Below are 72,089 nucleotides of genomic sequence, written 5' to 3'. Positions count from 1 at the left end.
GAATAACTCCACTAGTTGTAGGAAATTGTAGGCTATGATCTCATGCATGTGCAATAGAATATTTTACAAACAGAAAGTTTAAAGAGCATGTTAAAAAAAATCAGATTCTCTGTTGGAATTTTTCTAAATAACAACTGCCTTTCCTTATACATCTTCATATGTCCTACAAACTTGTAAAGAAATCCTCTGTTCATCTTCCATAAAATTTTCTATGCATGCAATTCAGAATTCTCTCTTGTTGACTGCCATGTTTATCCAAGACAGGAAAACAACACCTGGGTTGAAGTGTTACCAAAATATGCTGAGATGAGCTACAAAGAAAAAAAGAAAATATTCTGCAACAACACAATGTATGGGCAAGATTTCAGGCCAGAAGAAAATTATAAGAACAGGCAACTATATAAAATAAGACATAGTACAGATAAGTAACAGCTGCTACACTGATCGTGCCCCACTTGCAATTTTGATGGCAGAGCTCTACGTATTCCACAAGTATTTGGAAATAATTCACAAGGTAATATAAAAAATTATCATTTGAGTGCTTGGTCATTACATTAAAATCTGGTAGGAAAATTAAATGCTTTTAAGAATAAAGTCCTTTATCACTTGGCTCACAAAAACCTCCTTGTTTTTTGAATTCAGTGAATAGCTGTACATAATAGCACTTGTTAGTGAAAAAATACCAAGCCCATGAAAATATTTTGACAGTCTGTAAACAATACCACAATGCAGTAAAAGCTCTGCCCTCACTTGTCAAATAAAAAACATGAGCCACAATTTATATTTAAGTTATAGACCCTTCGCTATAAGAGGTTGAACTAAAGAAGTATCTTCAGATAGCAGACCCAAGATAAGAATTGACACAAGCTCTGAAAATCTCAGTTGGTTGTTGCATTTGGATATTCTTTCTTTGATTAAGTTTGGATTTTTTGTTTTTAGAAAAAATCAAGGAATTTATCTTCTTTGATTTACCTAAATCACGCTGATTTCTATTGATTCTGAGTCCATCTGAAATAAAACAGTTATAGAAAGTTATCCCTTTGTATGTATACTTCAAGAAACCTACAAAACATACATTTCAATGGCAGAAGAACAATGACATTGAGTTTTTTTTCTAGAAATCACCTATATTTTCTTTCACAGACCTATTCTTTCTTTTTATTTTTTCTTTCTTTTTTTTCTAACAGATTTTTAAGGCCTTTCTGAAAAAAAATAAGAACTTCTGTGAGCCAGATAAAATTTTAGAGATTTTAAGTCTTACATATACTTATAGATGACTCAATAAAGACAGAGAGAAAGGAGAAACAGAGTACATTTTGTGTAAGTTTTAAGTAGTTTCACCACCAGTCCATAAATCTCCAGTTAGAGGGAAACATGACAAAACTGTATATTCCCAATGAAATAATCCTAACTTCCACTGAGAACTAGCCCTGGCTATTTTTTTTTTTTTTTTTTTTTTTTTTTGCTTTTTTGCAGCTTAACATTTGATAAAGAAGAGGGTAGAATTTGTACTATGTGTGAAAGCTTATGTCTAATATAGATTTTTTTTCCCAGTTATCACAGTTTAGCTGATGTCACTCAGTATTATTAAGCAATCATTTGAATAAAATACAGAAGTTTACTAATGAATTAAATGTGAGTCTTAGGCACTAGATTTAGGAAGTGAGAACATAAAGAATATTGTTTTCATTCCCATTATACAATTTAGTAAACAGTATTTTTACAGCAGTTCAAATGGCATCAGTTATGCCATTAATTCATTATCAGCCTTCCTGGATCTTTCCCCCTGAACTGGGAATTGCAGGAAAGATCTTTCTTCTCTACAGGATAGCCTTCTTTGTGACCAGTATGACATATTGTGTTTGAGAGATGGGGCAAAATTAATCTCTGAATGTGAGCCTGTGCCATAAAGTCATTGTCATTTCATGAACTGCCTGTCATTTTTCTACATTTTTGTAAGAGACTGACAGCTTGAATAAAATAAAACAGCTTTGGAAAACCAAAGACTTCTGAAACAAGGAGGTCATGGATAGTTACCAAAGCACTGTGAAAATTACCAGCAACAGGTCTGGCAGCAATGAGGAATGACAGCTTGTTCAAGGGCTACTCTGGCCACTGTCAATGGGATGGCAAGATTAAGCAAGGCAAAGGCCAGTGACTCCCTCCATCTGCCAGCAGCCTGGCTGAATTAACTCAGCACACGAGTCCGTGCAACACATGTCAGATGCACATCTCTCTGAGGCTCTCTTGATGTTGTTTCATTTGGATTTGCACACTGAACAAATTGCACTCCAAATCCAAAACACTCAGGTTAGACTGGTTTACCGGCAGCATAGGAGAGTGTCTTCAACAGGATTTAGTTTTTTTTGGAAAAAAGAGGAAAGTGAAACTAAATACTAGCACCACAATCTCAGTCTTGAGAGCTGAATACTTTTTACTTCCTTATCTTACCATCATCCAGTAGTGTCCGAGATACAATAAGGCCCTCAAGACAAGGATCTACAACATGGCCTGTATTAGTATAATAGTATTATAGTATTGCCACCTACAACTCTTATGCTACAAGACTGGTCCTCTAGCACTCCTGCATTCACCACCTCCAGGGTCTCCCCCTACCTCTTTCCCTTTTCCTCCTAAATCCATTTTATCTTAAAAGAATTTAGCCTTAGTGCCTGGCATCTCATCCACCCCAAACAGGACTTGGTTGCAGTTTCTCAGGTAAATTTCCCTGAGATTTAACTCCCAAGTTCTCTAAAAACCTCACTCTTGTCCCCTCCAAGGTTGGTTTCCCCTTTGGCAAACCCAGCCAGGACCACCAAAATACTCCTCCTGCAGCAAACCCAGCAGCAAACCCAGCCTGGCACCAGGGCAGGTGATACAGGCAGCAAGGTACACAGCCACAGCAGAGCCCTCTAAAAGGGAGGATCTCACAGAATAGCAGAAAGCAAAACAGGTGACTCACAGGACTCTCCCCACCTCCTCACAGCCCACTCCTTCCCACTCCCTCCCATCACGGGACAGGAGATGGCTCCCACAGCCACACTGTGGCACAAGACTGCCCTCCATCACCCTGCTCCCTGCCCAGCTGCTCTCCTGTGTGGGGCAGGAGCACCTCCTTCCCACACTAGCTGTAATTTTCCAGAAGGTTCTATAGCAGGCCCAGCCTCCAGTTCCAGCCCTGACCCTGGCCCTCAGCCATGCCAGGGTGTTACTTGCCCCACAAAGGATTTATCCAAATAAATCTTAAAGGGGACTGAAATGAAGCAACCTTTCACACGCCTGCAAGGGACATTCAGCTACAGTCAGTGGAAGCATGTGAGATAAGTCCATGTTTTGCTCTCTGCTTCAGTGGAATGCTGGCCATCAGTTTATACATTGAATCCAATGCATTTAAAGGAAGTCGTTTTCCCTAACTTGAAGCCACCCTAACAGCAGCTTCTTGTATCATTAAAGCAATTATGGTATTGATGAACACATCGATCAGAGTCTCGTAGGTTAAAAAGAGATGCTTCTTGTTATTAGGCTGTATTCAAGCACAATCAGTTTCAGCTACAGCCTCTCACTTCTCTGTAAGAAGAAAATGTTAGAGAGGCTGGTGGATTTTCTATTTGTTTGGTGAATATTTATCAACAGAGGAACAGATTTCCTCAGCTAGAAGAAAGCAGTAATGACTAGTCCATGCCCTAGTTCACCCAGAAGTGTGATCATTATAAATTACCTTATTGACTGATGGCTCTGCACAGCCCCCCTGTGCTTCAGTGGTCTGAGTAATCAACATGCTAAATGCAGGTAAGGGGGTCATTCACAGCAAAATACTGCTGCTGGACAGGCAAACTCTTTTATCCTGATGCACATTTTATTTTCATTTCATTTTTCTGGGTGGATAAATTTTAATTTTTGGAGTCATGGAGCATTGGGACTTTTCAATTTTCAAACAGAAACTTCTGAAATGTGGTTGTGGGGACAATTATATCTACAACTATATATGTATATATATATGCACTTGTGTGATTACTTGTAAATAAATTGTAGCTGTAATTACCATGGAGGTTATATCATTGCATGTTAAATGCAATTCCTGGGCTAGATAATGCATAGGAAAATAGGCAAAATTTAAATTAAGGCCCCCTAGAAAACAGTTGAATTTGATTATTTTTATTTTTGAAATACATTAAGGGGACTATTATCTAGATAATTCTAAGGTTATCCTTGAATAATTCATTCCATAATTGGCAAAATCACCTATATTCAAAGGAAATTTAAAATAAGTCTTCAGGTTTTACTCTTAGTAATTTTAATGTAAGTCACAGTATTGAGAAACCAATGCTGCATTGATAAAAGTGGAGCATAGTTATCCCTACAGTTTTCCGTAGTTCAAATTTACACCTTGAGTGTTTTGTTGGTGGATTTAATCCATACTTGGTAGTGTGAAATATATCTTGTATCTCTTATGGCATAGATGGATTAAATATTATTTCACATCCTGAAACTTTTATGCAGTTGTATAACATTTTCAACAGTATTATGAGGCTTCCTTAATTTTATGAATTATATCTAGAAGAATTATATTTACCTCTATTCTCTTAAAGCATAATACCTCTAGGACAATTTTCTTCCAGAGAAAAGAATGGGAGAAAAAAGGGCAGAAATGTCCATTAATACAAAAGAACAACATGTAGATTTGTCAGGAAATATAATATGGGTTCAAAGGTGGTGTTGTATTTCTTTGGTCCTTGTCAAGATTAGCAATCCTATGTGTATGGTTTGTGTTAAAGAATCGATTAATTTTTTTGAGAAAGAATTGTAAGATCCAGAAACAATAAAAATTAGGGCCTTTTTTACATCTTGCTTTCCATTTCCTAAATGAGGAAATTCATAGAGAGATTTTTTCATTATTTGTTAAAACTGTGTACAAAATTATTAAGAATATATATCCTTTTGTATCTAATACTGTGAATAATGCACAGTGTTAGGTACAAGGGAGAGCATCTGTGTTCATGATGATAAAAAGAGTGCAAACACCTCAGTGTGGTATAAAATCACAAAATTAAGGTACTGCTGGCTTCAACACTTTAAAATATAATGAACTAAGATTAAATAAAAGTAATGTAAATTATTATGACAAAATAACATCTGACATATAGTACATTAGCCTAAATTATATGCTGCTTTATGCCAGAAAAGTTTTGCAAGCTCAGAGGAATTAAACATCCTGATTCTTGGAACACTGAAAGCAAATGTTGTTTAGGATCTGATTTCAAGAGGAGTAGACTGCTTGTGACAATTAGAGACTTAAGTAGTTTAATCTTTGACTTTGATTACTCATGCTATTTTTTGGAGGATAGGGATGAAATTTCCAGTGTACTTTGCATTTTATCTGAAATTAAATTAAGAGTGATGGATTTAATGATTCTTTGAGATCTCAAAAGGAAATTCTGTAGATACTCAGTTGTGCATACGTATACATCTAAAATGAAAGAAAGATTTTTTTAAAAAAAGTCATATAAAACAGCTCTATATCTTATTTAGGTTCAAGATAATGATACCAAGACAACCTTATTTGTGAAATGTGTTGTAGTTTTGCTTATTACTGGGGTTTTTTAAGAAGGTAATTAAATTTTATTTTTTAAGTAGAACACTATAGTCTTCGAGTTCATCCACTAGCTATAGTTTTTAACATAGTTGCAGTGTTTTACTCCCTAAAGATTATACTTTAATGTCCATAAGACTTCACATACTGTATTTCCAGACAAATGTTAACATTACTGAGAGTAGAGCACGTTTGTTATGTTGAATTTTCCTAGTTGACACATACTGAGAAAGTGCAAAAGTGCACCTAAATCCAGAATGGTTCACACATCATTTATAATAAAAGCATGTTACAGGGTGACCAAATTATATTTAATTTCATACTCAAGTCAATGCTTTATTGAAGGTTATGGAAATTAAAGAAGTTCATTAATAAAGTAAAACTTTTTCAAAAGGCAGAACAGCATATTCTGCCCACATGAAATATTTATCTAATCAAAGAGTAGAGCACCTATCACTGTAGTGACTAGAGACTCATCAGATAAAAAAATATTAAATGCTCACCCCCAAACAAATACAACCAAACCCCTCACATTCTTCAACATTCTTATCCCCCCAAAATCAGAAATTCCAAGTAGCTATAGACTGCAGTGGCTGACCTCATGTACTTTTCCTAATAAAAGATACTATCTGTTTCCTGCCCTGCCCTCTCTGGCCCAACATCTCCCTCCCAAAAGAGAAAGGAAAAAAAATCCTCTCAAAAGAAGGGAAAATTGGAGAAAAGTGGTACAGACTTTAATGCAGCCTTTGAGAAACAAAAAGGAAGGGAAGGGAAGGGAAGGGAAGGGAAGGGAAGGGAAGGGAAGGGAAGGGAAGGGAAGGGAAGGGAAGGGAAGGGAAGGGAAGGGAAGGGAAGGGAAGGGAAGGGAAGGGAAGGGAAGGGAAGGGAAGGGAAGGGAAGGGAAGGGAAGGGAAGGGAAGGGAAGGGAAGGGAAGGGAAGGGAAGGGAAGGGAAGGGAAGGGAAGGGAAGGGAAGGGAAGGGAAGGGAAGGGAAGGGAAGGGAAGGGAAGGGAAGGGAAGGGAAGGGAAAGGAAGGTTCTTTTCAGCACAAGTTCTAGATGTGCAAAATTGTGTAATGGCAAAAGTATCAAGACCCATAACTTCTCCAAATACCATGCAGACTCAAATAGTTGATGCTGTCAGTGTCAGGTAGGGCTTTTTTTTTTTTTTTTTTTTTTTTTTTTTTTACTTTCAGATACATACATATTGACTGCATGGAATACTTTCACATACTATACAGCACTTCTCTCTGGATTCTAGCATAAATCCAAAACATCTGCAGCTATCTTATGGAAGGGAAGAAGATGAATAGTTATAGAAGTAGGAAAGACTGTAATGATATTTCCAAGATATGCATAGATAGCAAGATTGGTCCCCAAATCACCATCTGAAAAATGTTCATGGCTAAAGTATTTTTTGATTCCTCTTGATAATGTTAATCTATGACAGAGTCAAAGAAAATACGTGATGGTAAAATTCACAGTACATAATTTATTTCTTGGTAAATGTCTATAGGCATACTCATATGCCAAGGATTATACAAAGTAATGAAAGATACCTCTCCTCAATGAAAGGAATTTAAACTGTTTTGCATGATAAAAGGTTGCAGATGAGTCAATCTTGACGTCCTGTAAATCTTGACATTCATTCCTCCAACACTCTAGAGTGGATCAACCACACAAAGTGACAGCAGTTCTTGCAGTAGGGTTTCTCCAAAACTTTTAGGCAGAAACACTTAGTTATAAAAACAGGTGAAGAAGTTAATGAGTTTCAGATACATATGTATAAATATATATGGGGGGGAAAAAAGGTAGAAATATATTTGCCTAAGAGAATTATAGAATCATCAGAGAAAGGATTTTGGTTTAGATTGATATGTAATGTAGTTGGACAGGTTTAATGCATACTTTTCTCTCTGTGTAGTAAAATTTCATTTAATTTTTTAAAGTAATTAAGAAGTTTGATATGTCCCAGGCACGTTACATTTGCTGCACTTGGGCAAGACATTGAAAAGATGAGTGAGAGTGCGGAGGAGATTGCACCTCACGAACAAAAAAACACTGAAGCTCTGCCATTTTAGAGTAAGGTACAACTCCAGTTTGAACAATTTTCCTAAACAGCGCCAAAAATTGTGACAACTATTAATTGTATACCTGCATTATTTCACTGATGCTGTCCTCCTGATCCCGTGTATCTGAGAGTTAGTCAGGTCAAAGACTCCTGAGCTTTTTTCCAAGGTCTTGGAGATGTTGTGACAGTCAAACAATATATGGATACAGAGTGCAAAAAAAGAAACATCTTTCCCCAGAGTGTTTGCCTTGATCTTCAGAATAATGTTTGTATGACACATCTGCTTGATCATGCTCCTGGTCATGCAATTCAGGGATGATTTTCCATTTTGGATGGACACTGTAGAGCTTTCGCACTTTGCTCCAGCTTTGCTGGTGATGAACCACCTCATAACAGCTGTAGTCCCAGGCACTGGTATTTGTTTTATTGGCATAAGGTAATAAAGAGCACATACTGATGACATTGCTGTAATTTTGCTAGTTAGATTCTGTTTATATATATAGTATGTATGACAATGCCTAGAGTTAATGAACAAACATCCAAGACTGAGTCCCTTGAATATCATCCAAGCTCACCTGAAACTGCTTCAAATTTCCTGTGTGTCAAAATAGGGCAGGGAACCTGAAAGTATATTTCCCTATCAGAAGTTTCTCATGATTTCATTTAAGAAGATAGGTTCAAATTCTGGTTCCTCACACAGTATTAGGAAGGCATAGTCTGAAATAAGTTAAAGTAAAAAAATAAAAATGAAGGATATGTTTATATCATTTAATCCAGTTCAATCAAATGCACCAGTAGCAGGAATTTTCAGATGAGTTTGTTCTTATTTATGCTTTAAAGTTGCAATATTAATTTCATAACTGCCCTTACACATGTCAGTATGGCTGTGATGCACAGAATTCGGAACTATGAATACATCTTAAGAAGCTGGGAAAAGCAAAACACTACAATGCATTTTCAGTAGTTTTTAAATGTTGGTAAAGTCTGTGTACCTCTATGAAAAACAGACCTCTAGAACTGAAATTTATAGAATTTAAAGAAATATAATATATTTTTTCTTTTTGATATACATAATTTCCATTTGCTAAAAAATATTTATATTGTTATTGTTAAGTATTCTGGGCCACAAACAGCTTCTACCTTCTGATCATTACATAGTATTAAGAAGAAAAAATATTGTTTGACTATGTTAAATGAAAAAATTATCATAATCTACTAATTTTGACGTTTCATTAGGTTTACCTTAACAGCTCATCCAAAAGTGAATCTGATGGGGGTTTGGTGTAGGATATTTTTTGGTGAGTTTTTGTTTGTTTGTTTTAGCTGGTTGGTTGGTTTGTTTGTTTTGTTTTTCTGTTTAATCTCTGATAATTGGAGGGAAGGAACAAAGTCTTTAGTTGTATATCCTAAATTAGTCAAAAAAAGTTCTGAGGGAAAAAAGTGTTACCATAGCTTTGTCACTGCTGTAAGCACATTAATTCTCAGTGTTACAGATCCACCAGATGACAATGATTGATTTCTCACTATCATCTGCTCTGCAGAACTTTGTTCACTCACTTTATACTTCACAGACCAGTGTTAATAGTCACTGATCAGACCAGGATTTATCCATGTCTTTTTCCAGAGCCAAACATAATCAGTGTTTTGCAAAGCAACAAAAGTTTTTGGTCACTTCTAAATATTTTGAAATTCAAGCAAAACCAAAAATTTAAAGGTCTTTTCTCAAAACTGTATGGTGTGTTTTAATGGTATTTTTTTGCATACTGCTCAGTAAAGCTTTTCTGTAATTACATTACAATGTTAAAGCACATTATGTGAACCAAGTGTTTTCAATATCAGGGAGAAAAGTATTTTGTTAGGATCCTGGCATCTGATGATCTGCATTTCTTGTTGACACCTGTCTTATAACTTGTACCCTCAAGTGCCTTCACAATGAACAAACCCTTTTCTTTTATGGTACTCAGGGAATATGTTTGGGCTCTACATGGCTGTATTCCTAAAAATTGCAAATTTTCTTTAACTTAAATACAGACAGTAAAGGATAAGCTTAAATACAAGCACATGCACACACATAGACACATGTATAATAGACTCATATCATAGAATGGCTTGGGTTGGAAGTGACCCTAAAGATCATCTAGTTCCAACACCCCTGCCATGGGCAGAGATGCCACTATCTATGTATATCTATATATTAAATATATATAATACATATACATATATATATATAGGATTATCTAAAAAATGAGGAAGCTGCAGGTGTTGTTTCAATGCAATTTCATTTGCTTTGTATTTTTTCTCCAGTAAAAAATTATTTTAAAAGTTTAAAAAACAAACAAAAAATTCTGTTTTTAATTGTATTATGCTGTGCATTTTAGATTACATTGTTATTGCTTCTTTTTAAAATACTTAAGCAGTACATATAATAATTGCTTTTGCAAACTTTTCTACTTCTAAAGTCTACTAATCTGAATTATTACCTTCATATATTATAGAAAATATGAAATAGGAAAAAAACCCCTTTTTTGAGTACATGTCTGAAGAACTGTTTTTCTGTCTTTAAGCATTCATCAGATTATTTGTTCATGCTTAATAAAGCACCCCAGACTCTTGCAGTTTTCATTAGCTGAAGTGACTTTTGTCAACTTTGAGTGACTTCTGTTTGCCATAATAATACTTCACATTTACACAAGTTTTCATTCAAAAGTATTTCAAAGTGTTTTGCACAGTGTGTTTATATAAGGGATAAATTAACCAACCAGTAAATTACAGTTACCTCTGGAGTGAAGCTCTGAAGAAACTTTGTTCCAGAATCTTAAATGGGTTTAATTTGTATCGTTTACATAAAATTTCATTGATTTCAAGGAAGCAAGGCATACAATTAAATTAAATTGTGTTTTATAGAGGAGAAAAGATTCTTAGTCCAAGGTGCTTGACTCCAATCAAATCTCTCCTCGTTGCTTCTGCTACACTTCCTGTCATTCTTTCAGCAATTTGCTTGTTCTGATTTGAGCCTTAAATAAAGTCATATGATCATAGAATATCCTCATTTGGAAGGGAACCAAAAGGATCCTCAAAGTCCAACTCCTGGCCCTACACAAGACAACCTAAGAATCACACCATGTTCCTGAGAGCACTATCCAAATGCTTCTTGAACTCTGTCAGGCTTGATGCTGTGACTACTTTCCTGGGCAGCCTGTTCCAGTGCTCAAGCCTCCTCTGGGTGAAGAACTTCTTAATATCCAACCTAATCCTCCCCTGACAAAACTTCAGGCCATTCCCTTGGGTCCTCTCACTGGTCACCACAGAGAAGAGATCAGTGTCTGCCCCTCCTCTTCCCCTCATGAGGAAGTTGTAATCACAACAAGGTCTCCCCTCAGTCTCATCTTCTCCAGGCTGAATAGACCAAGTAACCTCGGCCACTCCTTGTGCCCTCCCCACTCATTCACCTTTCACCAGCTTTGTAGATCTCCTTTGGATGCTCTCTAATGGCTTAATACCTGTTTTATGTTTTGGTACCCAAGACTGAACAAAAGACTCCAGGTAAGACCACTCCAGTGCAGAGCAGAGTGCAACAATCACCTTCTTTGACTGCCTGGCAATACTGTGCCTGACAAATTACTCACAATATTGCCATCTCAGCTTTGATGACTGTTCATGTGTAATTAATTACTTGAAATGCAAGCAAATCAAAGTTAACTTGAACCACCTTTTAGTAATGGATAAGCCTTTTTCTATTAACAGAAAGATAATTTGGATGATGCTGATTTTGCAATGTGCTAATAATATATTTAATGAAGATCATCTTTGAGTTTGAAACAAAAATTATCTATCTTAGAAATAAAACTTGATTTATTCTATATTTTTAACAATTTCATTATATTGTATGAACCCCTGTCTATGCAGAGCTTTAAAAAAGTGCCTTGAAGTTCTAGTTGAAATTTCTAGATTCTGTATAGTAGAACAAAGTTCTTCATTGATACGTCATAAGATAGTTGCTTAAGAGGATGCAAAAATAGAGAGATTATTCAGAAGTGTAGTAAAACCAAGAAATAATATTTTTTTTAATCTTGGTATTTTTTTTCTTAACTGCAGCTTGGCTAGATTATATTCCTTCATTGTGAATGTCAAGCATCACAAAATGTGTCAGTAGTTTTTATTTTCTTTTTTTTTTTTTCTTGAATGGATTTGGTACTATTAAAATCTCTCCAAGATAAACAATATAAAGTAGGAAGTTGGTTTGGAGTGGGTAAAATCATTTACGAACTTGGGATTTTTTTCTTTCAAAGATGGCAAGAATAAGGAAATTCTTCAAAACTGGAACAGCTAGACAATTATTTTGTTTGTCTTTTGACACTCATGTTTCTCCTGGCCTCACCTCAGCATGATATTGCAGTGTTTACAATTACCTTGCTGTGCTTTACAAAAAATTAATTATTTTTTTTTCCTTAGCTTGCATTACACTATTCTATAGTTCTTTCCATGGAATCCCAGAAATAATTGTACAAATTTTACAACCCCACAAGAAATAGTAGAAATTTCACAACAGGTTTCAGGTTCAGTGGTGCAATGAATTTACAGAAACTAAAACATATTAGGCAGAACAAAGATGTTGGAATTTGGCCCATGGTAACTTCAGTGTATCTGCTTATATGAGTAAATATTTTCAGAATTGAAACTTTCTCATTTTGGAGTGATCAAAAAATCCTGGTCACATACTTAACCCTTCTGAAAGTGAGCTGTGTAAGGGAAGAGTATGTCACTTCTAGATACTCTAGGTTCTTTTCAGTCCAATATAACAGTACTCCACGATTTATTTATTTTTGAGATTTTTTTTTATGCTAGTTGCACCATTATTCACAGTTATTAGAATAAATAAATAAGAACAAATTTCTTGGACTTAAGTGATGCTTCATAATCAGGTTTCTAATTAGATTTAGTCATCCCAGGGATTACTTCACAATTTTTGCTGAATGTGTTCTCTGCTTCTCCTTTGTGGGACATAAAGTAACTTCTAGACATAACCATTAATTAACAGTAAAAGTTTTCAATTATGTGCAATAAAAATACCCAAAATAAACAGAAACCTCTCCAACAAACAAATAAAAAATAAAGAAATTGCTAGCTTCTCTGTATTATTAAAATGGTCTGCAACCAAAATAAATCAATTCAAGAAGAATTTTGTTGGTAACAAGTTTAGGAACTAGCTGTATCTTTGTATTGCAGGTGGCTGTGTGATATCATAGGAGGAAAGAGCCCCCTAATGGCTTTAAGTTAACTAGGAAAATAAAAATAAATTTCACATTCTCTGACTTCAAGCTGGAAAGGAATGCAACATTAATTTCAAAATGGTAAAATTAATCTTTTGAGAAAAAGGTGATATAATTGAATCAGTTTAAAGTGTTGCAAAAAGTCTAAATTAATATTAGCAACATCAAAAGACCTGAAAGAAAATGCACAGTTTGTAATATGTAAACTCTGAACTCTTTCCGATTTGTGTTTTTTTTCATGTATTTTATTTTCTGGATCTGACAAAAGAAGATACTTACAATATTTTAATGTGGAAATGAGTAACATATCTTATGAGCAGAAAAATATGAGTGTAAGCTTAACTAATTGTTTGGGTTTCTGATTCTCTTTTGCACTTTAAAAAATACAAATTTAAGGTTCAAATAAAATATTCCCATTGAAAAATAAAAACATTTTGGTGTTATTTGGAGTTTGATTGCTTAGATGTAACCTTACTAGTAGCAGACATTAATCTGGAAGGAAAAAATATTGCTGTCTTAGAAGTCATAGAATTACCATGATTTTTTTTCTAACCAGTAAATTATAAGGTATATTTAAAGAGCACAGGTATAACGAACAAGACTTTTCAGAGAGAAAAGAGAGATATTAATAAGAGCTGTAGGAAAGCTTTTGAGCATAAATAAAGGACTTTTTTTGCTAGTCAAACTGCAATGAAATATACTGAGACAGGCCTTAAGCTTTGTAAGAATACAAAGTATATTAGACATATCTTACCTCCTTATAAAATACTGTCTACGCTTGGTAAATCTAGCTCTCAGCACCCATTTCTTTGTCTTTGTGTCAAAATTTTCAGTCAGGTAATTAAAATGTAAAGAGTTTCTTTCCATTATTTATGGTCAGATTGTGCACTCTGACTCCATAGTCAATGTATGCAGTGCTCACCTTTGGCAGTCTTTTATGGAGTAAAGTACCACTCAATAAAGCTATGGTGGCAAAATGTGCCCCCAAGAGAATTTCTGGCTACCTGGAAAGAGTTTCAGAAGAAAACATCAAAATTGCTGACATTTGTGTATATAAGAAATAGCATCAACACTATTCATATAGAAGATACAAGGTATTAAAATAGCACATGCTATAGTTGAACTAAGCCTTTAGTTTGGGGTCTTCAATTTAGTTGCTGTTTGCCAGTGCTTATTCATATGATACATTATAGAAGGCAAAGCTTTCTCTTAAGCATTGCATGTCTTATCCATGTGATCACTAAAATACCCCCTTCAAATTACTGTTAGTTTGTAAAAACCTCTATATGACTAAGATCCTCATTTATTATATGTTTTTTAAAATTACAAATAACCATTTTGACAACTTCACTTCCTATTTGGGCTTTTGAGAAGTCATTAATTATTTAAGTATGACAGTTTATGAAAATTTATTAAAAATTTATTGGCAAAGGAAGAAAAGTGCTTTTCTGTAGTTGTGATTCTTTAGGTGTTGGATAAACAGGATTACATGTAGGTCCACCTCCTAGCAGCAAGACCTTGCTATAGACAGTTTCCTAACCAACCAAAGCATTGTAATACTGTACTTGGCTGGGTCAAAGTCCACTTAAATGCTTGCATTAACAGATCAATGCCTCTACTTTACCCAGAGGGAATAATCCCAATATCTGGCATATTAAAAACTCTGCAGTTTGGAACGAGGAGAATGGTTCACAAACTGATGAGGAAGGTGGTGCATGTTGTCATAGCTGGAAGGAATGTGCTGCTAATGAAGGAGCTGCCTTAGCGCTATGCTCCCGTGGCCTGTAAACCCCCAGTCAATCAACTCCCTGACTCGTTTCAAATCCAAAAGCTGGGTTGTTTCCGATATAGTCTATCACCTTCAAAATCACAGCAATCTATCAGAACCTATCACCTATGACTGCAAAACCACTTAAAAACACAGCTGCAGGAAATTCATAGAAACTTTATGTAGATCTCTGCTGTTAGGATGACAGTAGAGTCAATGTCATATCAAAAAGAGGCAATCAGTCCATGGGATGGCTGCTTCAAACATATAGCAGCACAGTGTAACAGAACATCCTAGGTTTCACATTTCAAGTCATAAGCCTTGATCTTTGCTTTGCAGGCAGAATGCTCACAATAACTACTATATCTATAAGAAATGGCAGTTTAATGATAAATTATTTAAGGCTGACCATATTTACTCAGCAGTGACAAGCCTGCAGTCAAAAGACAGATACTGTTGCAAACTACTGACAAGCACTGAGAAATCCTTCAGGTAAATATTCTCTCTACCTGGCTTCACAATATGTGCACTATTGGATTAATAATATGGGAGAGCTTGTGTGCCATTATTACTCCAGACTGTTTAGCATGCGTGGGATAAGTTACGTTAAAGCATCATCCAAGAAGTTAGAAATAATCTTTTCTGTTTGCTTTATTTCATTCACCTAAAGGGTTAAGCATGATAAATGCAATTCACAAACCATGTCCTGTTAATTGTCTTTAGGTGTACATTATAATTGATACATATAATCTGTGAGTGAAAGAAATACAAGTGCAAAAAATGCATTCTGAGAAAAAATGCCAAAGCTTGTATTTAACATGCAAGATGCAAAAAAAAATTTTCCTTTTTTAGCTGCTCAGAAAAGCAAATTATAATTTCCTTACCTGGAAGATCAAACTCTGTATGTCATCAATAATATGTGAGATAAGGGGAGAGAATGAATTTTTGCCTTCCGTAATAAGCCTTTCTTCAGAGAAGCAGAACATGAGACGCAATTGTAAGTGAAACGAACTATTCCAAGATCCAGTCTGTCATCAGTTGCACTGGCTTAGAGCTGGCATCCTCTTGCAAATGAAAAAAGGGTAGCTCAGCAAGTTCTCCACTGAAGGAGCTCGGTATCAGTGTTATCAGGCACCAGCTGTCACACACTGATGCTATAGTGGGTACAGTCTCCCTCTATTGCGCGCTTTCTCTCGCTTTGCTCTCCCTCTCTCTCACCCTGACGTTCACTCAGCTCTGAATCTGAGCTCCTTCTGCTGCTGTATAATCAATCTAGCCTGTCTCAATCTAATAGGCCCCTCTTTAACCAGCCAATCAATAGCACAGATTCCACTGCTGCTCCCCAGGGTCTTTACCAGGAGTGGTACAAACAATAAGAGTTTGGCCAGCAGTTTAACTAAGTATTTTTCATTATTTAATCTCTGTTAAAGGAAAATTGTTTAGGAGAGCCGAGATTCAAAGCTATCTTTCTCTGTGTTTTCTGTGATAGTTATATAAACAGTCACATTGCACTGCAGTAGCATTCTGAACACTTTAAAATTTTTACCCTTTTTACATGTTTTAGAATACATATTTAAAAAGAAAGAAAATAAACACACACATACACACTCCCCCCATGGCCCAGTCTAGAAATGAACCTGCATGCCAAGCCTCAGGCTCTGTGCTCTGAAAAATCCAGTAGTGTGTTTTGTAACTGGAATTGTTTATGGCAATTGTGAAAATCTAACATAAACCAAGAATCAGGAGAACTGGGCTTCACAGACTGTGTTCCTAACCCCTGTCAGCTTGAACTAACTTATTTCCTACACTATGTATGTTTCACCTTGTGTGTCTTGTGGGAGGTTATATGGGATTTGTTCTTTGTTTGGGATTTTTGTTTATTTCTTTGTTTGCTTGGAGGTTTGTTGTTGTTTGGGGTCTTTTTTTTTTTTAAGAATTTGTATGGAACCATCATAGATTCAGATACAAGAGATGAAGACACAATATCCATTCAGCAGATTCATATGGGACAGCTAGAATAGTGGTCAGAATTAACTGATAGCAATAAATATCTGCAGTGTGCTACAATCACGTCTTATCTTATGCTGCACTTCACTCCCCACATATGCAAGAAATAGACTGTCCTTTAGTGGGTAAAAACAAAGTTTCAGAAAGGATATTGTGCAAAGTAAGTGCTTTTACTGCAACAGACTGGTACTCCTTTTCCATTTCTTAAAATTGAATTCTATTTTATAATTCAGGGACACTAAATCAGAAGGACATTGATTTAAGGCCTGTTTATTCTGGTTGCAGATGAAAACTATGACCAAATCTCACTCTCAAACAAACTACTTTGGGAAAGTACAGACCATCCTCCTTAGTCCAGAAGGTAGGTTGCATCAGTCACAGGTGTTTGTCACATGGCAGGATATTGACATTGTTGTATTTCTGTTCTTGATTCAAAACAGCAGCTAACTAAAAAATATAGAGTTCAGTGCATTCAGTGGTTTTTTGGAGAATATACTGTCCCATCTTTGCTGTCTTGAAGACATTCATCCGAATCTGGAAAAAAATTAAAGACGGCTTTATTTTCTACCTCTTCATTGTTTGGACTATCCATCAGCCTAATGATCTCTCAATAGTTTTATTACATTAAGACCTTGTGACTGAGGTCCTGTCCTGAGAACAGAAACTTGCAATCCAGTTATTTATTTCATGGCTAAAATTGGCTCCTTAGGTAGCTAGCATAGGTCAAACCTTTTACCAAGATACAAGCACTGTAGTCTAGCATCAGAGTCTGGCATAAGCATAAGCAAGTAAATGTACTTAAAATTAAACAAGGTTTTCTTGTGACGACCTAGCTGATAGGGATTTCTACTTGACTCATGGGATTTCTTGTGTAATCTCTTAGGAGTGGTCAAAAAGGATTTCTCCTTTTCAGTCCCTTTATTGAAAAATCACCTATTAAACAAATTTACAGACTCATATCAGATAGTTTCTCCCTTATATTACCTACCTAGCAGGCTATCCAGACTTCTTGGATAAACAAAAGCTGGTGATACTAAGTCATCAATTTCATGTGTCTTGAATTACTATCCTGAAAATTCTAGTCAAAGACTGAAAGAGAAAAACAGCAAGAAGTAAGCAACCAGCTATTAAACTGGAGTTTGCAATGCAACAAGAAAATATACAGTGTTCATAAACAATAAGAGGTATCTATAAGCCCGTTCAGAGAAACAGAGCTATTAGGAAAAAATTCTGTTTACTTTGAGTGCTTACACAAGAGTATGTGTAAGGTCATGTGATGGCAGAAAATAACAACACATTTATGCACTTGAATTTTTTTCAATGCACACACAATGAAAACAAAACAAAAAAAAGGAAACAACCAATGAAGTCATATTATTCACAGCAAGTTCAACTCATCCATTCTCCATGTGAAATATCACAGTATCAACTAACAATCTCTGATTTCCCAGATGCATATGGAATACCTCATTAATTGCAGCCTAAAAAACACATTTAGCAAATGTCTCAAGTGTTTTGAGTGCTCTGGATCAGTTAAGTGATTTTCATGGATAGAAAAAAAGATTAACATGAGAAAATAAAAGCGAAGATCAATAGAATTATGGTCATAGTATTGTATGAATGTAGATATGGTAGTGAAAATGTGAGAGTCTGTGCAGGCCTGCAGGATGGAAAAGGGCAACCAGGGTGTTCTGCCCTTGAGGAGAGGGTGGGAGCAGGGAGATGTAGGACAGTGCAAAATCTTTTGTGGAGAAAAAGGCCCAATGATGTAATGAAATAGCTGTTCAAATAGAAGATTATAAAGAGGACTAAAGATAGAGAGTACACTTTGCATCCCTTGTATCCTGACAACCCTTCTTTCACAGAGCATAGTCCAAGGGTAGCCTTTCCTACAGCACCCTCTGCAGATCTCATTCCTGGAGAGGTCCTTTTCTCCCTCCCATGCTGTTGTAACCTTTATTTCGCACAAAAAAGAGAACCACATAGCATCTTCTGACATTTTTTAATGTTATCTCTGTCTTAAAACCAGCCAGCACAGGACAGACTGATGGGGGATATGCCAACAGGGGACATGCCCTTAGACCAGCTGCTCACATTAACATTTGGGATGCTCAAGCCCTAAGCCTGGGGCCCAACTGAGCAGGCAGGGATTGTCCAGAGCCACTGTGTAGAATACAGTATTATCCACAGGGCTCCCAATGCAGATGGGAGGAGCACTGTTGCATGTATTAGAGTAGGAGCTCATTTTCCAAGTATCCCTCTGATCTTCTTCTTCCTGACTTCTTTCTGAATCTAATCTAATCTACTGCATGCAAACCAAACAGTAGTTATATGTGAAGTACTATGGCAAAACTGTGCATTATGCAGTTTTACATTCTGGTGTCTGGTGTTTGTTTCCAGTCAAAGGCAGGACTGTCAGGGTCATGTCTTTAGAGGATGACTGTGAATCTCAGCAACTGGACTTTTATGTAAATACTAAATCAATGATTTAAAAACTATTTACTGAAATACTAATTGTATTTTAAGAATACAAATGTTATCACAGAGTTGTCTAAAGGTAGCTTTAGATTCTACATATGCTCCCTGGAACTTTCATTTGTATTGAATGTAAGTGGAAATATCTCTTTGGCCTTCATGTCTGTATGAAAGTATGATAAATTATTTCAAGAATGTATTGATACAACGTATCACAGCACAATGATTTAGAACTGCACTTATTTTCAGTGGCTAAAGGAAATGGTTGTTATCTAGTTAAATATATGTTTAATACTGAAGGAATTAATGTTGAGACCAGTGTTTAGACTTGAAATATTGAGCTAAAACAATGCCAAAGTAGCCTAGGATAAAAGGCACACTTTATTAACTGTTAAGAAGCTCTGGGCATCCATCTGGTTTTCATTTTATTTCATTTGTTTTAGGGAAAATTAAGAAGCAATTACATCATAAAATACGTCATTTATCATAGAATACGTCATTTATCTTTGCAAGCACCACATTTTTATGTTATCAATTCTGTAATCTGTGTAATTCTGTATGAGAATTTTTTTTTACAATTTCAGATTTAATTAACAAAGAGAAAACACATGTGGTTCCTATGTCATGATTCCAAAAATAATCAAAGTAATTCTTCTATATCCAGTGATGAAAGGAAAGCCAGAATATGGAATATGCAGCTCCACACAACTACATTTTGTGAACATCTAATAATGAACAGCAGATCTGCCTGTTCATAGAAGTGGCTTTGATAGATTCCCTCAAAGAAAATAAAAAGTCAGGATTCAACATTTTACACCTTTCCCAGGAAAGAATTAATTAAATGGGCTTTCTACATTGCACTTAAACACCGATTCTATTAATTGTACAACTGCTGAGTGCATCATTCAGGTTTCAAGTTATGCCAAGTCTTAACACATTCTTAAAATGCTCAAGCTACTCACAGGTTTGAAATTAAGCACTGCATATTCAGCTATTCAATATAGAAACCCAAAATTTTGTTTTTACTGATGTATAAGAAAAGTCTTTTTTGACAGATGGGGAAAAAAACTATGTATAAAACTTGTTTTAACTTCTTGAATGCAAATACAAAAATACTAAGGATAGATTTTGTCAATTTTATTTCATATTTTCTTAGAAAAATTCCCTTTCCAGTCTGGAAGGGCATGCTTAGCAAAGAAGCCAAGGTACAAGCTCTGAGAGATAAATAAAATAATGATACTTAATTCCTTGTGTTCTATGTAGTATTTGTCATTATTCCTCTGTGGTGGCAAGCAGTAGGAAAAGTGACAATGGACAGAAATTCATGAACAGGAAGTAGCACCTAAACATGAGGAAAAACTTTATTGTGAGAGTGATTGAGCATTGGAACAGATTGTTCAGAGAGGTTGTAGAGTCTCTCCAAGTGGAGATATCCAAGAACTCTCCGGACACAATCCTGTGCTGCCTGCTCTAGGATGACCTTGCCTGAGCAGGGAGGTTGGATCAGAGGACCCACTGATCCCTTTCTTCATAGAATAGGAAACAATGTTACAATTTAATTAGATTTTTTTTTTTCCTGTTGCAAGATATAGAGGATAGTATTTAAGTATTTTGGAGATACTCAGTCCAGTTTTGGTAAACATGCTGAAGAATAGGAGAAGGTGAGTATCTATTTATTAAAGACTTTGACTTTAGCCATGAAAGTTATGTATACGAACATGATATAATGGAATACATGTCCATAAATCACAATATACCTTATTTTCTATCTGAATGCTTTAGTGAACTTCAGGGTGAACATTGTTATAAAAGTGCAAGCCAATTTAAATGGAATTATTTATCGTCATCACTGTTAATATTTATAATACCATTGTTTTCTTGGTCAGACAACAAATTCAATAAAAAATGAAGCAAAACTAAATATGTAAAATTTCTAGGACTATACTTGTCTTCTCTGTGCAAAGATCATCCACTCCAAATTTATAAACACTTCTCTGAGAATTTACCAGATCTACTCTAAATTTATGTTCTCCCTATGATCTATTTAAGACAACAGGAATTGGTCTTTTTCACAGAATTTAGAACCTTCAAAGCGTCACACTGATGTTAGTGAATGAAATGGTCTGTGCTATTCCCAAAGCCTGCTGAAATGGAAAAGCTCATAAACACCTGGACATTTTTCTTCTTCAGCAAACACCAACATATTTTTCTTCCTCTGAACATCATGGCCACATTTAATCTACTTCTTGGAATGTTTATAATAATTTTTGAACATTGTGTAAGCATTGTTCGGTAGACTTATCCTAGGTCAAGATTTTCCTAGACATTTAAAAATACAGACAATAATTGAATCCAGCTGTGTAAAAATTCCTGAGTCCCAGCACAATGCAATTAAATTTCTCTGAGCTTTTCAGTAAAACACTGTATTTAAAAATAAAAGAATCTTCACAATAATTCACAGTTGCTGTAGGGCCTGTAGCTTCAGAAATTAAATATTTGCATGGAGACCCAATTCTCATTGGAAGTAGTTTCTGTTCCCTAAAACACTGATAATAGTGAAGTCTGAATGTTACTTATAGAAAGCAACCTATATAAGTTTAATCCATCAGTCTAACCTACAGCCACTGACTGAAGTTCCCAACATGACAACTGATTTTTGTTTGTTTGCTCCTTTTTTTTTCAAGTTCAGAGTGTTGTTAAAGGGCAAGAATTAAATGCTCTCTCTTGATGTCTTGCCCCATCTCCTTTTATCCCATGCCTGCATTTTGGAGCCTCCTAGGTGTCCACTTCTGTAGGCTCCCTTGAACTATCTTACATCATCCTGGCATGGTAAAAAATACGTAAGTCTAAACAAAATAAGTATTTGAGGCTACTATGCCTATAAAACTAAGCTTGCCCTATAAAAGGGTAAATCAAAGAAATTAGCTGGGGAAAAAAAAATCTGCAGAAGTCGACCTAGTTAAAGCAAAACTGAGTTTCAAAGTCACACGTACCTCAGTTCTGAGGAGCAGAAATTTGATAATCTGAGACCTGTCTCTAGCAATAGCCACAGAATATGATGGGATTGCCAATTGCAGATTTTTTCTCACAACCCATATTCTGTAGTTTTACTGTTCTTGATACTGAAGTCTTGCAAAATATATATAAATTAAATGTGTTGTTATTGTATTCAATGCCAGCTCCACAGTGCAAGGGACACACAATGAAAGACCTTTTTCTAACACAAAGTATAGTGCAGCGGCCTCAGAAAATTGTAAGCTTTTGGTAGGGAGTAAAGTGTATTTTCATTAGGGTAAAAAGATGGAGGGTCTTTCAGTGGCACTATGCTAAGTAACATTGACCTGCAAGGCTTAGAAGGACCAAATTGGGAACAGCTTTGAAAGGAGAAATGCAAGAGTACAAATGTTGAATTTGCAGTGAAATTTGAAAGTTGCTTTTTCTGCAGTAGTATCCACTACTGGACTGTGTCCTACATCATCTTGAGCTATTGATGATGTTTGCCTGCACACACTCAATTATCTTCTATTATGGGTTCTGTTGTCCAAAAAGGATTATCTTTGATTAAATTCTTATTATTTGGAGCTTGATAAGAACTATTAATTTTTTTTTTGAGTAGTGTATTATGTACATTTTCATACCTTTTCACAACAAATTATTAATAACAATGTATTTGTAGACTGCAGGACTGTCAGGGTTCAACTTTTTCTGTTTTTAAAATGGATATCATGGTTTCTTCTGGGTAATGTATAAAGATTAAATTTCAGAAGAGTACCTATATGGAGGAAAATGTTGCTTTAAAATTCTTTATCTTTTATTATAATTGGTGACTATGAAGTAATGGTAGTGATTATGCTATGGACTGTACAATGCTTACTTACAATACACAGTACAGCCTAATGATGATTTTAAGTTGAAAATGTGCTTACTGCACAATAAGGAGCAAAATGTGATTAGTGCTATAGCACAAATAATATGTCTCCCTATGTTTCTGTGAAATATTTATTACAATTTGTCATTGAATTAGGCCTACAGATTTTGGCCTATGTGCATTGAAAAAAGACACCCTAAAAGATTTTTGTTGGGGTTTCAAATTCTGGCAAACACACCTATCAAAAAGATTCAGCTTTAGCCTGTGAGATTCCTGTCATCCACTATTTAAACTCACAATACCCAAATATTTACCTACTGAACAATGGAGACAATAGAAAATGCTCCAGGCACAAAAGCAAGAGAAGTTGATAAAACACAGCTAATACTCAGAATTGAGCTCTGTATTATGTCATCAATTTGAATAGGATATGTGATTTTTCAGCTGTATGCCCAAAAAAATTAAAGGACCTAAATAGCAACCATAAACCAATGTAAGTCTTTATAACAGATTTTGAGTTTATTTCTCTGGCTTGCACAGACAAAGCCCAGGGAAACACTACCCTGAACTTCTATTGGATGACAGAGTTACAGGACTGTTGAAGACAGAGTCTCACCAAATTCTGCCCATTTTGCCCTCAGAAGATTAGGGTATGTTTTCTAGGAGAGTTCTTTCCTTGACTAAAGAGTCATTATCTTGATGGGAATTCTTATGTTATGTATCAGGACCTGGAGTTCACTTCCCTCCTTCTAGGAATTTAGCTGACTGTTGTCAAGTAGAAAGAGCTGCTGTAAAGAGCTGCAAGAAGCCTCAGCAGATATTCCCTTCCACCACCTTTGCTTGGGACCTGCCTGCAAGACCTCCTGTAAGCTGCACAGTGCCTGCTCTGACACTTCAGATGCTTTTATACCTGCTTGATCCTATCCTGTAGGCTTGACTTACTTTTCAATCTTGACTTTATCTTCTTACTGTGATTTTACTGAGTGATAGCTGATCCTGTATACTGTCTCAGAACTATTCTCCTTGCTTGGGCACTGTAGACTGTGTCCATGTTGGTGAGGTCACTGCCCTGCTGGCTGTGAGGGGATTCCTGTGTCGGGCTCACCTTGTTTTGCAGATCAGCTCCTTCTTACTGCTCTATGACAGTTCAGGTGGGAGACAGGAACAAGGACATCAGCTTAAAACATCACCTGAAAGAAGCAGAGTTGAACCCTCATTGAGAGTTGTTCTGGCTTTTTGCAACAATTTTAATCATCAAGGTGACCCTGTGTCCAGAAAGGTAATCTTGTGGAAGGGGAAAGTGCACTTCTGGACCTGGTAGTTTGTGTTACCTCATCACTTCACTGGAGACAGTAGTAAACAAACACTTTGTTTGCTAAGATTATTTTTAAGTTTATTTTCTTCTTTTTTTTTTTTCCTTTTTTTTTTTCTTTTATTTTCAGCTTTCCTTACAGTAAGAAAGGGCATGTTGTTCGCAGACTGATTTTTCATTTTTTTTTTTTTTTTCATGGAGATTGGTAAAAGGTTTCTTCTGTTCTCCTAGTCAAGAACACTTTAAAGGTACTAAAGTGTCATCCTTGACACTTTGTTTGTTTGTTTTTTTGTTGGGTTTGGGATTTAAGTTTTACTCCCAAAATGAGAAAAACACAAAAAAAAAAAAAAAAAAAAAAAAAAAAAAAAAAAAACAAAAAAAAACCACAAGGAATAAAATTACTTTAATAGCCTTATCATCTCCTTATTTCTTTCTTCTCTCTCCCCAGCTCTCCAAGGCTCATCCTCTGCAGGCAGAGCAGTCCCATATCTTTCAGCCTCTCACACAACAGATCTGCAGCCCTCTAATAATTTTTATGGTCTCTTACCAGACACACTCCAGTGTGTCCATGTCTTTTCTCATACTGCAAATTCCAGAACGGACCCAGAACTCTAGGTGTGACTTTGCCAGTAAAGCAGAATGGTCACCTCCCCTTAACCAGCTCACAGTACTCCTGTAGTACAGTTCCAAATGTTGTTGACCTTCTCGCTACTGGAAACATCACTGGAACCTGTTAAATTTGTAGTCTTCCAGGGTCTCGATGCCATTTTCTTCCAGGCTGATTCCCAGCCTATTGTCCTCCAGAATGTACTGCTGAAGGGTCTGAATTACCCATCTGTATGGCAACACAACCATGGTGTGTGAACAGCTCCCTAAAGTTTTGAATCATTGTAGACTTGATCATCACCCAGTCATGAATAAAGATCTTAAACAGTATTGTCCCCTTTATTAGTCCCTGAGCCACACTGTCTAGTCTAACCTAATCCCTTCAAGCTTTGACAATGTCTTTATATTTATCCTAACTCACGTCCCTGCTTTCATCTTTTGCATGCTTTATTTTTACATTTGTGTTTAATTGAGAGCCCCTTATTTATCCATATAGGCATATAGTTTACATAGTTGTTATGAAGGTAAAATCTTGGCCTGCCAATTGTATCTTGCTTTTATTTTCCTTGTCTCTTCTGATAGAGATGGTACTGGTAGGAAAGGGGTATTTGACAATGCTGAAATGTGTTTTATCCTAGACAGAAGCAGTTGATCCTTGGGCAAGAGGTAATGTAGTAATTTGGAATTTATTGAGAAGGATACAGTGCAAAACATGAAATTACTACTTTGCCTGGAGTTTGGAGATAAAAAGTCAGTGCCTTAACACTAAAAAAGGCTTATGAAACTTTAGGGGGGATGGGGGAAAGAGTGCTTGAGGTTCACTTCCATCTCCTTTTGCTAAATTGTGATTCTGCAGGACCACATAAAAAATGGCTGTTAATTCACTCTGACTGATGACCTGGTCTGTTAGGGACGGAAAGGGCATGTCTTTGTTTGATATATGCTCAATCTCACAGAATAGTCCCTTTTCTTTATTTCCAATGGTAACTTAATAATTTTTTTCCCTTTTCTTGTCTCACTGTAAAAAACAAACAACACATTTCTTGCCCTTCTTCCAGCTCTCTACTTAGATTTCAAGATGATACACAAAAGTAGGGTGCAATGTGACCTCCTATGTGAGGTCCATGACAGTAAATTTTTGTTTCACGAGGAATATCTTTTTTTACAGTATTTCAATAGAATATGAAGCATTGCTAAAAGAAAGTAAATAAGACACTTCAAAACTAACTTGTTTCTTCTTTTAGTTAAAGGAGTGGTACTTTGCAATGACTAGTATGATTTAATGAAGATACAGTTGTGAAGTACAAAAATTGGCAGTAGGTCTGCACTGTGAAAGAATTATCACAGTCACAGTATGCCTGATGGCTACACTGTATTCTTCTCTAATTGTATCCTGGAGTTCCTGGGAGCATTTCTGTCAAACATCTCCCTATGCTATACCAGGTCATATAATACTGAACCTCAATATTAGTGAGCACTCTCTCACTTTAGAGACAAATTTAGGAGAAGACACTCTGAAATGAGTTGTCTCCTCTAAGAGGGTTCCAGTAATCCCTTTCCACCAACAGGAGATGAATACTAATGGATGAAAGTGAAAAAAAAAAAAAAAAAAAAACCCAAAAAAACATGCCCACAAGGCAAGTGGGGAAAAGTAAATAAATGCTAGCTATTAAACTGTCAGATATTAAATCTTACCCTCCCCTCCATGCACACTGCAACAAAACCCCAGAATTCCAGGGAAAAAAATACTGGTTCATGCCATGGGATGGAAGATGGCACCAGTGTCTGTCTCAGGGGAAAAACCACAAACAGAACCTTCATGCAGCAGTTTGGGCAACAGATGAAGGTCTGGTGAGTCTCTGGCATAGACCTTCCTTCCACAGCTGAAGAAGCAGTTGGGCTGGAGCTCTGGATGTGCCTTCTCTCCCTGGCTTGGCTTTCTCGAGGTTTGGGGAATAGAGTGGCCCCTCTCCTGCTCATCCTGACTACCCCTCTCCTGCAGGTACCATTTTCTCTGGTCTTGGACTATCAAGCTGTCATGTCAAACAGTTGCAGAATTGCTCCTACATCTTCTCCACAGCCAGGAAAGGGAAAAAAAAAACCAAACCAAACCAAACCAAAACAAAACAAAACAAAACAAAAAAAAAAAAAAAAATTTTGACTGGACTAACAAAACCAAGCCAGCCAAACGAAACCCAGACCACACCACATCCCTGATTCTTGGGGAGAGAGGTTTTGGGAAAGCTGCCAAAGAGCCTAAATCCCGCCCACCTCCCCCAGCTGCGCATTAAAGGTACAGGAACCATTTTTGGGCATAAAGGAGAGGAGCAGGGAATAGAGTAAACATCATAAATCACTCCAAGACAAACACCTAGTCAGAGCTGACATACACAAGTTCATGGGCCTCAAGCAGATGCATCCATGACTGCAGAGAAAGCTGGTGGGCATCATAGACAAGTGGCAGTGGTCTTCCAATGTCACCAGCTGGCTTCCTAAGCAGTAATAGCTGTACCCCATGAGGGCACAAGGACTTACATATGTCAAACTTGCCTAAATATTCCCTGACATGATCTTCCATCAAGGCTACATCTTGTGGTTTGGGTGAGAAGGATGTATGAATTTTTACCTTTTTTATATTTCAATAATTCTGGCATCTGTTTTGTGGGGGTTTTGTGTTTTGTTTTGGTTTTTTTGTATGGATATACTTTAGATAAAGAAATTCTGCCTCCAACTTCTTCTTATCTAACTATTGGGTGAAATATGCAGGCATTCTAACTTTCAAAATTACCTCCAGAATCCTGAGAATTATTGGAAAAAAATGGCAATATTTTGATCTCTTAAGGAAAATGCCTATTTATCTGACAACCTGTGAAGACCGGGGTCAAAAACTTGAATATTATAAAATATACACCATTCTTTCTCTTGGGTGTATGTCTTGAAGGAGCTACATCTTTCAAAACAATTTCTCAAGGTATTTCCATTACTTAAATGCATTGAAAAAAGCTTGTTAGAGCAAGGATTATGTTGCTGTTTACCATAAATGAAGAGGTAGCAAGAGTATTTACCATATTATTCACAATTTATGGTACTATCTCTATATACATTTGACAAAAATAGCATCACAGACTATTAAAAACCTTTCACTGGCTTTCATGCTCCAGTGGTCATACATCTATTTTTATGCCAGTGTCATTAGATCAGCTTTTTCTCAGCTCAGTTTAGGCTAGTCAACACTCTTTCCTTATTCTGCTTTACTGCAATAATCGTTTTCCCCTTTGGGCCATTTACTTTAGAGTCATGTCATCTTGCTGGTGACATAAAGCATGCACACAAGAACATCCCAAGTGTTGTTTCTTTATTTATTTATTACATTGCATTCATTAACATTACTCTGCCCTACCATTGTGTTGTAATTACCGTACAGTGTATTTTAAACAATAAACAGGAGGCTTTTTCACAGGTTCTCTTCATGTGTTGCCCCTACTGTCTGTGTTTTGCAAACATATGCAAACATATGAGATTTATATTCTCCAGTCTACAGTATAAAAAAATCCTATTTATGAAATGAAAGAAAGCAGCCAAAGTATAAAGTGCCTAAACATATTAGAAAAGATAAGAAAAAAACCTGTGATTTCATTTTCAGTCAGAAAAACCTAAAATACTTTTTCTTTGTACACTGTATTTCAAGGATTATTGAAAATATCAAAACTTGTTAGAAATAAAAGTTAAGGTTTTTGTTTGTTTGTTTGTTTTGGTTTTTTGTTTTGTTCGTTGGTTGGTTGGTTTGGTTTTGTAGGGGTTTCTTGTGGTTTTTTTTTTTTTTTTTTTTACTCTAAAATAACCTTCTCACATTCGAAAGATACCAGTTCCTTACTGGAACAAAAGTGAGGAAGAGGGAGGGCTCAGTTAATTTAAGAGCAATAAAAGAATTCTCTGCCTTTAATTTATACAATGAAAGGGAAAAAATAATCAGAAAGAAAGATAAAGTTTCTGCTACTGAGATAATGAGAATTTTGTATAACATTACACTAATGATAGTTTACAATAATTTGATTATGGTTAGGCAGATGGTGCTTCAAGTGTCATGTGAAATAACCACATGTTCAGGTTGGGAAGAATAGAAATAAAAACATACTTGTAAAACTATTCAAACTATTTCTGTGACTGTGTATCTTTGAAATTACTTAATATTTCCTGTATTCTCAGGAAAAAAAACCCAGGGATTCTGTAGAGAGTTCATCTTAAAATTGGATCGGAATAGAAGCCTTAGAATTGAGCCCTGTTAAATGTTTGCCAAGTGCTTTACACATAAGGCAATAATATTGTGCTAGTTTTCAGAGGAGACAGAGATGAGGCAGAAGCAATGCACAAGCTCACACTGCAGAATTCTATTCTTATAGAAAAAAGGTTAATGCATTTTAATGTGTTTCTCTGGCAAATGTCGCAGAAGTAGTGATAGGAATCTATCCTTTTTTTTTTTTTTTTTTTTTTCCTGAAAAACGTGTGACAAAGCAATATTGACAAAAACTCTTGAAAAGAATGTGTCTACGTGAGTGGTATGAGGAAAGAAGGAAAGGCGGAAAAGCGCAGCAGAGAAAGATGAAAATAATTTTGTAGACTCTCCCTAAGGTGTGGTTATGATAGTGAGACTTATTAAGGTTTTTTAAACTTCTTGAGGAGTTATTGGATGAGCATAGTTCACATATTTTTATCAGGCAATTTTTTGCACTACCTACTACAGGAAGAGGGAATAGCAGAGAGTCTGTAATGAAAAGACCTTGAGGATATCAAGGATTCTCTCTGAAAATAATAGACATAGAAGGTAGAGTGCTTCCGACATTACTCACTGGAGTAAATTATCAAAGGACCAGACACTGTAGAAATTGTACACATCCTCAAAGGCAACAGTGGCACCAGGATCCACAACTGGAGAGTTAGAAATGTTCACAGGTTTTTAAGAAAAAATGTGAATGGTTTTTGTTGCAGTTGTTGTTTAAGAAAAACTTCAGCATGTTGAAGTTTTCCTAATGGCTTCTCTGAGAGGATGATGAACACTAGAGCAATGCTGATGTACTCCAGCCTGAAAAGGAAGAGGTACTTGATATTTGAAAAGAGCATTCTTCTATATCAAGGAGAATTAAGAAATCCCCCTTCACTATTTCAAGAGGAATTTAAAAAAAAAAGAAAAAGAACAAAGAATAAAAGGGAGAAAAGTATAAATTTTAAGTTCAGAGTGAATGTTTGTAAGAATTACCATATAAACACATTTATGATTTTGTTGCTGTATGGTCATTCTGTGTGTTTCTAGTGGTTCTGGATTCTGTGCTAAATTCAACTTCTCTCTCAGAAATATATAATCAATCAAATGTCATAACTCCCCAGAAAATGGGAGAGAAATGGGTCCAGAATTCTAAGTCACTTAACAGGATGGGTTTATTTAATTTATTTATTCTGGAATGTATTAGATTTAATTTCCTGAACTATCACATCTTCATTAAAATATGTTTTATTGTCCAGCTTTTTCTTGCCATCAGATTAAACATTAACTGTTAAGAAAAAACCACATTTTCATGACCTATCTCCCAGGCATCCTTTCATACATAGTACCCCTTCAAGTTATTGAATTGTGGAAATTGTGGACACCACAAATTCAGGAATCATTACTTCATCATGTTCTTTTCAGTAAGCAAAAAATAGCTCTGTAACAGAAGTGGGTTTGTTACAGATTGTGCAGCAAAGCCCATTCAACAAAAATCTGACTTACATATTTAATTAACACTGTGCAACCTGTTCTGGGGGTAATATTAAATGTAAGCTTATGTGAACTACGCAGCATAAATTGCTTTAATGTGGCAGTGGAACATACCAACCCTCTCTCTGAATTCCAGTTGCAGCCAAACATTTTTACTTTTGAATTAATTCTTTTAGTGACTGCGAACACAGGAAATATCTTTCACTTCATAGTCTCTCATAGAACTTTCTTCAGGAGCTTAGAAAAGTAGAGGGATTTTCAAAGCCTTTTAAAGGTATTGTGTAGTTTCTAGATATAATATATCCTTTCCTTGGCTCACTCCAACTGGATTAGACTTCTCACAGCATACCTGCTCACAGTTCTTTGATGGGAGAGTACTGGAAGAAGAATTCATTGATAAATACTTTGATTTTGATTGATAGAACAGTAGAGCTGAAGAGAAAAACAGTAACTTATTTTCATAAACAGACACTGGAACAGTTTTTCACATTCTTTGTTTGAGTGTTGCAGAAGAGGTATATGAAGTAGGAAATGGGAGCAATACAAGTTTTAAGTATTCATGACATATTTGGCCTTGGAAGGAGTCAGGCAGAGGTTCTGCAGTATGAAGCTGGCTGAACCCCAGGGTACAGCTGCTGCACTGCAGAGAGAGGAGTGCAGCAACAGCAGAGCCTGTAAAAATAAACACATGTGAAGCCTAAACTGATGAGTGCTCTAAAGATGACAGCAAGTTTTATGTGGCAGATATAACCTTTGCCTTGAAGCTGTTCGAAAAAGGAATGTCTAGCAACATCACATGCCTTTGCAAGTTATTTGGAAGGCCAGAGATGGAAATGCAAATAGCAATTTAGATAAATTCTTGTCTAGCTCAAATGAATGGTGGTAAAATGCATAATTAGTACATCCTCCTGAGACAAAATATGATCAGAACCCATTGAGACAACTAAAAGCTCTTTTCCTGTCAAATGAAAATCATTGACTTTGATTACAAGTGTTATTTTCGTATCAGTGTACTAAGTCATTAGTACTGTTTAGCATTTTTTACTATTTGCTTTTATATGGTTTCCCAAACACTGGAATGAAAGAATGGTCATGGAATCCCTTTTTTCCTGATAAAGCCACAGAGTGATTGTGTGTAGTCTCTTCATCTGTTGTGTTATGCAAATTTCTGATAGAATAGTGGAAAGACACATGCTTTCAAGAAGATATCAATTAAAAATATATGCTTGGGCTTTTTTTTTTAATTATTATTAATTCATTTTTTATGTCACCTTGTAGTATTCATGTAGATTTAGTTTGCTATTTGTCAGGGCTTTTTTACAAGACCAGAATACAAAAGTAGAAAAATTAAAATTTTTGTATGTCAGTAGTACTTAATTTTTTTACTACTTACCTCTCTTGCTGTCTGGATTTCAAATTACAGCACCCCACAAATCAGAATAATATCCACTTTAAAGAAAATGTCTTTGAAATAGCAATTAATTTGTACATCAGTATACATTCTAAAGAACTAATTTACACATACTAATAGATTTAAAAGGGGGAGTTATGTCATTGTTTTCTCAATGTGAAGGAGAAGCCATATGAGGAGCAGCTGAGGTCACTTGGTCTGTTCAGCCTGGAGGAGACAGAGGGGAGACCTCACTGCAGTTACAACTTCTTCATGAGGGGAAGAGGAAAGCCAGGCACTGATCTCTTGCCTTTGGTGTCAGCAACAGGGCACAAGGGAATGGCCTGAAGTTGTGTCAGGGGAGGTTTACGTCAGACATCAGAAAAACGTTTTTTCACCCAGAGTGTCTGGGAACTGGAACCTGCTTCCCAGGAAAGTGGTCACAACCTGTCAGATACTCTCTTAAAGGACGTTCAGCACACTGCTGGCTGCCTTCAACATGGGGACAAAAAATTCTTAGTTTATCCGCAATTAGAGAGCCTGAGTTTTGAAATAATCATGTGCTCAAGACGTTCTTTCATGATGGTGGTTGATAACAACAACAAAAATTCTAATTCATCTACAATAAAATAACTCTGTGAACTTGAACCCAAAGCATGATGCTACACTAAATGACCAGATTTTTAATTGATTGTTGGTGAAATTGGTGTCTTATAAACATTGTCCACAAATGGACCAGATGGCCTTGCCCATCTTTCTCTTCTTTTAAATTTAAACAGTAATTTAATCCATTGCAATTTTTGTAAAAAAAGCCTATTGACCAAAAATCACTGCCTGAAATTTCAAAATACAGTCCTCAAATCTGAAAACATATTTTAAAATTTTTAGGGTGTCTTCCTCTGTCTAAAAAGTTACTACAGAAATTCAGCTTGTAACTAGAAAATGGATGATGATTGATATTTTTTTCTCTTGGTTGGAAGCATGATGCATTTCCAATTCCATGATGTTCCTCTTGTCTGATAAAGAATAAGGGAAAAAAAAAGTTTACATTTGTTGCTACATTTTTCTAGATAGAAGTTCCTCTATTTTATAGTAAAAAATTTGGATGGTACTCTTAAGCTTGGTGATTTCTTTAAAACCTACTTAAATGTTGTTTTTATTAATCACTCTGGTTATTGTTCTGATATTCTGATGAGCATTAAAATTCAAAAAATGTTCATTCAATTACCAGAAACAGAGAAACACGGAGAGAAATTCACATTCAATTTATGTTTTCCTTCAAACACATGGTCACTGTTAAGCAGAAAAAGTTCATATTGATAAAGATATTAAGAGTAATGAAGAATTCTAGTCTGAACTGAAAGTCTAAGAAAAGTAAATAGTCTACTTAGATTTGCATAACTATAGAAAATAATAAACTCAGATTGTTCAAGTTGTAAACTTAAGACTATTTGAATTTGACATGCTCCTGCTTTGATCCATATTTTGTAACAAACCACTCATAAGTTCCTTACAATAAATGTGACTACATTTTTTGTCCTTTTTCCTCTTAAAGCCATGACTTTTGCAGTCATACCATATTGGCAAGTAGACTATCAACAATATTTAAACCCTTTTCCTTAAGAAGATGGAAAGAATAATCAGGATTTCTACCCGTGTAACTAAGTACCTTTGCTCTTATTCCTAAGTCTTTAAAGACTAAGTTATCTGTCTATATCTTGTCACAGAGATGTCAAATTCCTGCAACTTTTTCTGATTAAAATGAAGAACTATGACTAATTTTAAAATTTATTCACAGTTCAATAAAACCCTCAAAAAACAATTACTTTTTTTGTACTGTAGCACCCAAATCTGCCTCCAGTACTTGAAGTGAGGCCACCCCAGTGCAGAGCAGAGCAGGACAATCCCCTCCCTTGCCCGGCTGTGATGCTGTGCCTGATGTACCCCAGGACAGGGCTGTCCCTCCTGGCTGCCAGGGCACTGCTGACTCATGTTCAACTTGCCATAGACCAGGATCCACAGGTCCCTTTCTTCAGCACTGATTTCTCCAGCTTCTCATTCCCCAGTATGTCTGCACATCAAGAATTACATCATCCCAGGTACAGAATCCAGTACTTGTTTTTATAAAACTTCCTATAGTTAATGTTTGCTCAGCCCTCCAGTTTGTCCAGGCCTCTCTGCACAGCCTCTCCACCTTCAAGGGAGTTAACAGCTCCTCTTAATTTAGTATCATCAACAAATTTAGTATAAAACTTAATATAGATACTTATTATATAAAGATTGTTTTTCTCTTTTACTTTCTGTTCTTCTTGAACGTCAGTTAGTCTGCTCTTAATACAGCAGAATAGTGACTAAAACACGCTTTTCTGTTTCATTAAATAATGTTCACACTTTCCCATGGTTTGTTTTGGAGGGTAAACATGTCCAAGTGTTCTTTATTTTCAGCTCCTTGTTTATGCCTGCTATTTTGGAAGTAACATTTCTTTTTGTGACTTAGAATACCTTTTCTTTAGTTGCACACCTCATTAAATTTATTTCCTTCTTCTCTCCACAGATCTCTTTCTCTCTACCTACCATTCAGTTTCTCATGGGTGAAAGCCAATTGCCTTACACAGAGTACTGGCAAGATAAAAACTGTTTTCATACCCTCTAATTCTTTGTCTTTTGTACTGAGTTTTGAGTTCAAGAACACAATATCTTTTGTCACGTTTTAAGAGTGTCGACTGAAGTCCTAACTACATTAAAATCCATGTCAAATCCCTCTACAATTTAAATGATGGCTAGATTTCTATAATACAATGCCTTGTGAAATGCCACTGCATTATGCTTTATTATCCTGAGCATTACTCATGACTCCATCTGTTCCCAAAGAATACTGCAATCTCTTAAATTCTATTCCCAAGTAAAATTCCTATAGTAAGAGATGCATTGTGCTATTGGATTTTAAATGCATGTTTATGGTATTTAATAACCTTATTTACAGTCAAAATAAAGTATTGAAGAAAATAATGGTTTACACAATACTTGAGACATATTCCTGATTTATTGGACCATAGCAGATTGTTTCTATCCTCAGATACTCAGCTGTTATAAACATTTCCAGCAGCAAGAAAATATAGAGGAAAAATTTCAATGACACCACTCATTACTAAAATAAAAAAATATGGGTGAACCTGCAGATTTCCAGGCCTGCAAAACTATGGATCTGCAGTTGTCCTTGAGTCACTAAAGGTAAGGGCTTTCAGCCTCAAAACTCAATGAAAGTTTCAGTATCTTTCTTTACATAGAAATGTTATACAGAATTTTTTTTACAACCTGAACAATCAAAATAAATTGATTCTGCGGTTACTCCTGGGTACTCACTGGTGACTGCAGCCTGATAAATTACATGTTAGGTGTCAACTATTAAAATGAAAGGCTGTGTGTTTTTGTTTGGTAACAATGCCTAAATAAATAAATAAATAAATAAATAAAAGGTTTACATTCAGCTGTGCTTTTTGGGGCAACTGTTTTATAGTCTGTGATGATATGTTGAAACATCATGAACACAGAAAACTTATTTAAATACCTAAGTGAAATTAAAAGCTAAAGAAATAGTGAGAAAATTTAAAAGAATAGGGAAATGCATTCTAAATAATATCATGGGATCTCAGGTATGTACAGTGTTAGGAGGGATGAGATTTATCCTCATTTATTTTTTTTCACTTGCCCTCCAAGTGGATTCAAGAACAAAGGACAAAAATTAAAAACAGTTAACATAACTTTTCTGCTGTGCCTTTCATCTGTATCTTTTGATGTTTAAGCTCCATATTTTTAATTACATTACAGGTTCTCCTTGCTGCTAATGCTAAAATATGTTTGTTTTTTTTTTTTTCTGTAGAACTAAGTAAAGATGCACAGAATCATTAAATAATGAGCATGTCTCTCAAACCAAATATGAAATATTAGGACTATGTGGAAGACATGTTTGCTAGATGTAGTTCCCATCAGACTTTGTTTTTGCAGGTGTCACTGCAACAACTGATTATCTACTAGATGGGAAATCATTAATGTCTCATTTTCTAATTCATTTCCTGATTTGGATAATTTCTTGCATTTTCATCTACCTCCTGCTTATCTTCCTTATACTCAGAATGTTAATTTCTGTTTCAAATCAACTTCCACTGAAGTCAGCACATTCCTAAATAAATATAATTATTTTAACAACTGTGGTCCATCTAGAATTAATTCTGATTTTCCTGACATATTAAGACAGTAGATTTCTCCATCTATGTATTTTTGAATGCATTTTTAATTAAAGGCTTTTGTTTCAACATCAAGGCTTTTATGTTTCAATATATTGCTATGTTAGGGTCATTGCTATCCAAAAAAAAGAGAGAAATTTTTTTCTGTAACTACTGACAGATATTTTTCCCTTTAGATTTTCAAAGTTGAGCAAGAGAATCTAAACTAGAATGAGGTTTTAATTATTATTTTGTGTTTCTTTTCTTTGTAAAAAGATAGCATTTCTTTTTACTAACTCAAAAGTAATAATTCAAACTCTCCATTTAATGAAGACAGGAAATGTGCCTATATTAACTTTTATTAATACAACAATTTTTTTTCATTAAATTGCTAAAAGATATTCCTAAGTCAATTTAGGATCCCAAAAGGATATGAACATTTCTTTATTAATGGTATTAGTCAGCAAAATTCTATTTATGATAAGCTTGGATTTTGGTAAACATGAATTACATTTGGTGCATATTTCAGATTCCAGGCTTGATTCTTATTTATATCTTCTTTTATTTTTTTCTCATTGTTAATAATGATATCTGAAATGAAGCCTCATGCAAGGTCTAATTTCAGATGTCTGGATATTTTTCCCTATTTGCTTTTTTGGTGCTTATTTAAAATGCTTATCACACTGCAGAGGAGCTGCAAAAGGAAATGTTGGTTCCTCAAAGCTTTATGTTTTACTAAAAATAAAAATGAATCTGCGTATTTTTCAGCATTCTGATAACAGCATTATAGAAGGAAAACCATGCAAAACCAAATTTTAAGATTAATCCCTATAGATCCACAGTGTTGAAACACCATACCCTGTTGTCTTACTCCCTAAAATTAAATGACAGGCTCTCAGCAAATTCAGATCTGTGCTTTGTCATTTTTGACATTCTGGCATATAACATAACCTTCCAAAATAAGGTTCGCATATACATAAATCTTGTATTTGTCTTCAGCTGCCAATAGCTATTGCTCATCAAATTTACACTCATCATTTTTGGCATATTCTTAATGTTGTAGTCTTTAAAATTATCATTGTGCTGTGTTGAGAAATAATTTCTGTGCCTGTAACTATTCGTACATATCTCAAGTAGGGTTTTATTTGCCAGGTGTTTCAGTTTCTATAAAAGATAAATGAACATCCACACGTGCTCTTCTTAGGACACACAGCTGTTGTTTTCAAAATCTCTTAATGCTACTTTCTCATAGTCTTTGTTTTTACTTAGTGCATTGTGGCATTTGTCTGCAGTTTCTTGCAATACTTCACAGGGCAAATATAGGGTAACAGGAATAGCTGAAAAGTGTATGTATATGTTTGTAGATTATGCTTGTTTTCCCTGATAAAAATGTAATTTTTTTTTTTAAATTAGACATTCTTTGTTTTCTTTGTTTCCCTGTAGCAAGACAATATATCTTTGATTCCTTGTGACCCTCATGTCTTCCTTCTCAGTCTGCATTTAATACAAATAAAGCAGTCATAGTAATTTTAAAGTGAGTAATATATATATTTAGGATGGACCTAACATGTTTTAAATTAATACCAATAAAATTGAAATACTTATATATTATTCCTTTTTCACATTTCCAGAATATATTTCAGTTTTATCATGAGAAATTTAATCTCTCTTAAAACCATCTCCAAAAGTTTGCCTGATCCAATCAGACTATTTTTTACTTTTTTTTTTTTTTTTTGTTCAATATGGATATTCAGTAAGTCGAAGTCAAATTCTTGAGAATTTCAACACTTGAGAAAGTGTTGAAACAACAGCAATGGGTGATGATAACTCTGGGGTTTTGTCCATCGTCAAGAAAAAAAAGAGAGAAAAAAAATAGAAAGAGCAACAAAACTACTTGAAGATTGTTCTTCATCTGTGAAATCAGACACAGGCCTGAACTGCATTGCTTGCATCTAGAGTGGAATTACATAAAAGTGTTGAAGGTTAGCTCTGCACTAGTACATAAAGTTCTAGTTTTATCCTGCATTTTGCTTAGACGCATCATCTTGGGATTTTTAGCATTCAAACTATTTGAAGAACATAGAATATTTAAAAAGTAAGTATTTCAGTGAACAGATATATTTCCCTAGTTTAATAAAGATTTTTTTAAAGATAACTGCTTACAAGATATATAAATCCACTTCCTCTGGTTGAAGTTTTTAGAAGAAAAAAAAATAGCATGACACATAATTCAGCTTTGCACACTCACTGCATACAGGGCCTAATACTAAAGACGTTTAGCAGAGGAAGACAGTTTCATGCTTTTCTCCTGAACCTACAGACCTGTCAAAGCCAATCATGTACATAATAGGATTGCCCTGCAGTATTTCAAGGCACTACTGCTTTCTCCTGGTAACCTGACATTGATTTTTAAGACACAAACAATTATTTTATTACTTAAAGCAGTGGCAGTAATAGGCTACCAATGAAGTCATTGCTAGTTTAAGCACATTAATGAGGTTGTACTAGTCTCTAATCCTTTTAGATATTTATACAGCTCCCATTTCATTACACTTCAATTTATTTGTAGTATTAATGAAATAATTCTCAAAATATCCGCAATGTTAAGAAATAAGTTACAATGATATGGAGCAAAAGCTGACACAAAATGCAAAGAAATTAAGACTTCCAAAAGTTTTCTGCCCTAAACAGCCAAATCTTTACTGGGGTGTTTTTGGTGGGTTTTGTTGTTGTTGTTGTTTGTTGTTGTTGTTGCTGTTGGTTTTGGTTTGGGGATTTTGTTGTTGTTGTTGTTTTTTCCTTTCTTTTTTCCCTTCAAAGAATCAATTTAGGGACCTAAATATACTTCAGATCTGATTAGCACCTTCGTTTCCTCCATAACCACAAGACAATTAACACCATTGACTTGAATGCTCACTGCAAACTCACAGTGCATATTTTCTTGGTATTAATAAGCCTAGTGGTGGAGTCCTTAAAAATTAATCCCTTGACTGCTAAGAAGGAAAGGAAAGTTTTTCAAACCTGGCTGAGAACTAAATGGAAGTGAACAAGCGTATAGGCCTTACACCTGCTCAATTAACACTGAGCATTTGTAACATGTATCATAAATTTCTATTTAAAAAGTCTGCCATAAAGCACAGGCAAATATCTGCCTCAGATAGTATGCAAAACTGGGGGAAATATATCTTAGCATGCCTGAGCTGAAAGCTACCCAAATAATAGCAATTAGTATAAAAAGGAGGCTAAAGCCACGATTTCTTTGATTTTGAGGGTAGAAGAGATGAGCCATCAAAAAACCCCAACAAAATATGGCAAGTAACTATGTTTACTATGCTGTTTACTGTAACTAGAACCCAAAAGTAACCACCATTAGCAGCTAGTGATTAGTGGTGATCAGGCAGAACAGGTAGGAGAGCAGAAGTGGCTGCTCTTCCTGCACTGTAGCAAGGCTTTGCTGCTGGGCAAGATCCAAGACAGAGCACAGCAGTATTTAAATACTTTTTTAAACAATTCTAGATAAATTTTGCTGTTGTAAATTATGGATTGAGTAATTATGTATTGGTCTGTTAATTTCCCTCTTTATCTTTTTCTTTCCTTCAGTGAAGTTCTGATTTAATCATGCCTGCAAGGACCAGTCCTTGTGATTTATGAGCTGAATTAGTAATGTGCTAGGTAGCATTACTATATGAAATAGTGTTTTGTGGATTTTCTGTGATGACTATGCTACACCTTATTTGTTAGCTGTCCTGTTAGCAGCTCTGTTCCTAGAGCTTAAAGCCTACAGACAGCAAAAGCATGTCAAGGTTGATATGGAGTCTCTCCTAAATTTACCTGCAACTGTTGATTTCTCATAACAAGTGGCCAACATTTAATATTTGTCTGCAACACAAAGAAATTCCTGCTGTTGCATCCAGTAAGTCACTTCATTGAGGTCACAACTCAAGGCCTCTATGCAAAAGCATGCAGCATGCGGTACAAATAAAACAAGTTATTGACATGCACATACCTGCAAGGCTATGATCTTATTGGCATCACAGAGATATGGCTGGGTAGCTCCTGTTATTGCAGTGCTGAAATGGAAGAACACTAGCTTTTCAGGAAGGACAGGCAGAGAAGATGAGGAGGGAGTGTTGCCCTCTCTGTCAATGACCAGCCAGAATGCATGGAGCTCCATGCATGGATACAGATAAGGAACCAGTCTAGATCTTAAGGGTCAGGATTAAAGCAAGAGCAGAGACAGGTAACATTATGCTGGGGAAGCACTACAGGCTCCCTGTCAGGATGGCTAAGTGGATGAAGCCCTCTACAGAGCAATAGGAGCAGCCTCATTTTCGCATGGTCCCTCTGGTCCATAGAGGAACTTACACTATCAAATTATCTGTTGGAGGCACAATACTGCATGGCATAAAGAATCTGGAAGGTTCTTGGAATGCATTGAGGATAAATTTCTTCTCCAGATGATAAAGAAACCAATGAGGAGAGGTGCTGGAACACAAGGAGAGGCTGGTGGGGATTGCAAAGCTCAAGAGCAGCTCAAGGGCTGCAGTGACCATAGAATGGTGCTCAGATCCTTAGAGAAGCAAGGAGGGTTCACAGCTCATTATGCTGGAGTTAGGAGCATAGACTGTGGCCTGTTCAGGGCTCTGAGCACTGAGTACCATGGGATAGAACTCTGGAGGGAAGAAGAGCACAACAAAAAATGTTTAATATTTAAGGACCAAGCTCATATGAAGAAGTCAAGCAAAGCCACCAAGAGGCCCGCATGGATATGTAAGCAGCTCCTAGACAAACTCGCAAAAGGAAAGCCTACAGGGGTGGAAACAAGGACAAATAGGCTGACAAGAATAAGAGCAACCAGGATCTGGTTAGGAAAGCTGAAGCCCTGCTAGAATTAAAACTTTCCAGGGATGTCAAGGACAACATGAAAAAAAATCTATAGATTTGGTGATAATAAGACCAGAGAAATGTTGCCCTCACCTGATGGAAGCAGAAAACTTGATTACCTGAGACATGAAGAAGTCTGAAGTAATCAAGAGCTTTTTTGTGTCTGTCTTCCTTGGCAAGTGCTCCAGCCATGCCACCCAAGTCCCAGAAGGCAAAGGCAGGGACCGAGACAATGAAGAACCACCTACTGTAGGAGATCAGTTTCGGGACCCTCTAAGGAAACAGAAGGTGCACAAGTCCATGGAACCTCATGAGATGTACCCGCAGGTCCTGAGGGAACTAGTGGAGAAAGTGGCTAAGCTACTATTCATCATATTTAAGAAGTTGTGACAGCAGAATGAAGTTCCCACCTTGTGAAAAGGGAAATATAACCCCAGTTTTTAGAAAAGGAAAGGAAAAAGACCCATGAAACTACAGGCCTGTAAGTCTCATCTCTGTTCCTGGCAAGACAACAGAGCAGACCCTCTGTAAATTATGCTCTGACAAATGTAAAATAACCAACTGTATCTTGGGCTGCTCAGAAGAAGTGTGACCAGGAGGTCGAGGGAGATGATTCGCCCCCTCTACTATTCTCTTGTGAGATTCCACCTGGAATACGGCATTGAGGTCTGGTGGTCCCAACAAAGGAAGAATGTGAACCTTTTGAAATGCATGCAGAGGAGGGCCATAAAGATGATCAAAAGGCTGAAGCACCTCTCTTTAGGAAGACAAACCAAGAGTTGGGGTTTTTTTAAACTGGAGAAGAGGCGGCTCCAAGGAGACCTTATAGGAGCTTCCAATTCCCTGAAGAGGACCTACAAGAAAGCTGGAGAAGGACTATTTACAAGAACATCTGATCATATGACAAGGGGAAATGGCTTTAAACTGAAGGAGGATCTGTTTAGATTCAATATTAGGAAGAAATTCTTCGCTGTGAGGGTGAATGAGGCACTAGAAGAAGTTGCCCAGAGAAGCTGTGGATGTCCTACTATGAAGTTTTCAAGGCCAAGTAGGATGGGGTCTGAGCAACCTGGTGTAGTGAAAGGCATCACTGTCCATGGTAGAGGTGTTGGAAGTATATAATCTCCAAAGTCCCTTCCAATTTAAGCCATTCTGTGATTCTATCAACTTTTGATTTGGCCTAGGCATAGAGAAGTAATTAATCCACAGCAGATTTAACTGTTTTTGCAGCCAGAATTTCTGCCCTAGATAATATTGCTTTTCCGCTTGTAACTCATAGAGAAGCAAGTCCTTTCAAATAATAATCTTCTGTGTCAGCAGCTATAAAGCGAGAAAGCTGACACACGTGCAACAAATTGTTTCATTTTCAATTAGCTTTATTCAAAAGCTCTGAGATATACTTTTCTTAGTTCACTAGTATCAAGTTTCCATCTGCTTAATAAGAATTTTGGAATAAATGACAGGCACAGAAGAAGTCACTATCTACTAAGTGTCTTCATCATCCCAGTTCTTTAATGTACAATGGATTAATTTTAATTCTACCAGTCTTGCAATCAGCATTTATTTGTATTCAATTTTACAGAAAACTGGGCCTGAATGCTGAGTTGTAAGTTAACAAAGAGTTTCCAGGGGAATGATATTTTGGCTTCATCGTGTTTTCCTTAAAAGTCTGCTAACAAATGTTAAATCATATTTGATACTTATTTATGGCCAACTCCAACCTAAGTTGACATCAGAAATGTTTGGGTTTTTTTTTTTTTTTTTTTTTTTTTTTGCTTCCCACCTCCATCATCTCAAATTTCATTTTTAAATTTGATTTCATATAATGTCAACCCATTATGGTATTATGGTATTAAGTATAAGGGTTGCAACCTGAAGCTTGAGATGGCAGTGGCATTGTTAGAGGTACAATACTTAATATTTGAAATTCAGTCTGTTGTGACTGAACATGAGCAGCCTGCATTAAAAAGGTACCATATTTTAAAACTATGCCTAATCTGGTTCACATGCTTAAATTCTAGTTAAGAAATATGGGAGACATGTATTCATGATTAACAGAGTGCTAGTTTTTACTGGACAGCTAGGAACACCTCTATGTAGTTTCTGTTTTTTAAAAAGAAATACTTCCAATGATAATGTTTCTCATAAAGCAATGTGAATCTCTAGCACTTTCTGGATATTTTGCTGCAGACAGAAAAGTTGTTCTGAATAGATTTGCTGAACTATCTGGACAATTATTTACAGGCAATGAGTTTTCAGAGGCAATATAGTCTATCTCAAGCATATCTCAGCAAAAACTGCCAACATTAAAACATTTATCACTTCATTTTTTCTAAAAAGTTTAAAAAATACTATACACTCCCAGTGATCTCTCCAAGACAAATACCTGTGAAGGCAGGCTTTGTTTTCTTGCTTTATGTTTTTCAGTCTTGTGGTAATGTTTGAGGATGATTGACATAAAAACTAATGCACAATGAGGTCTATATAACCTTTTACATGACAACTATTCCACATGTCAGTTCTCAGCACTTCAGTTCAAACACCACACTCATCTGTTGGTCTTCATGGATTTGTGTGTCATAGGTCTTGACAGAACAAAATCCAATATTATATAAAAAAAGAAGTATGGACAGAATGATACAGTTAATAATTTAAATGTCTTGAACCTATGAATTCTATCAGCTGTAGTGGAGCCTAACCATCATGCCCCAATGGCAGGTTTACACAAACATAAATAGTATTCATTTGTGGATATTTTTTATTATCATTATTTTGGATTTGCTAGGAAATAGAAGAAAAAGTGTAGGAAAAAAAGACATTGCACTCATAGGCAGAGGAAAATAACAAAAGATAACTATCAGGAGCAAGCATTTTATCAACATTTATCAATAAGATCTAAGTTGGAGGCTTCTTTCTTGAAATTGATATACAATTAATCGCTTCTTTTAAAAATAGTTACTTACATGAACTCAAATCTTGTTATAATACATGCCACATCTTGCCAGTAGCATAACAGCTAAACCCACAGAATAATACAAAGCTTTCTGAATTCACAATGTTTAGCTGTACAGTGAAGCCAAAAAATCACAGGAGAAAGGTACGAAGGGAAGACTTAATGCAGGCTGGCAAGCACATTCCTCAGCTCATGAACGATTCTAGTATTAGCCTTTCAGAATCTTTCCAAGGACTTTGACTGCATAATGTAAACAACCAACCAACCAAACAAAATTTCACTAAACACAAATAATCTCTGTAGACTACTACTAATTTAGTAATAAAAAAGAGATGACAGATTTCTTCCAAGATTACCTTTACTATGTTTCAGGTAATTACGTCACAGTTTTGTTTGTGTTAACTGCTTTGGGAGTTAACCATTTAATTATGGAATCATAGAATGGTTTGGTTTGGAAGAGATCTTAAAGATCATCCAGTTGCAACTGCCTTGCCAAGGACAAGGATACTTTTCACAAGACCAGGCTGCTCAGAGCTCCATCCAGCCTGGCCAAGGACACATCCACTGCTTCTCTGGGACAACATGTTCCTGTGTCTCACCACCCTCACAGTAAAGCATTTCTTCCTAATAACCAATCTAAACCTACCATCTTTCAGTTTAAAGACATTACCCCTTGATCACTACATGTCCTTTTAAGTAGCTTCTCTCTATCTTTCTTGTGGGCCCCATTCAGAAGCTGAAAGGCTGCTATAATGTCTCTCCAGAGCATTCTCTTCTCCAGGCTAAAATATCCCAATTCTCTCAACTTTTCCTTGTAGGAAAAGTGCTTCAACACTCTGCTTCATGGCCCTCCTCTGTACTCCCTCCAGCAGGCTACTGCACTTATGTTGAGGGCTCCAGTCCTGGATACAGCACTCCACCTGGGGCCTCATTAGAGCAGAGGGGCAGAATCACCTCCCACCTCCCACCCTCTTTTGGTCACATTTCTTTTTATGCAGTTCAAGATACAATTAGCTTTCTGGGATGCAGCCACACATTAATTGCTCATGTCCAAGGTAAGGTAATATTATTTACATTATGCTTACTAAGTTTCTAGTTCATGGGTGCAATAGATCTATGCATTGTCTACAATTTGCACACATTATGTCTGTCCTCTGTTCCAAATGCACCTATTCTTTTCCTAAAATTCTGATCAGTATAGATTTTTCTGTAATGCTTCTCTTTAAAGACTTTTGTAATGATCCTAGTAGTTCAGAAAAGCTTGGTTTTCCTCTGCAAAATCCAGCTGTCATATATATATATATATACATATATATAAATAGTTTTATGCTCTAATTGCAGTTACTCCCAAAAGTAGTAGTGACTCCAATACTTAGGATTTCAGTGTTATGATTTTACTAAAGCTCTGAGTGCAAATTATCAATTATTGAAATATTTTTTTAAATGTACAGGTAATCTTCATAATTATTCTATGAACTTCAGCCCGTGGTTAATTTTACTGTCACAAACTATTTGTGATAATTGGAGATATCATCTTACACTTCTAAGAATCAAAAGCATTAGACCAACCCACAGCTTGCTTACAGTAAGTCAGACTCCAGCCGCCTTCACAAAATTAGATTCCCCAAGGGAATTGGACCTGGCTCACAGACTTGGAACTCATAGTGCCACAGCTCCCTGGTGCTTTTCTGTACAATTTTTGTAAAACTTTTTGTTAATACATAGCTTTTAAACCACTGATAATGCTAGTTACAGTTTGATGGATTAGGCTTTGAGGCCACATTTATTAAATGACTGCTAAGCGCTAATTAAAGTCTAACTAGGGATTTTTTTCTCACAACACTAGGGATTCGTTGATTTTTTCCACCTCTCTCATATATGAATAATTTTTAAAGCAAATAGGTTTATACCACTGGTGTTTGAAGAGTAGCTTACTGAATACTAATTGCTAATTCTGATACATAGCTAAAATATTTCTTAAAAACTCCAGCAGCAGAGAATATTTCTGAACATCTGGCTTCCTCTCAGCTGGCAAATAATTTACTACTAAGATCCTGAGCTTCCCCTTGTAGAAGAAACTACAATCTAAACTAAATATCTTTACAAATGTTGGGTATTTCAAAGATATTCGTAACAAATTGCTTTCAGAAAGAATATTTACTTTAACAGCTTAACTGAAAATTACAGACGCTCAATCCTGCCTTTTCTGAATCTATATGAATGAAACCCTTGCTAGAAGAATAAAAAATATATTTTATTTTATATGTATTTTGCTATAAATATTTCACAATAAAAATAGCATGATGAAAAAAATATACTTTAAAGGATAAAAAAATAATGGAAATATCTCCCCTTCATACACAGGTATAAGCAGAGAAATAAATGTTTTTGGTTTTTTGTAGCGCCATAAAATATCTCAAATCAAATTAAATTCTCTCTGTTTCAGATGCATATAATCAGGGCAAACAAAAATCTCTGGCCAGAAACAGATTTTCATTGTAAATATGCAAGAGAGAGCTTTTCATAGATATCAGAATGAGGAAAGATATTGTATTCTGAAAAATTACATAGGTGACTATAGACATTTTTTAACCTTGTAAAGAGGCATACTGCAGGCAATAATTTCAGTTGAACATACCAGGTCAGAAGTGTTTCACTATCTTGGGACAGATGAAGGCATAGCTTAAATGATTTGTCCAAGTTCACACAGTAACAAATCAATGAATGCGCACAGATCTCCTGAAAAATTCATCATTTAAATAATTTTTCTCTAAATATGTAACTTTTCCCAAACTGTATATTATAGATGCAAGTTCTGAAATCTAATTACTTTTGCTGCAAATCAAGCAGAAGTTTTCTTTTTCTTCAGTCTTAGAAATATGTGCAATGCTTTGGACAGAGTCCACAAAAACATTAAAGCCTTCCTCTCTTACAAATAAGTTTCCTGAACATGAAATACTAAATTTTTAAGAACTGTGTTATACATGTAATATTTTATACATTTGGAATCAATTCCTTGTGCAGTATAGGAAGATGTTTGCTGTTGCTAAGATTGATTCTTACTCCTCTCCTCTAATAATGACTCATCAATACTTGATGGATTATAGGAGAGTTAAGTGATTTAATGTAGGATTCTTTGTGGGATGATCCTTTACTTCCAGGTTCTTCTTCAGTCAGCTCAATGATTTAAATTCCTATCTAAACCTGTAGAACCTTCTCTGGTGCCTAGGAGGCATGTTAGCCAAGCCTGGCCATCTGCTGCCCTCAGAAAACTATGCCTGTAGAAGACTGTGCTTGTATGGAAACTCTCAGATCTTTTGAGATGTTCCTCTTTTTACCAGATATCTGGCCAAGTGCCTTTGACTGAACTTGAGACATCTGACTCGCTTCCTTTAACTCTCAGACCCTGGGACTCCTAGAAATTTCTCTGCTTGGAATAGATAAATTTCAAAGCATAGAATGATGTATTTTCCTCTCCTCTCAGGGATACCACATGACCCAGCATTTTCTTAACAGGAATAACCATTTATGACATACACAGTTGAGGAAAAATAGTTAAATATAATTTGTTTACTAAGTGGATGATTTCATATTTAGAAGTGAAAGAACTGGTTTAATTTATCTTCTGAACAACAATATGTAAAGTGTTGTAATTTCAAAGTTAAATTGAAATCTGCAGGGTTCAAAAGGTGAGTCTATGAGTTTTCCCTTAGTTTCAAGGTCTTCCATTTGATATGAGATTAATAAAAACACCTTACGTATAAATCAATTAATGTTAATTTTAGTTTACTCCAAACCAGTTCCATTTATTCAAGTTTCCTATATTCCATGGGTTTCATTTTCTTGAACCTTCATGGTTTACCAAAATAAGCATAAATAAAATAATATCAATGTTGCATTTTATTGTTTGGTAAAGTCATGTTGGTAATCATGTCTAATCTTTGACCCTATTATTTTTATAAGTATTTCTTCCCTTATTTTCATCTGAGTTTATAGAGATTTAAAAAATTACATAATTCTCAGCCTTATTGAAGGTCAATACATGTTGCTAGAGTTTCCTTTTAAATTCATGGCCCAATTCGAACTTAAAAACATTACCTTATTGCTTTGGGTTTTTTCCCTTCTGAAAATCAATATTTTATTCCATATGTATGTTTCAATTATGATTTTATTATTTGATATGATGACTTATTGGTGATTTATTATTTATTATTTGCTTATACACTGTATCAGTAACTCTATCTGTTTTATTTACCAAAGATCCTGGGTTAAACATTTAGAAATTTCACTTCCTTTCATTTCTAATCACTGCATTTTATTTCCTTGAGGGTTTGAAGTATCATATTATTGCCAAGCATATCACCTACCTGAGTACTAGATACACTGAAATGACACATTTGTTCACCTTCATTACCTTTGAGGCACATTTTTAGAGAATGGTCCTGCTTAATGTGGATCCAGACGGTTCTATGACTGTCTTCCACAGTACTGAATTTTACCTTTGATCCCTTCCATTGGCAGTCTAATAGTGAAGTTTGCTGTAACATGCAGAAATCTGGGTGAATTATCTTTTATTCTGTTGGAGTTTTTTTTGTTTTGTTTTGTTTTGTTTTAATTTTCACTTTCAGCTTGGATTTCCTAATGTCATCAGGTAAGTCTCCATATACCTGTTGGGATGCAGGTCTCAAAGTATTTTCAGTGACTCATGTTATATATTGTATCTACTAGCAAATTTTGAGGAACACTGAGATCTTTAACAACTTTTCAGAAGGTAGCAGGCTTAGGTAGTCATATAGATTCTGCAAGTACAATGTCTAGTAACATTATTTAAGGTGGAATTTGGCTGCAGACTTGATGTAGAAGACATTCTGACAAGAGAATAAATTTATTTTTCCCTAAAGGTCCACCAGTATAAGTTATACAATTGCTTTATAACTTTTTTTGCAGTGTTTCTTTTTTGTTTTGTTTTCATTTGGTTTTTGTTTTGTTGAATCAGTCCAAGTAGAACAACAATTTCTGCAAGCCGTTAAACAGAGTTATGCTCTGGCAATCATACTTCTGTAATCCTGTTGTTAACTGACGTTTTGTCCTGGGTTGCAGTGTAGGCTGTACACAAAGTATTTATTCTATCACCATCTTCATGAACTGTTGAAACCAGGTGGGCTAGTGTTTTCCCAAGCCCCCTGCCTTTTCTGCTAATGGTTTTTGGAGTGTCTTCTGATAATGGCCCATTAACGCCTTTGGGGTGTTTTCTGCTAATGACTTTTGGGGTGTCTTCTGCTAATGGCCCATGAGTCACAGGTAACTCCCTCCAGGGGTTATCTCTGTTAATGGGCCATCAAGGACACATTTCACACTTCTCATGCTATTGTGAGATGCTCTGCCCAGGGGGAGGAGCCAAGCATTCTCACCTGGATATAAGCTGGGATTTGGGACAGTGCAAGTAGCACTTACCCACTGGATTCCCAGAAGAGCAGGGCTGCCAGACCTTTCTACAAGATCACTGCTTCAGGAAGAGCACCTCACCTGGACTGCTTCCACCATCCTGCTCAGGTTGTATTCTGACCCTGTCAGTGATTCTTTGTGTTATTGCATTTATTTTATTTTATTTTTACCTTTTTACTTTTCTTCGCATTAAATTATATCTCTGACTTGGAGCCTCTCACTCGTTTTGCTTTCAAACCACAACACATTTCTTTTATTTAGGGCTGAATAAGACTTTTTTAGCAGTTTACTTCTAGAATGGTTGGTATTTCTCAAATTTTCAAAACTAATAGATAGATTTACAGGTCTGTGATTCAATCCTGATTATTTGGCAGACCTGGGAACATTAGATACCATGAATTTTCATAAAACATTTATATTGAAACCTGATGTCTGATTACCTTCCATTCTTTCTGCTCATGAGAAGATTTCCATTTGCAGTGTCTCAAATTCTTGAAAATTAGATGCTTAAATCTGGTAAGATTTTTAGTTAATAAATAATCTGATTTTTTATTTCTCTGAAAGAATCATCATTCTATAGGTTTACATAATATTTCTTTCCATTAACTTTTTTTAGTTACATAATCATCACATATATAAGTTTCCTAAATAAGACTGTAGAAGAAGAAATTGCCAAATCACATGGGATTTGCAAAGTTCTTTGGGGTTTTTGGTGTCATTTGGCTGTTAAGTAAATTCTTCTGATTTGTTATCATGAAATCTTGGTCTAATGTGTTTGGTACCTTGAATTCCTATGAAATCCCTACTAATACATGGGGTCAACAGCAAGACCAGTCTTGTTGCAAGACTAAACACAGTAGGGTTTACACAGTCCAGGTTTTTTTCATATAGAAGTCATGACATTGTTGAAGAAATGCCTTGATGATCAGAAAAATGCACCAGAATATTATTCTTCTCAAATTATGGAATTATGCTGCAGTTCTTTTCATCCCCTGCACTAAAACACTACAGTTTTCTATAGGATGTTTTAAAGTTATATTTCTGTTGACCACAAGTCTTCTGTTATAAGAAGTTTCTAGTTTGAAGTAGATATTTGATTTCAAATTTACAACTTTAAATATAATTTGAAAGCAGAGTGCTAGTTTAAAGTGGACATCCCAATTTCAAGTTGTTGACCAAGCTAATATCATAATTTTTGTTTACAAATGTGCAAATTCACATTTTTCCCTGGTATAAAATGACAATATTTGTCTTTTAATCCTGAACAATGGTCATATCAGATGTTGAAATATTTGAATGTTTTGGTAATATATATGTAATTTCCTGAATTTTTTTTACACAGGACTTTGGGAACCTTTTTCTTCTACTTGGAAAAAAAGACACAAATAAAATAAAATAAAATATAAAAATCAGGTATGATAGACACATACAGGGAAAACAAATGTTACCCAATAAAAATCAATGACCAGGTCAAACTTGATTTCGATTATATCAAAGAAGGACCTGAGTATTTCCCATTATATAATGGGAAATATCTGTTCTGAACATCTAGAGCCTAGATAAAATGAATAGGTGTGTGAATTGATACATTCAGGTAGCCAGGGCAGCCACCAAGCCAGAGCTGAAATGCAAAGAGCAGATTTATTTCATTACTTTGCTAACAACACTGGGCATCAGAGACACACGGGGTCATGGGCTCCATTAGGCTCAGTTCATCCTAGAGGCTGGGGTAGGGAATTCCACTGCCTGCCCCAATATAACAAAAGGCATCTGCAGTTAAACACAAGGTTGTGCTTTTGTGATTTCTCTCTCCCAGCAGAAGGCTTACCCAAGTCCGTGAGAGTGTATCGTCTGCACAGGAATTCTACCTCTCAAAATAGGCAGAGGATGAAGAATATGAGGCATAACTAATGGAATCTTCCCACAGCAATATTATAAGCACTGTCAGCTACAAGGCCACTATGAGTAAAACTATGCCCCCCTCCTCATCAAATCTTCTGGTTTTAACCCTTTCCTTAAAACAGTGGAGAAACAGAGAAAACTGTAGGTTACCTTGGAAAATGGTACTGAACTGTGGAGGCATCATAGGGGTACAGATGGAATCAAGAAGACTAATTGACCTAGAAAGGAAGAACCATCCCTTGTAACTGGGTGAAAGTCTATAGATGCAGGCTTTGTTTTTTGAATAAGAGGACATAGCTGAAACTCAAAGGGAAAGCTGCACCTCTATTTTTCTGCCTTGCCTTTTGCTGCAGAAATACAAATCAGAACTCTTCATGGAAGGGTTTAAGGGCACATTAATCTACACAGGGCAAACACTTCCTAATAGCATGCAACTTCCTAGACCTTGAGCTTTACTTAAGCTCTATTGTGTATGGAGTTGGAGATCCAAACTGACAATGACACAAAATGAGCATGGATTATGGACTATCAAGCCTAAACAAACCGAGTGCTCTCTGATACCATTATAAGCTGAAACAAATCCTTTGCAGGTGTTTGTGTCTTCCAATATCTAGGGACTGCAGGGCATCCATAGGTCAAAGTAGCAGTCCACTGCTTTTCAAAGCACTTTACGTTGAAAACTTTTATCTGCACTAGAAAGTGAAACTGAAGACAACTGTCAGGGTAGTGTTTCAACAGAGAGTACATGCTGACTATGAAATGCATCACTGGCTTAAAATGAAAGCCTATATTGTTCTATATCAATAAATTGATATGTTTATCAGGGACTCCATTCATCACAGATGGGGCAAAAATGATAAAGTGTCTGTCAATCTGTTAAAACTCAGGGATAGAACAAAAGCCAACACAAAAGGTAATGGCAGAAGAGATGTGAAAAATAGAAACTCAGAAAAGAAGCATTAAAGTGACATAGACAATCAGAAAAAAAGGGTCTGTTACTAAGACTGTTGGAAGGTACAAAATGAAAGTTAGTGTATACCAATTAATGATTAAAGTGTGTGAAATCAGAACACTGTAAGAAACCAATAGGAGTAATTTCTCTGACCACTGGTAACCTTACTTTGCTTTGATAATATTGTGTAAAAGAAAGAAGTGCAGAGGGTATAGAGTTGATGTAGCCTGAGGAAGATGATATATTCCTGTCTTTAAAATATTGATCAAACTCATAAATTCAACTGCTTTACATTCAGTTTTCATAGTTTTAGTGAAGATTTCTTTAATTTTAATGGATAAAATTATATAAATATATGAAAAGAAGTAATTAGCTGATACAGTCTGTACCTCAAAGAATGAAAACATGCATTTCACTTTAATAGTGCTTTATATGTTAAAAAAAAAAAAAAAAAAAGAATGTTAGATTCATGTTCACTTCTAAAAGCAGTAAAACATTCTGTCATGTGTTCTCTCTATTATTCAGGCAAAATGAAAAACTGAAAATTGTAAGCAATTCATTCATGCCTCTGGGGAAATAAAAGCAACTAATGTAAATAGGGGTTTTAAATGAGTTTATGTCCTGCCTGACCTTTGCAAAAAAGCTCTTACTTAATAATACCAACAGAGATGATTATCAAATAAATTAGATTTGTCCAAACACAGTTGCATAGTTTTGAGTTCCATGCAATTATAAATATGATTCATTGTTACTAGTGACTGGTAGTAGTAATGCTTAATCTAAACCAAATCCTCTACCTTAGGCAAACATGCACCTTATCAAGAGAGCATTCTTGCCTTGAACTGTTTACAGTCTAAGACCTACATCCCAGAAACACTTATGTGGGAGATTAGCTGCATGTATCTCTGTGGTCCCATTGTTCTTCTGATTTTGCACTTGGTGTCATTGTAATCAGATATATTTACACTTACAAGATATGGGTTCATATAGACAAGACAGATAAAGAACAAGGGGAAAAATGTCTTTTCTTCCTTATATAAAGAAGTAGCTGAGAAACCACTCAAGGCATCAGGTTATGGTTTGGCTGTAATCATATTTCCAGTAAATTCTTGGAAATCATAACTGGAAGCCAAATGAAATTAGTGTGTGTTACAGCCTGCATCTGTTTGGTGTATTCAGGTTTCTTTTTTAAGCCTGAAGTAAAAAAAAACCCAGCTCTGTCATGTCTGTTACAGAGAAGGGACCAAGCCCCTGGATTTCAGGGCTCCCAGAAAACTTCTGGGTATGGTAATTCGAATATATCTTCTAGTAGCTGAGGAAAGAATATGAGTCACAGCCGCACCAAAATGTCTCTCAGTATTTTGTGTTCTGGTGTATAGACTCTGGTAATTCAGAAACTGGATTCCATTTTGGAATTCTACAAACAGTAAAATATACACCATATAATAATTAATAATTATTTTCTGCAATTTTGGGGGTTTGGTTTGTGAGGTTTTGTAGATTTCTTTGGGGTTTTTTTCTTTTTTTTTTCTTTAATCTTTACAAATGTTGCACAAAAAGAAGTACCAATTTAATAAACTCTGGAACTGAGAGGAATGTGAAGGATCCAATTCAGCTAGTGGAAATCAGATGCTTAAAGCTTTGGAAAATAATAGAATTTTTACCTAAGACAAACTTCTTAGCTATGATCAAATATACTTTCCATCCTATCACAGACAATGGGAAACAGGATGAAGAGAAAAAAAAGTCATCTTTATATTTGTTTTAATTGTCTGTAGTAAAAGTAAAAGACAGACTGTGCTGCATTTGGAGGGAGTTTGGCCCTGGAAAACTCTGAAAGTATACTTTAGAGTAGGAGCTGTGCTTCTGATGGGCTCAGGTTTCTTGAAATTGCTTCATAGGAACTGTGGGTGCAATGATGTTAACACAGCTTTGTAGGAAATAAAATAGAAATCAAATCTCTAAGCAGAAGTGCACTGAAGTCCAGATTGCACTCTAGCAGCAGTGCCCTTCTATTGACTTGCTCCAGACTTTTAGAAGCACTAAACCAGTAGAGGACTGCTGGAAAAATCCCCAGGTGGAAATTAGGCTGTCTGAGCCTGCACCACAGACTGCAGCTGACTGCGTCACAGCTGGTGATTAATTCACTGTCAAAACCCAGCAGCAAACAGACAAAAGCTTACTGGCAGAAAGGAGAAAGTGAATGGAAGAGTACTAAAAATGAAATATTTTATTTTATCATATGTGTGTAAGGCATATCACCTGCTGAGGAAATATATTTGGGAACATTATGTCCATAATGAACTTTTTTATCCTTTCCATCATAACAGATTTATATTTGGCCCTTTTGTCTCCATCTCATCAAGTACGCACTGAGTGAGTAGATGAAGGAAAAAGAAATATTTTTGCTTTTCTTCTTGGGTGTTTGATATTTCTGTGGTGCCCTCACTATGAGATCTGAGGAACTTCAGGGAAAGAAATTGTGACAAATTTAATGCTAAGGACTAAAACATCCACTTGTGACTAATTCACATCATTTGCCCATAACAAAACCTGAATACTATCTTTACATTTTCAATTTTCCTTTTCCAGCATTGTTCTAAAGTCTTTGAAAGAATGTGAGTTGCTTTTGAAATATTTTGAACAGAAGTATGAAATCATTGGTCACAGAATGAAAGAGTTTGGAAAATGCTTCCAGAGGTCATCTGTTGTGATTAAAGCTGTGGCAATATATACAGGTTTTCTGAGCGTCAGCTGAGCTTTTTTACTCCTTCTTTTCCTTTTTCTTTTCTTTTCTTTTCTTTTCTTTTCTTTTCTTTTCTTTTCTTTTCTTTTCTTTTCTTTTCTTTTCTTTTCTTTTCTTTTCTTTTCTTTTCTTTTCTTTTCTTTTCTTTTTTCTTCTCTTCTCTTCTCTTTTCTTCTCTTTTCTTCTCTTTTCTTCTCTTTTCTTCTCTTCTCTTTTCTTCTCTTTTCTTTTCAATGTAAATTATGACAACTTTCAGGTTTCTTGTGATCCTAGTGAGCTATCATGGCAGCTGGAAGATAAGAAGATACTGTACAAGTTTTATGTCCCCTACTTTTGCAGTAGAATAAGCAGTATTTCCTAATCTGCCATAGTCCATGGGCAACCATACTGGAAAGGTATCATACTGCAGGCAACACAGTATTTTGGTCCTCATTTGCCTTTGATTTCCATCCTGTAACTCTTCTTTGGCTCTTGAGGCTAGCTTGTTGTTTACAGGGTTTCAGATAGGGATCACTTTGGTCTGAAAGTTACTTTTTCTCTACTGTTTCAGCTAGATTTGTTGAGATTGGTATCTACATTCAGCCATGTCTGCTGCAGGGCTATTATGAAGTAGTGCTGCAGTGCTAAATTGAAGCCTACAGCCAAACAGCAGTGACAAAAAAACTACCAGACAATAAACAGTCTCTACATTCTTAGGTAAAAAAAAAAAAAAAAAAAAAAAACAAACAAAAAAAAAAAAAAAACACCACAAACCAAAACAACAACAACAACAACAAACAGTGGAAAGATAAATATATTTGACAAAATATTAAGGTTTGTTCTTAGTTTCCATACAAATTTGTCCTTGTTCCCTGCTTGGTGTCACCCCAACTTATCTTTTTCACCCACACTTATCTTTGAAAAAACTGCAAGAGAATGCATACTGATTATTTATCAATACACTGGTATATTCTCTATCTGTAAACTGTAGGATGGATAGAAACAGACTGTTACAAAAATATTTATCAGTAATTTGCAAACACACTTTAAGGAACACCTTGAATGGTTGCATGTTATCCTCTGGAGGTAAATTATTTATGTTAAAAGACTTTTCAGCTGGAAAAACAAGATTAACTGTTCACCAACCTACGGTAATAATTTAGATCTCTCAAAGACCGCAAATTGTTATGGGATCTAATTAAGCCACCATTCCCCTGTAGAAATCTTCTAAGGAGTGTCACGGTTTGACCCTGGTTGGACGTCATCTGCCCACCAAAGCCACTCATTCCCCTTCTAAATTCCACAGGGAATGAAAAGCTCAGTGGTTGAGATAAGGACAAGGAGAGACCACTCAGCAATTACTCTCATGGGCAAAACAAACTCAAAGAAATTAATCCAGTTTATTATCAAGAAAATCAAAGCAAAGCAATAAGGACTAAAAGATCAAATCTCAAAACACCCTCCTACCATTCTTCCCTTCTTCCTAGGCTCAACTTCAGTCCTGACTTCTCTACCATTATCCCCCAAGTGGCACATGTGCATGGGAAATTGAGGTTGTAGTCAGTTCATTACATGCTGTCTAATCCACTCCTTCTTCCTCATACTCTTCCCATGCTCACATGAGGTCCTTCTTGTGGGAGACATTTCTACCTGAGCTTCTCTAATGGGGTCCTTCCCACTGATTACAGCTCTTCATGAACTGATCCAGTGTGCGTTCCTCACAGGGTCACAAGTCCTGACCACAAACTTGTTCCAGTGTAAGATCTTATCTCTCCACCAGGCCACAGGTCCTGTAAGGAATTTCCTCCATCATGGAATTCCCATTGCTTCCTTCATACATCCACCTGCTCCAGCATAGGGTCCTCCAGGGGCTGCAGCTGGATAACTGCTCCACCATTAGCCTCCATGGGCTGCATGGGACAGCCCATCCCAGCATGGTCTTCACTACATGCTCTCTTTTGTGTTTGGCAGTTTTGTTACTGTTTTTTTTTTAGTTGCAGCAGCTTTTTAATTAGTCAAGCCATAAACCCTTCCTCAAATACCCATGTTTTCTGAGAAGCTACAGCTATTTTACAGATGTAAAATGAATGGAAGACAAATAAAAGTCTAGTATTGCCCTTAGTTTGGAAAAATAAAAGTGATGACTAATCTTCTACCCATCTATTTAACTTATTGTGAATTCAGCTGTAAAAAGAATTTTGAAGTGTTCGTACTTTTGCCATATGGTCAGAACAGAAAAGTCTCAATAAAGGGTTTCAAAACACTAAGAAAAATCAAACTAGATATTTTCCACCATTTTGAAAAAAGACTGGAAAGAATCCCTTGGAAATTTTAAATTTAAGTAAAGAAATATTTAATTACAATGAAAATGTCTGTAGCAGAAGAAGCAGACTTTTTTTTGGTATATCCCTGTAAATTACATTACAGTCTTTTTCAATATTTAATATTTGGAATCCTTAATAAAGCTTTTTTCAGTTTTATTGTACCTGATTATATGCTCACCACTAATAGAGTGCCAAGATAGCCTACTGTGCTTTCCTATCCAATAGAGGAGACATTCTAATTACTTTAGAATTATTGTATTAGTTCCAAACAGTGTGTATCCCATAGATTCCTTTCTTTCTTCTTTTTTTTCAGATTTTTAATTCATACTAATATTTCAGCTTTTGAAATGGCAATTTTGAAATTCTTTCTGCACATATAGAAGTTTTGAGACATTTATGCCCAGAATTATTTCCATGTTATGCTTAGCTTAGAAGAAAATACTTGTCCTTTCATTAAAAAATATTTTATATTGAACAACAATTAATATTGGCTTATATGATGAGATAGTTAAAGCACTTTTCCTCAATTTTTCAGACAAATTTTCTTCTACACCCTGTTGACTTTTGAGCAAAGGAAGGCATACTCATTGCTCTGATTTGCTCACACACAAAACAAATGGGTGTAAAACACCACTAAATGTGTTAGGACTTGGTTTACTGTAGAAGTACTCTATTGCAATTATATTTTATCATAAGGGGTATTTTTTCTACATTTTTATGAAGCTATCTAAAATAAACTGTGGCAGCAGGTGGTAAAATTCTATTATTCCTGAGCTGCCAACAGGTTCACCCATCAAAGACAAAGTTAAGAAGGATGTGTTAAAGTACTTTTTTTTCAGAAAAAAAAAAAAAAACAAAAAACTATAGAGGCATGAAAGTTAGAAGATCTTAGAACCTTTTGGGATAGGTATGTCGAGGTGTGGCCTCGAGGAGGTCGACGCTGACTTGACCCAGTAGAAGACATTTCGGCTGCTGCGGCTGGGGCAGGGCCAAAGCCACTTTTTGCAACAGCATTCAAAGACAAAGTTTAAGTGTCATCTCTCCCTGTCTTACAGACACAAATTTGGTGATTTAGTCTTAGCTATGAGGAATAAGAGTTCCTTGTACTTACAAACTTTCAGAAATTGCAGTGGGATACTATTCTTCATACAGTCTGAAAAATATTAAAATAGAATCACTTAAATAGACTTCCATGCATATCTCCTATAAGGAAAAACCTTGCATACACCAGATGTACACATTAGTCATATTTAAGCCTAGCTCAAATTCAAGGAAAATGGTTTTGGAATGTTACCTGTTTCACTTAATTCAATATATAGAATGATAAGAAAGAGAGAATTGCCAACTGAAAAGGTAATTATAGAGCAGAGAAGCTTTCAGAAACGTGGTGGTCACTGTAGCCTGGGATTTGGTCCTTTCAAAGACCTACAACTTTCCAGCTGAGTAGCTATAGTTCAGATGCATTATTTTTTTCTAGAAACTAGACTACAAGAAGGCAAATTGTGATTTTCCTAGAAGCAGATACAGGTTTTCTAATTTGTAGGCCTGCAGGCATCTGTCACTTTTGAGAGCCCCATAAAGAATTCAAAACAACATCGCCTCAGGGCTGTTTCATCTTCAGTAATTCGCCTGAATTGGAACTACTTGGCTGTTCTTCCTGGCTCCAACTGCGCTTTTCCTGTTTGCATTCAAGTTGTATAATACCTGAAGTAGAAACTAAACACCTGTGTGCTTCCATGTTAAATATAAACCAGATGAGAAACCACACAAAGCAGCTAGACTTGCAAAACCAGTAAACAGATTAATACCACTGAAAATTAGATTAACATGTAGAATTAGTGGAAGAAGGCAAACCACTTTCACCATACAAGCCATGCCTGGTAGAATTTAAATTTTTCTAGGAGATTCTTCAGTTCAATAAAGGCCCTGAAAATGCTGAAATTGAACTTCTTGTGTGTATAATGTTCAATATATTTGCAAAAGTACTTTCATAATTTCTACCAAGCTAAAGACTTTTTAAGCATAGTATGTACATTTCCCAGCCCTGAATCAAGGGAAAAAATTGCAAACCAAAATAAGAGGTTCAGAATCATAATGCAAGTGGCCCAAACTGGCCCAAACTGCCCTTTAGACATAACATCCAAGTGCTAAGTATTCCTTAAAGCTACAGTTCAACTCTGTGAAATAAACAGTCATAAAAATAATTACATTCTTTTTTTACTATCATGTTTTAAAAGTCTCTGGAAGTCAAAATGCATATTTGCCTAAAAAATGTAGATAATAATCTGATTTTTTTTATTAAGGATATTTTTTTCTGTTTCAAACTTTCATTTTTAATATAATTACTCCCCTTTTATAGTTTAATTGAACTTTCTTTGTCCCTACATATTCCCATATGAAAGTTTCTCATTTGTTGCCATTGAATTGGTGCCATAGCTCTTACAGCATTGCTGACTTGGGGCCTTAAACTTTACATGAAACAAACAATACACTTTATTTCCAGAAATGTAGTCATTGTTAAATTGATAAAACAGAATATATAGTGCTGAAAACATTTCAGAGTAATATGAATCCTGGTCCATATTCATGGTATCAAAATAAAATACCCGTGTGATGACCTGATGGAACATAATAGATTGTAATAGTAAGGATGAATAACTTCATTCTTTAGGGGTCGTGCTTTTTCAAAATGAGCTAAATACATGTTAGTGCTACATAGAATTCTAAAACAGTTTTCTCTTTGGAAGGGATGCAACAATGCTGTGAAAATACTCCCAAACATATAATGGTGCATTTGAGTAGTGCACCTGGGAAATATTGCTCAACTACTAGTCAGTGAATATGCTGAGTTGAATCCCTTTTCATAAGCTACCTTTTTATAAGCAGTGAATGAATTATGATATTTTTATCTGGGTCTATATATTAGAGTTCTAGAGTAAATATAAACACCCTGTAAAGAACTGAGAATTGAAAATAACTGTGACTCTTTGGCATTATAAATCCCTTAATTGGTTTGAACATTACATAACATCTTTGCTTCCTTTCTAAGAATCTAATTCAGATGTCTGATATCCCACCTATGTCTGTATTGTTAAAGTTGTGTTTATCTAAAGTCACTTGTTGCATCTCCTTGATCTTCGGAGTGATTTAAGAAGATACTGGAAGATTAATAACAAGTATGATCTTAAATGAAATTATCAGGTAGGGTCAAGAAAGACTTGTTGGAATGAGTCTAGAGGAGGGTCACTAAGTTGATCCTAGGGCTGCAGCACCTCTCCTATAAAGACAAGCTGAAAGCATTGGGGCTGTTCAGGAAAAGAGAGGCCTTCCTAGTGACTTTATAGCAACCTTCCTGTACCTGAAGGGGGCCTACAAGAAATGTAGAGTGAATTCTTCACAAGGGCATGTAGTCATAGAACAGGGACCAATGATTTTAAGATGAAGGAGGATAGGTTGAGATTAGATACTATGAATTCACTTTTTACTGCAAGGGTGGTGATGCACTGAAACAGATTGCCCGAAGAGGTTGAAGACTCCTCATCCCTGAAAGCATTGAAAACTAGGCTGGATGGGCTCTGAATAACGTGGTCAAGTGGAAGGCTTTCTGGCATGAGGTTCAAAATACACAATTTTGAAGGTCCCTTCCAATGCAGGCCATTCTATGATTCTATGGTTCTGTGATTCTGTGATTCAATGATTTTATGATTTCATGATTCTATGATATATAATTAAGGTTCACATTTAGCCTGTTAGAAAACAGAAAAATATTAAAGGCCTCTCCACATATTTGTATAAGAACTGAAAGACTTAGAAACTTAAAATTTACAGCACACTGAGGAGGGTTTGACATGGAGAAGGGGCATATTTCTGAAATACTATTATAATTTTTTGTTTAATTTTCAGTTATGTGTTAATATCTATCCTCTGAAAAAACTTGGTTTCATTGCTTCCATCAGTTTGAATTATAATACAGGAAGAGTGACATTAAAAAAGAATATAACTTATCTTAAAACAGACTAATTACGGCTTAAACAGGTTTAAGTGCATTCACTTCTATTTTGATTACACAGTGCTTTATTATCTCATGTGAATACTGTTCTTGTGTAGAAACCATTTCACCATGGCATCACTTTTAACTGCTTTCTCTTAATGTAGAAATCAGTCTGCTTCCTACTCACCTGGGAATCATTACCAGCAAACTGGTAGCTGCTTCAGAAAAATAAGCATTCTCCTAATGAATTGTTGTGCTGTAAACAAGCAAAGAAATTTTCTTATTTGCCTTTTTAAAATATATTTTCAACTTTCTCTGAATCTTTTTTTGTTTTCTTAATAGTGATCTTCCTATGCTTAAACAGCATATGTTTGTCATATTTTTATGTTTCCTCCTGAAGAAGGTCTTCAGTCACATAATCATTAAATGGTTTGGGTTGAAAGTGGCCTTAAAGAGTGCTAGTTTCAACACCCCTGCTATGGGCAGGGACTCCTTCCACAAGACCTGGTTGCCCAAAGCTACATCTAACCTGTTCTTGAATGCTTCCATGGATAGGGCACCTACAGCTTCTCTAGACAACTTCATCCATTGCTTCACTATCCTCACAGTGAAGAATTTCTTCCTGGCGTCTAATGTGAATCTACCCTCTTTCAGTTTGAAGCCATTTCCCTTTGTCCTACCACTATATGCCTTTATAAAGTTTCTCTCCATCTGTCTTGTAGTCTCTCTTGTGGAGAGATTCACCTTCACTGGAAGATGCTATAAGGTTTCCCCAGAGCCTTCTATTCTCCGGGCTGCATAACACCAACTCTCTCAGCCTATCTTCAAAGCAGAGGTGCTCCAGCCTGTTGATTATTTCTATCACCCTTGTCTGGACTCAGTCAAACAGGCTCATGTCCCTCCTGTGTCAGGGACCTCAGAGCTGAAAGCAGCACTCTAGTGGGGTCTCACAACTCTAGACTAGAGGGGCAATTCCATCCCATGCCCTGCTGGTCACACTGCTTTTGAGGCAACTCAGGATGCATTTGGCTCTCTGAGCTCCAAGTGCACATTGTTGTGTCATGTAGATCTTCTCATCCATGAGCACCCTAAAGTCCTTTCCTCAGGGCTTCTTCCCATCCACTTTCTGCCCAGTCTGTATTTGTGCTTGTCCTGACCCAGGACCATGGCCTTACACTTGACCTTGTTGAACTTTGTGAGCTTTTCATAGGCTCGCCTCTCAAGCCTGTCAAGGTCCATCTGGATTTTGCATCCCTTCCTTCCACCATGTGGTCTGCCCCACATAGTGTCATTTCTCCTCTACTACATGTTTCATCTGTCAAATGCCACTTTAGGGGCAAGGATGGCAAGCAGGACAGCATCAAATACTTTGCACAAGACCAAATAAATTAGGTCGATTTCTGTTTTCTCATCCACCAGTGCTCTAGTAGCATCATAGAAGGCCACCAAATTTGTCAGGCATGACTTTTCCTTGGTGAAGCCATGTTGACTGTCCCCAGTCACTTCCTTATTTTCCATGTGCCTTCATTTTCTGCTGTAATATGTACAAATATTCTAAAATGCCCATTAACTAAGTCTCTATCTTAAACTTTTTTTGTACTGAGGGCACTGCAGAACTCTGCAGAACTTGTCTGTCTACTGCAGAACTGTCTACTTGTCCATAGAACTGTAGAGACTTTGGAAATTTAGAGTTCTGTCACTGGAAACCCATTTCCTTTTGTATTTTCAATTAATAGTGTGAGAGCTAATTAAGTTTTTGGACATTCTATGCTTGCTACAAAACTACTCTGATTTAGTAGCACTGACATGGAAGCTAATTTTCAACTTCATATCACAGAAGAAGAGTTATGTTTGCAACATATTTAATGGAGAAACAGTGGCAGTATACTTTATCACAGCAGTATTACAGATATTTTTTCCCCTTCGGGCCTGACAGAATGTTGTTCTTAATCATGGTCTTATCAAAGTGAATAAGGAAGGATTTCTCATATATTTCAACAAAATTGCATTTGGGTTCTTTTTCTGTCCTCCCTGTGCTGCTTGCTGTATGTGGGAGAGATTTCATCCCAGCCATACTAGCAGTGAGAATTTTTTAGAAGTCTTGATGGGCTGAAAGTTTGAACTTTGTAGTCAATACAATTTATGATATCCCATTTTGACATATTTTTCAATATAAAAGAATTTTATTTAAGGCAATTTAGTTTAACTCTCCAGGCAGAGGAATACACTCCCTTTCAAGCTTTCAGAGCTCTGGCTAGCTGTGGGGCGGGAGCTCTACGATGAGTGTGGGGAACTGCAGGGACACAGTGTCTGCTGCAGAACCTCTGGGGTGTGCAGCCCCAAGCCAGGCAAAGGAAGCGATGACAAGGATCAGGGCCAAGGGAGAGAGGGAGGCTCTCAATACAAGGTTCCAACAAGAGGTTTATTTCTGTTGAAGGGGTCAGGCAGAGAGAGCACAGATCTCAGGGGAACAGGGTATTTAAACAGGGGGTGGCACAAGGGCTGGGACAACACAGCAACCAATGGTAGCACAGTGGGTGGGGATTGCAAGAGGTGGTATGAAGGGTTATAATCAACAAGGATACACAAAGGGAAGGATACAAAGTTGATGAACCAACTGGGTGCTGAGGAACACAGAATCTTCCAGAACAGGGGGAAGGAACTAAATTTAACTGACAAATGAGGGGTTGGGACAACTTGGGATTGACATAGAAGGGCCTGGAAGAATGGGCAGGGTTAACTTGGTGGACAGAAAAGGGGAGGGAACATTTTCTAGGACCAGACTAATTGCATGGGGGATTGGGGGAAGTTAGGGGCAAACCATTAAAAGGGCTGTACCCTACAACAGATAAGAATTCCTCTTCCCATGCTTTGATAGGACATGCTAAGCATCTTAGCTTTTGTTTTCTTTCTTGTCTGTTGATTGGGTAATTGTATAATTCCCTAAAAAACATCCCTGTGCAACTTATGATACTTTTCATGCTCGTCTGGTGATGAAATTACTATAATTTCATTCCAATATCAGGCATTTTCATGTATTTTATGAGTACTTTCCTAATTTACTTGACTAAAATCTGTTGCTATATGCTTTTTAACTAAAGTCTCTAGTTTGCTGAACTAACTGAATCACTCTCAGAGCACAGCTTCTCTGTATCATCAGCACATCATGATTATAGATGTGTGGATATCTGTTGACTCTCTTGTTTTCTCAATACAACTGTATGAACAATTCTCAGCCTGGAAAAATAAGAGACATTTCAACATAATAAAGTAGAGACAAATGGGAAAATAGTACAATGCTTACTATAAAACAGTAAACTGGCGTAATTTTGCATAGCACTATTAATGTAAATGAATGCAATAGGATCTGTGACCTAAGAAATGCTGTATTGGTACTTGATAAAGTTTATTCACCAAAGAACACACCAGTATATTAACAGAACTAGGGACAAAACTGCAGGAAGAGGGTTGAAATAAAAAAATAAAAATAAAAATAAAATTAAAAAAAATTATATGTCCTACCCAGCCTTCTTTTTCTGCTGTTACATCAGTGATCAAATATTCAAAATGCCCACTATGGAACAAATAACATATGAATAGTTAAGAATGAGCTAAATGAAAACCGCAGTATTATGGGATGAAGAATTACATTTCAGTCAGAATAATATTCAGAACAGCTTATTGGGAATGAAAGTATTGTCTAACTGCTGCAAAACATTGATACAGTTTCTGTTTCTTCTGCTGTTACCCCTCAACAGAACAGACATCCCTAGATCTATTGAGGTTCTGCTGGAATGTCATTAAATTGCAGTAATTTCCAAGCCTGGCAACACTGCTTTGGTTCTCATGCCCTGTTTGCTACTGGGTTACTCTTCTATTCTACTGTTCTCAGCTTTAAAGATCAAGTTTTGTCAAATACAGTTTAATTTATATAGTTGCTTGAGAGTACTTCTGTATTTTTTATTTCAAAGCTTTTTTTTCTTAAGCTTCTTGGAATCTATAAATATTTTGTTCCTCTTGTTCATCTCTGAATATAGGGTACATTTTTAGTCATCCCATGCCTTCTGTTTACATTCAATACCATGTACTGAAGCTATTCATTCAGTATAGCTGAATATATTTGTATTCCTAATAAATATCTGGTTTATGAATTTTATCAATTTTATGAATTGACATTTTTAAATTTTTCTCTTAATGGCCAAGGTGTTGTTTTGGAGTTTTCACAAATGGGAATAAGTGGTCAATGAGTGATGAAGAAGGAAAACAAACCAGTCAAACAAAACCCCAAAAAATATCACCACCAACAAAAAAGAACTACTTTCATGTATAGGATTTTTCCGTCTCTTTTGAAGTTCCCATTTCTCTGAAAAAATAGGAAGTGTGCTGAAAGTAAATCATAGTAACTCCTCTTGAAGTACTGTAATATTAAATCTGAAGATTTTTGTAGCATTACCACCACTCCAAAGATGCACTATATTTTATTTGAAGGTCTAGCTTTTGGACTCCTTTAAGTATCTGTAAGTATTATCTTTTCTGAGGAAAAATACAATTTAAAAAATCTTTTTGCAAGCAGACAGAGTCATGACCCAAAGCCTTTGATGCAATGGCAACTTTGCGTTCCAGAGTTTCTCTAACAGAAAAAGTTTCTACTAAAAGAACAAATGGTCAGACAGAAAACCTTTATGATTGCACATTAAATAAATTTTAATTAATGGACCAAAAAAACCCTCCCAAAAAACCCTATGAATCAAATCTTCATCCAGAGGTAAAATGTGGTGCCTGAGAGTGAAAACCAATAAGTAGGATTAATGCTTTGATTTGTCAAATTATTTCTGACAGCAATCCAAAACCAGCTATAATAACAATCCTCTTTTTGTGGTACTCTGGCAATGAATGAAAACCTCACATACTTTCCTGGGAATATTCACAGGGTTAGTACAGAGTAAGGATAATTAACTCAGTCTGTTGCATGTAATTTCATTATTCAGACAGAAGATTAATAGAGTCTGAAGAATGGTATATTTATTCAGGTAACAAATATATTGAAGTAATTGAATGCATTACATAGACATATTCTTCTGAAACATATTTGAGTCTGCCTCTGTTTATCTGTAGAGACTTCTTTAATTAGCTTGTGGATTTAGCTTCTTTTTGATGTGTTTAGTGACAGTCTGTGTATCCTCTCCCTCTTTAGAGATCAGTAGGTTATTGCTTCTTGTTTAATAAGCAGCCTTTTGTGAATCCTAAGATGCTGAAGGATCATCCTATAGCATAAATAAATAATAATAAAAGCTTTCAATATGTTGTGTATTAAGAAAGACATACCAGTTCTGAGTACAAAGCTCAAAATTAAAGTTATTAGGTGTTCTTTAATGACTTCTCTCTAGCTTCGGTATGCTCTTGTACACACATTGTTAGGGGTTTTCCTAGAATAATCCATGAAGACATCATATATTCTAACAGGACCCTTGTTTTACCACTTATTGATAACTGCTGTAAGACATAGATATTTAGTTTTGGCCAATCACTCTGCCTGCATTTTTTTTCCTGGATAATACACCATTGTCATTTTACTGTTCTAAAAGTTATTACCACTTCCTAATAAAACAATTTTCCTGGCTATACGAAAAGCAGTATATTTTAATCTGTCAGAAAGTAACACTAAACATGGAAAAACAATACCTCTTTAATAGCTGAAGAATGAAGGATCGGGTAGGCATGAGAAAAGGGTAGAGGGCAGAGGTTCCATACACCAGTATGCAGAGCAAGTTCATTTTCATTGTCTGCTTTGCCAGTGCACAGACAGTGAAATAAGGAGAGGCATGGAAAAAAGAACATATATAACAAGGTTCTATTTCACATTATCACTTTAAGAAATAACAGATGAATGAAACCTGTCACATTCCCTTAATAGCACAAGCTATAATTATTTTACTGTTCTCAGACTACCTTATATTTTAGCAATATGGTCTACTTGTAAGTATCTTGGTTAACACTGCCACTTTTGACACTGATACTGAAGGACTTTAAAGTTAAATATGGTAATAATTGCCTGCTGAGGCCACAGAGAGATGTTTTTTTGTCAGAGCTGGTATCCATAATTTAGAATTTAGAGGTTGCAGTAAAAATGTTCATTTCCACATAAAAGCTCCCATTAGGGAAACCTAGACCATTTCCATGAAATAGACTGGTCTTTGGAAATAACAGAGAACTTTATCAATTTTACTAGCTTGACATAGGATCAAATACAGTCATACAAACTACATTCCATGGATCATTTTGCCGTATGAGAAGGTTTGGTACCTTTCAGTTAAGAATCTTGTAAAGAAACTGTATGGTGTGGGCTTTTATTACCAGGTGATATTAGATCTAGAAGTAGAATCACATTGCATGATCTGCTGCTCTGCACTGAAATTGCCTTCCGGGTAGTGTGAAACCCAAGAGCATCAGAATCTGAAAAAACTTCACTGTAATGCAGCATTTAGATAACAGTATATTCCTCAGTAGCTGTGGGCATTTTACAGTAAATTCTAGTCACAATAGAGGCAGTAATTTTTTAAAGACAAAAAAAAAAAAAAATCCCCAAATATTTTTAGCAACAGAATGTATTGCTTTTATTGAAATTGGCAATGCATTGGAAGTCTGTCTCTCCCCATGTGTAAAATCATTTTATTTGCTTGTATATCTCATTTCATATGGGTATCATTCAGTGGAGCAGAACCTTGTACTAGTCAAGGGGAAGAAAAAAAAGAAACCAACACCAAAACCAAGATCTCTTTTACCAATGGGCAGTAGATAGGGAAAAAAGATTTTGGTTTTTTTTTTTGTTTTGTTTTTTTTTTTTTTTTTTTTTTTTTTTTTTTTTTTTTTTTGTTTTTTGTTTTTTTTTTTTTTGTTTAATCTGTGATTGTGCTTTTCCTAAGATCTTTCTGAGGGATAGAATTATTATTTTCTTATTGATCCATGGAGGATGTAAATACTTGATAAGATCCTTCAAGTCTTGGGAGGCAAGACATATTCTAATGATCAGAGTGAATTGTGCATGTGTAACAGATGGTTCCTTTCTTTATAGAATATTTTTATCTCAGTTTTGCTTTGTTTCTGGGGTTTTTTTCTGATTTTTTTTTCTTTATTTTATTTTTATGATGGGGTTAAAAGAAAAAAAGAAATTCAGATTGAGGAGGCATTTAAATGCCATGGTGAAAACTGGGGGAAACAAAATGCTATTCATCAGGCCTTTTTTGGTTTTGTTCTATTTTTGCTTACATTGATTTTGTTTTTCTGAAACACTAAAGGAAAGGAAGTAAATTCTTCTTAAAAACTGTTTCAGGTAAGGCTAAAACACAGATATATTTCATGAAGTTGTATGCTGGTTTTGATTGTAATAGAGTTCATTTTCTTCAGAGCGGTCGGTATGAGGCTATGTTTTGGATTTGTGCTGGGAACAGTATTGATAATTCAGGGATGTTTTAGATACTGTGTAACAGTGCTTGCACAACAGCAAGTCCATTATTTCTTTCCCATCCTGCACGCTGGTGAGGAGACTGGGGTTATGTGGAAATGTGAGAGGGGACACCTAGAGTCCTGTTTGTAGTTTTGGGCTCCATTTTTGGGCTCCAACATTTCAGATGGAAAAGGTGTGGATGTAAAGGTGTGGACAGGGGCAACAAAGCTGGTGAAAGGGCTGGAAGAAACATCCTTTGGGGAGCAGTCGAGGACTTTGGATTCACTCAGTTTGGAGGAGGCTGAGGCGTGAGTGACCTTATTGCTCTCTACACCTTACTGAGGACAGGATGTGTAGATGGATGTGCTGATCTCTTCTCCCTCATATCCAATGACAGCATGTGTGTAAATGGTTCAAAGTGCACCAGGCAAAGTTTTGACTGAACCTTAGAAAGCATTTTTTTGCTAAGAGGGTGGTTAAACACTGGAGAGGCCATCAATGCCCCAAGCCTGTCAGTGTTGAACCAGTATTTGGATAATGCCCTTTATAACATGCTCTAGCTTTTGGTCAGCCCTGAAATGATCAGGGCTAAATTTAGCTAAATGATCATTTTATATCCCTTCCAAATTAAATTATTCTATTCCATTCCATTCTGTGTTATTTTCTTCTACAGGACTGGAAACAAGTATTGCTTCTATCTTTTATGTGTTTATGTATTTTTCTCAAAATTTTGGGGGAGGAAAAAATCATAGAATTTCAGCCATTAATATTTACTTGTCACATTACTACAGTTCTCTGCATTAATGTGACTTGTTAAAAAAGTTGAGTGCAAAGCCTGTCCTAGGAGACAACTGTAAAATCTTTTCTTGGATTGGAACTGGAGGGAGCTTGTACTAAATGGTATCCAGGGGAAAGCCCAGTGTAGCTAGGAATGCAAACTGATTCATTTCAAAACTGAACTGAACAGATAATGGTCAGTTCTGAAAATAAAATTCTTTCAAATAAATATACAGCAGTTCAAATAAAAATGGTTCTGCAAAGTAATATAACCAGCTATGAAAATGCAGTATATATATTTATTTTTTTATCATAAGATGTAAAAAATTATGACTCAAACCCTCATAAAATGGCAAAATAACCCATATTTACTGGTCAGTGAAACTATTTATAGCTAAATCCCTTCTTTATTTGCCATGGGTGTGTTACACAGGAGAAGAAAAAATGTATCTATTGAAGTTAGCTATTGTGAAGCCAAAGGATGTCCTCTGATTTTTTCAAAAATCTGATTTTTCAAAGAAGATAGGACCGTATATTTTCAATTCTTACTTTTGTTCCAGGAATAGTCTAATCCCATTTTCACTGCTACACCCTTTGAATGGTTTTTCACTGTGCATTAAATGGTAAGACTAAGGATTTGCCATATACGGTTTGATATTTTCTTATGTCATGTGTTTGTTTCATATGTTCCACTGATGTCACATGATGATCTCCTCAAATGTTTCAGCATTCTATTTCTCAAGACTGCATAGAAATATAGTAGTTTTAAAGTTAATTCCATATGGCTATTTTTGATGAGTATGTGATTTCTTTTCTATCTTTCTAAACCCTATAATTTAAGAAAGATGCCTTTATTTTAATACTATTGAGTAAAATGTTTCAGAAACTAGCCACTAAAAAATTGGATTTGGTCTTTGGATTTTCAGTGGTGTGGAGATTTTTGTTTGTTTATCTGTTTGTTTGTTTGCTTGTTTGGGATTTTTGGTTTTTGGGGAGTTGTTGCTTTTTTGTTGTTTTGTTTGTTTTTTGGCTTTTGGTTTTTGTTTTTTATTTGTTTTTGGGCTTGGTTTTCTTTGGCAGGAGGTAACAGTCACACAGTCACAAACTCATAAACTGTTCTGATGTTTCTCTTTTTTTGTTATACAAACATAGTTTTTGAGCACTGAAGAGTAATTATAAATTAACATTAGAATGGGGAAAAATAGATTTCTGAATGTATTGTTGAAAATAGTAGTCCCAATAAAATCTTAAAACAAGTTCTATGGAATTAGATAAATCTGAGAAATCTGCATCCTGTCAAGGTCATTAGCCTCCTCTGAAATGGCTCAGGCCTGTATGAAGTCACCAGCTCTATCCTGCATCCCTAGTATGCTATCATTTCTCCAAAGAAACTTGCAAAATTGCCCTTCCCTTCAGGGGAGGTTTGTCCCCAGTTGAGTGCCTGTGACTGCTTGAGGCATTTTTCTTTTTGAATCATCCCCTTGATCCACAGTGCACTAATGACTGTGAGAATTAAACTGGACAGTACAGGGTGCTCTTCATGATACATTGAATTATTGTCTGAGGAAATAAATTTTAAAGCTGAGAAAAATCACTAGATCATTAACCTGTTTTCACAGTGTATAACAAGCATCATATTTTACCCAGCTAGCCCCCTAATAGATTTCTGAGATTAAACATTGATAAAAGGCAAAGAAGCCCCACTGTTCCAGTTGTAAAGATCTTTTTAATACAGATAGTCTCTGCATGGTCCTATTCAGCTCCTCAGTTAGGAAGACTATTTTACAGCATGGATCGAAGTTCTAGTTCACACAGAGCAGGCATCCATAGATGCTAATTAAAACTTGAACAGACATTAATAAGCTCACATGTTCTTTAAACTGTCACTAGTGTTTTTATAAATAATATATTCTAACTCAATTACAAGTTGCAAAAAGTATTACTAGTTGAACATTTTTTCTGTTATGTGGAACATCCTATTAAATTATCATAATGGTTTCTTTGGCTGTAAAAGTAGAAGCAGATGTAACTTCTGTTATTGTAACTAAGAGAAATTGAGATGTAGCTTCCATTCATTCTCCAGGACAAAAATTTAAATATAGGCTAAATAAGCTGTAATAATTTTTATCTCCAGCCACTTTGGTAGCAAGCTAGTAATGTTAAACCATATGTTCACAGTTAGGATGTTCAGGAAGGGAGCTGCCTCTATCAGCAGTTTGTATATCAGCTGTACTTGTTTTGCCACCTTGCTGGGTGAAGGGAATGAATGCAAAGAAGAATCATCTGAAGATAATGAACAGCTGACTAAGCATCAGGTTTAATGAGAAGATTGAGAGCTATCAGGAGCAGTTGGAAGGGGAA

The sequence above is a fragment of the Zosterops lateralis genome (assembly GCF_965231275.1).
Source record: "Zosterops lateralis genome assembly, chromosome: 1".
Classification (NCBI taxonomy): Eukaryota; Metazoa; Chordata; class Aves; order Passeriformes; family Zosteropidae; genus Zosterops; species Zosterops lateralis.
Note: the sequence above shows the minus strand (reverse complement) of the source record.